Source organism: Coptis chinensis, chromosome 8 (genome assembly GCF_015680905.1).
Source record: "Coptis chinensis isolate HL-2020 chromosome 8, ASM1568090v1, whole genome shotgun sequence".
In the NCBI taxonomy this organism is placed as follows: Eukaryota; Viridiplantae; Streptophyta; class Magnoliopsida; order Ranunculales; family Ranunculaceae; genus Coptis; species Coptis chinensis.
In genome coordinates, this window is record NC_141463.1 from 33654394 (window position 1) to 33726482 (window position 72089).

A 72089-nucleotide genomic window follows, 5' to 3' on the forward strand; every position below is an offset into this window, starting at 1 on the left:
TAAATGCATCGAAATTTTAGAATACTATAAAACCAAAGTTAGGTTACATCTTGTGTCTCATTGTGGTAAGTTACTTTCCATTGTTATTGCTTATTTGTGATAGTTAGTTCCATAGCTTAGGTTTGTGGTTGTTGGTTGTAGTAAAAGTTTATATTTTTCGATTGGAGTTTAGAGTGTCCAAGTGCAATCTATCTTAGTGGGGATCGATAGATATCATTTTCCCCAACACATTAGGTATCACAAAATTATCTCTAGAGAAAACTGACTCTTTTTCATGAGAAAGGTTCACAACTTCCAATATATATTCGGGTACGTTTGGCAACCCTGGGAATTCTCACCTTAACTAATTTTCGTGGGTATTACCATTCTCATGGGCTGTTTGGTAAAAACAACTGCATGAATTAGAATCCCCATGAGAATAGGACTACCACGTTCAGCTGTATTTGAAGTCGCACCCAATTGCGTGAGAAACGGGAATAAGATTTTGGGGGAATTCTCGCAAAGTTAGTTGCCAAGAATAGTTGGGTTTGTTACGCTCAAATCTATTTAACAACTCCACTCTCCAAGTTTCATCGTCTACCTTAAATATATTCTCTTTTCCAACAAGTTCAACAAGGTACAAGAAAGTCTTTTTCTTCCATTGTATGTCTTCTTCTTTGTTGATACACAAAGTCTTCTTCTTTAATTTTCATTGTTTTCTCTTCATTGATACCCAAAGTCTTCTTCTTGAAAATACTAGGTGCGCAGGTTCGAAAATCGTTTTGTAGTAGCGGTGATACTCACTCTTGCAGGTATTTTTTTTTCCTCTGTTTTCATGTTGGCATGCTTAGAATAAGTGTGGTGCTGATTATAATTGCAGTCATTATAAGAACGATCACTGTAATGGTAGTTTTCATTTTTTTTTTTATTCATAATTATTGTGATTTGGACTTGGTGGAAACTGCTCTTTTGTGTTTGTGTTGGTTGTCTGGAAGCCATTATGTGTTGTTTCTTGTGAGGGCACTGAGCATGCACAAGGTTATTAGCAAGAATGTGGACATTTGTGTCATAATGTACTTTGCCATCTCCCGCAATGCTTGAAACTTGGAGCCAGTTTACTGAGGGGAGAAAACGCTTAGAGCCACCGAGATGACTGAAGTGTCTTCCCAACTAACTGAAGCCCCTATATATAATGAAAGAAATCAAATAGTTTAGAAACAAAAGCACAAGATTTAAACTCTTGAATTAGTGCTACTGATAGTGTTGTTTAAAATCTAAAAAAGTATCTAAGCATATGGTATTGGAACCGCCACTGTGACAAAGAGTCCTACTCAGTCAGTTGTTTGTCTTTCTATACAATGGACCTGCGTGGCACCTCCCATAACTTTTCAACAACCTTAAAACTTAGCAATGAGTTAAAACTTTACAGTATCAACATTTTGTTTTTTGTCTCCGCGCATTATCTTTTTCTTTGTGGTCCTTCCTTATCTGGGATTAGTATTTGGAATCAAAAGGGTAGTTTATAGCTGCCCTTGTCTTCTCTACTCTGGGTTCTATATTCAATGAGTTGTGTTGCAACATAGGTACTTTTTAGTTAAACATCATTTAGACTGGATTCCAAAGATAAGAAACGTTCCTATAAATTAGCTTATTTCACACTTAATTATTTATTTCTCAAAGGATTAAGCTCATTTTTCATAACAGTGCTGAAATGTGATAGGTGGTGGGGTTGTTTTGAACTTTTGATATCTTGTCATATAGCCTATAATTGACTGAAGTTTAGGTTTAGCTTCAAATACTAAGGATCAGCTGGTTCTTGTAAGGCTGTAACATAACAACTTGTTTCTCAATGATTCCTGGTATAACGTTTAGTTCTAATTTGAGATCAGCTGGTTCTGAAAGAGAAGAACTTGTTTCTAAGTCCCCCTGTTGTAACATCCAAATATTAGATCATAGGAAATATAAATACACTTAAGACTTCTAAAGCTGGAACCTAAACAACCGGAATACTAGAAAAGTAATCTTGTAAACTTTGTCTTAGAACTATGGCTTTATGCCTTTAACAGACATGCAAGACAGTGAAGACACAGAAGAATTGAACACTGCAGAAAAATAAACATAGCTTACCTCAAGGGTAATCAACCAATGAATGATCATAAGATATGAACATTGTTTCGACTGTTTATTACAATGTCTACATTTCATTTAGTCAATCATGTTATAAGAAAGTAAGAAATACATTTGACTAGCTTATCACAACCTTGTTACTTACTTACTAAATAATAAGTAAATAATATTGCAGTCAAATTATTAGTGATGATATGCTCTACTGTTTACATTTTTTTTTTCTCATAACTTGTTACTTACTTTTGTATATATGCTCTGGAAATGTAGGAAAATGACAAATGATTACCGAGCTATTACATGGATTTGTTGTATTGTTGCATGGATTTATTATCAGATTGGATTGTCTATTGTATACATAGATTGAGAACCATCTAGGAATAGGGATTTAGAGAGACATCAAATTCTTAGGAGGCTTTACATGGAAAGTGATAACTATATCAACCCCTTTTTGGAGTACTGAGGTGGTATGTCCGCTGGCACGAAGCAATATAAGAAAGGGGAGGCGCGAAACACTAGATCGAGGCCGCAGCTCTGAAAAAGTGGTCAGGCCGTATAGGAGCATGTGAGAATAGGGTGGTCAGAGTCAAAGGAGAGGCAACGTAAGGGAAAAGGGAGGGGGAGTACCGAAGTCGGGCCGCGGAACCCTAAAGGGACAGGTGTGTGGAGGTGGACCAGAGGATGAGGAAAAGATCAAGGGACGAGAGAGATGGGATGGCAATATAAAAGGGAACAATAAGGAGAAAAAAAAAAGAAAAAAAAAAAGGAAAAAGAAGAGGAGGAGGGAAGAAAGAGGGAGAGAGAGGAGAGTGGGGGGAGAGTATTAGGACATAGAATATTAGAGGTTGTAAAAGGTGTTCATACATTTGGCGCCGTCTGTGGGGAGAGGTAGGTCCACGATTAGGGAAGCTACAAAGCATGGCTCCAGCTAAGAGAGGAAGAGGTAGAGGACGAGGTAAAGGAAGGCTGACGAGGGAGGAGGCCGTACAGAACGAGACAGCCAGTGTGGAAAACATAGAGGTGGGGGAAGAGGAAGTCGAAGATTCAGTGGCTGAGGCAACCAGGTTACTTCAAGAGGAGATAGGCAGGCTTAGGGAAGAAAATGATGAGCTGAGGAGAGAAAGGGAAGACACCCAGGGGGGAGCGGAAACAGTCGCTCCGACAGGAAGTGAAATGGAGGTGCAAAGTGAGGGGGCTCGTACGGCGGTTGAGGCTAACCGGGGTGGAGGCATTACCATGGAAATGGTGAAAGAAATGATTGAAAGAGACCGAGAAACCAACCGCGCAGTGGAGCAGGAAAAACACGGCGCGGCCAAAAAGGTGGTGGATAGCCTGCACCAGAATCCTCTGGCGAACTCGGTTTGGAATGCGGAGGTACCCAAGAGATTCACGCAGCCATGGTTTGAAAGGTACGACGGGAAAGGAGACCCGGCTGACCATTTGCATCATTTTTGGTAGCAAATGTCGTTGTGGCAAGAAGTGAAGTACGATGGCCTCCGGTGCATGATGTTCCCTGCCAGCCTGAAAGGAGGAGCATCTGATTGGTATTATCAGTTGGCATCGCGGAGTATTAAGAGGTTCGAGGAGTTGGAACAAGCCTTTGTGAATCACTTCATCCATCAGAAGAAGAGAGTGGTCGACGTAGCGGACCTTTTTAACGTCAAACAGAAGTCCACCGAGACACTCAGGGACTTCCTGTGCAGGTTCAAGGAAGAAACGCTGAGGGTGGAGAATTTGGATGAACGCACCGCGGTCATAGCGTTCCAGCAAAGCACGGGTTAAAGCAGGGGACACAAGTACATGAATCAGTGTCCAAGATTGAAGTTACCACCCTGCATGCTTTATACTTGAAAGTGGAACGTTACATCAGGTATGAGGACATTCTGCGGAGGAATAGTAAGGAACACAAAAAGCCTGACAAGTCAATACATGCCATGGCCGCCGAGGATAGAAGAGACAAGGAAAGAGCTGCGGCCAGGGACAGAGGAAATTACGGGAGGGAGATACCAAGAGCAGAGAGGGGCAGAGACCAGGCTCGACAGGAGTACAGGGAAAGAAAACCGTATCACGAGATAGATCTAACGCCGCTGAACAAGTCGTTGGAGGAGATCTTGCCTCTGATCAAGGGACAGCGGCACTACGAAGAGCCACGGAGCTCGCCAAAGGAGATCGAAGGAAAGCCGTTTTGTGCATACCATCAGGTCAGGAATCATGCTACCAACGAATGCTTTGCTTTACAGTGGTTGGTAGAAAGAATGATTGGGAGAGGACAGTTGAAAGAACATGTCAAAGAAGCTCAGCCGATCGAGAGGATCGCGGCCGCAGCAAGAATCCTGGGCACGATAAATGTAATATTCAGCAGAGAAACGCTGGGGAGGAACGCTCACCGGGATAAAGTGAGAAGGACCGCCAGCCAAAGCCAGATAAACGGTTCTGGTCCGGTCGCGGCAGTTCTCGGAAGTAGCGAGAGGAGTGACGGGTAGAGTTTACCTGACGTAGGATCCGAGTCGGTGAGCTCGCCACACGAAGATGCCCTGGTGGTTACCGTAGTAATGGGAAATTACATGGTGAAGAGGGTGTTGATAGACTGCGGAAGTTCAGTGGATTTGTTGTTTCAGGGTGCACTGGAAGAGATGGGAATAGAAAAGGAGCAGATGAAGCCTCCGCGGACTAATTTGTTCGGGTTCAACGGCAGCATGACTGTACCAGTGGGGGAGCTAGTACTGCCGGTGACCGCGGGGCCGGTGACCGTTTTCACCAAGTTCATAGTGGTGGATACTAACTCACAATACAACGCGATCTTGGGAAGAAAATGGATTCATGAGATGAGGGCAGTTCCCTCTACGTATTACCAGGTGATCCGGTTCCCAACGAATGGAGGAATGTACGAGATAAGGGGCGATCAGGTCGCGGCGCAGAACCTAAACCAGGTGGCGGCAAAGGGTCTGGTACGCGCACCTGGAAGGGGAGCGCCGGAGGTAGGGGACGGTCCGGCATAGCAATTACAGATCGCGGCCGAAGGGAAGAGGCCGCCCATCGGGGGCAAGACGATGGACGAGGTTGAGGTTGTAAACATTGGAATAGCGGAGGAGGAGAAGTTCGTGAACATTGGAGCCAGTTTGGCGGAGGAATGGAGAGAGAAACTGATTGCCTTGCTGGCTGCGAACAGTGATGTGTTTGCATGGTCGATCGAGGAGTTGGTAGGGTTAGATCTAGAGTTTGCATGCCACAGGTTGCACATGCGGGATGGCGCCCGCCCGATCCAGCAGAAACTGAGAAGTGTCAGGCCGCAGTATGCACAGGGAATCAGAGAGGAGGTACAAAAGTTGAGAAATGCAGGTATCATCCGCGAATGCAAGTTTACCGAATGGTTATCCAATGTGGTAGCCAGGCCTAAAAAGAACGGGAAAGTAAGGATGTGCGTGGATTTTACAGATGTCAATAAGGAATGTCCAAAGGATTGTTACCCTATGCCGCGGATAGACGAACTGGTGGACCGAACCGCGGAGTATAAGTTCTTTTCATTTATGGACGCGTCAATGGGCTACAATCAGGTGGTGATGTATGGCCCTGACCAAGAAAAGACAGCGTTCATAGTGGAAGGGGGGACGTACTGCTACACCCGGATGCCTTTTGGTCTGAAGAATGCGGGGGCCACGTTTCAAAGAGTGGGAGAGAAGATGTTCGAGGATAAAATTAGGAAGAAGATGGAAATTTATATAGATGACATGGTAGAGAAAAGTATGACCGAAGAGGAACATTTGGAGGGGCTGAAAGAGACGTTCGCCATACTGCGAAGACACAAGCTGATGTTGAACCCAGAGAAATGCACGTTTGGGGTGACGTCCGGGAAGTTCCTGGGGTACATAGTCACATACCGAGGCATAGAAGCGAACCCGGACCAAATTAGAGCATTGATAGAGATGCCATCATCGTAGAATGTGAAGGAAGTTCAGAGGCTCGCTGGTAGAGTCGCGGCTCTCAATAGGTTCATATCCAAGTCTTCGGACAAGTGTCGGCCCTTGTATCTATTGTTAAGGAGGTCGAGCGACTTCCAGTGGACCGAGGCATGTGAAAGGGCATTCCAGGAATTGAAAGGATATTTGGGCCGAGCTCCGATCTTGTCGCGGCCAGGATAGGGAGAAAAGCTATACTTGTATTTGGAGGTTTCGGAGTGTGCGATTAGTTCAGTGCTGATAAGGATAGTGGGGAAGGTAGAGAGGCCGGTGTACTTCCAAAGCAAAACCATGATGGATACCGAAACTAGGTACAGTAGGATCGAAAAGTATGCCCTGGCATTGGTCTTCTCAACATTAAAGTTGAAGCCATACTTCGACGCTCATTCGGTGGTGGTGGTGACTAATTTGCCACTCAAGCAGGCATTGAAGGCCGAGAAATCAGGAAGAATGCTGAAGTGGGCCGTGCTGCTCAGCTCTTATGAGATCGAATACCAAGCCAGAACCGCAGAAAAGGCTCAGGCAATGGCAGAATTCCTGGCTGAAATCCCGGCTGAGGACCCCTACTGGGGGGAAGAGATGGTGATGGAACAAAAGACAGACCAAAATCACGACCCCTTGGATCTGTGGGACATGCGAAATGGTTGGAGGGTATTTGCAGATGGATCGGCCACGGATACTGGGAATGGAATTGGGGTGGTGTTGGTCACACCCGAGAACACTCGCCTGGAATTGTCAATGAAACTGGGATTCGTGGCGTCGAACAACGAGTCTGAGTACGAGGCAGTAATAGCGGGGATGGATCTGGCCAGGGATTTGGGTGTGCGGGAGCTCACGGTATATTCAGATTCAAATTTGGTAGTATGTCAAGTCAACGGGGGATTTGCGGCACGGTGCCCTCGGATGGCCAAATATCTAAAGGTGGTGCAGAGAAGGGCAGAAAAGTTTGAGAAAATTAGCTTTGCCCATCTAGGTAGGGGAGAGAATAGGCATGCCGACGCTTTGGCTTGCGTGGCCGCAGTGCTTCCTGGGATAGAGGGGAGGTCTATCCAAATCCGGGTGCTAAGTGTACCAAGCACCGCGGAGGACGAAGACGTGTGCCTAACCACCGAGCAAGAGTAGGGTTGGATCGAACCTATCGAAGTGTTACTTGTCGGGGATAGATACCGGGGACAAGGATGAGAAAAAGAGAATGGAACAGAGGTCAAGAAGGTACATTCTGACGAAGGGGAGTTGTATCGAAGGAATGTCAGCGGACCACTCCTGAAATGCCTGGGACCGCAGCAGGCGCAAGAGGTGTTGGGAGAAGTTCACGAAGAAGAAGCTGTGGAAGCCACTCGGTAGGGAGGACAACGGCTCATCGGTTGCTGTCTCAGGGGTACTTCTGGCCCCACATGAAGAGAGATGCGACTGAGTATGCCAAGAGATGCCGGAAGTGCCAAATCTTTGCGTCGCTGATACATTCACCTGTAGAGCCATTGCACAAGGTCTTCAACCCTTGGCCATTCGCTATGTGGGCGTTGGATATTGTCGGACCCTTGCCCATGGCCAGTGGCAAGTGGAGGGTTTGTGCTAGCCGCGACTGACTATTTTACGAAATGGGTTGAGGGCGTGGCTTTGCAGCAGGTCAAGGAGGAACAGGCGAGAAAGTTTTTGTGGGAAAATATCATATGCCGGTTTGGGCTGCCGCACACTATTATCGCGGACAATGGGACTCAGTTCGCAGGGGGAAAAGTGAAGGCCTTCCTCCAGGCCTATGGAGTGAAACAAGGATTTTCAGCCCCGTACAATCCTGAAGGGAACGGTCAGGCGGAGTCTTCCAACAAGGTGATCATGGACAATTTAAAGAAAAAGCTTGAAGAGCGCAAGGGGTGTTGGGCAGAGGAGTTGAATCATGTACTGTGGGCGTATTGCACAACGCCGCGGACTTCTATAGGGGAATCTCCCTTCTCAATGGCATACGGGGTGGAGGTGGTGATCCCAATAGAGATGGTGGCCCCGATGACCAGAACCAAGGCGGTAGAGGCAGGAGTTAACAAAAGACTTCTGGCTGAGAAATTGAATCTCACAGAGGAGAGGAGAGACACTGCGCGCGTCCGTTTGGAAGAGTATCACCGCAGGTTGCAGAGACAGTATAACAAGCGGGTGAAGCCGCAGAAATTCCATGTGGGGGATCAGGTGCTTCGGAGAGTGACCCCGGCCACCAAGAAGGAGACAAACGGAAAGTTGGGACCCAACTGGGAGGGACCCTACACCGTGGTGGAGGCAGGGACGTCCGGAACTTACAGGCTGCAGACACCCCAAGGGGAGAGCATCAAGCGGCCGTGGAACATCTGGATGCTGAAAAAATTTCATGAGTGACTTATGCTATGAGTACTTTCAATTAAAGAAAATTGGATTTGCTTCATTCAAGCTTTGTAATGCTGTTTTGAATTTGCTATTATGATAATGAAAGCGATAACCAATTTTTCCCCATCTAATGAATGTGCATTCGTTCACGTGTGTTAGGCCAAGAGCAGGTGGATAAGGGGTTTACATCAATGATGGAATGTGTAGTGGACTTGGGGGCACGCTAAGTGGCTCGGGCTTACTTGGCAGCTCTCAAACATCTCCTTAATCAACTTGGAGGCAAGCTGAGTGGCCGGGCATGCTCAGCTACCCCCAACATCTCCACGGCCAATTTGAGGGCCCGCTGAGTGGCCCGGGCTTACTCGACGGCACTCAACCTCTCCTTAATCAACTTGGGGGCAAGCTGAGTGGCCCGGGCATGCTCAGCTACCCCCAACATCTCCACGGCCAACTTGAGGGCCCGCTGAGTGGCCCGGGCTTACTCAGCGGCCCTCAACCTCTCCTTGATCAACTTGGGGGCAAGCTGAGTGGCCCGGGCATGCTCAGCTACCCCCAACATCTCCATGGTCAACTTAAGGGCCCGCTGAGTGTCCCGGGCTCACTCGGCAATTCTCAACATCTCCTGAGCCAACTTGGGGGCAGGCTGGGTGGCCCGGGCGTGCTCAGCTACCACCAACATCTCCACGGCCAACTTGAGGGCCCGCTGAGTGGCCCGGGCTTACTCGGCGACCCTCAACCTCTCCTTAATCAACTTGGGGGCAAGCTGAGTGGCCCGGGCATGCTCAGCTACCCCCAACATCTCCACGGCCTGCATACTCGATGGCCTCCCACGGCACCCAAGCAAAGGGGGCGGAGATAAACGCCGTGGCGAAACGAGGCAGTAACAAAAAGACAAGAAACAAAAAAGTTGAACACTTAAATTACTGGGAGTTTGCACAAGGCATAAGCAACACTGAAAAGGGACCCACTGCGGTCTGCTGGGAGTACCCAGAAATCCAAACCCAGGGGGGTGAAACCAAAAAGTTGAAGTATCAAAATATCAAATACAGATAATGCAAATGGCTTGGCCAACCAACAAAAAGAAACTTAGGCGAACTTCATTGCGGCTCGCCCGAGGCATCAGATGGCAGACCGCCCTTCTTCGTCCCGTCAGCGGATCCATCCACATCGATAGGGGAAGAAGACACCCCAGGAGGGGCGGTGGCCTCCGTCTCAGGAGCAGGGGATACGGGAGTGGGATCAGTTGAAACCAAAGCAGGAGGTGGGTCAGGGAGAAGACGCCTGGCGGCAGCAAGAGCTTCCAGTTGCTGCTTTAGTTCCCAGGCTATCTTTTTGGCAGCAAAGACCTTGAAGTCTTCAGCGGCTCCTTTCAGCGACTGCTCCAAGTCAGCCTGGGCAGCGGCCCTGTTGGCCTTCCTCTAATTTTCCAGCTGAGACGTGACGCCCGCCACGTAATCCTTATAGGCCTCCTCAGAGCGCTGGAACTTCTTGTGGTGTTTGACGGCAGCGAGGCGAGCCTCATCCCGCTCCTTCTCAAGTTGAGCACATTTTGCTTTCCACCCATTAGGCCCGTGAATCTCGGCTTTCACAGAGTCAAATGCCTCCAGGGTATTGGTCAGGCCACAAATCACATAGCCCACGTCCAGGCTCAGCTGAAGACACAAGTCAAGTTAGAGAACAAGGAATAGGAAAGAAAGGAAAGAGATAGATGAGATGCGTACCCGTTCCCAGCCTGTATAGATCGCTGCTCGGTGAGAAGCGAAGGAGCCAGAATCCCCATACGCCTGGTCCCTAGGGAGATGGGAGCTGAAAAAGAGGGACGCAGCCACTACTGGGTTATCCAGAGCGGAGTCACGTGTAGTGACATCGCCGTCCTTGGCTTTGAAGCGAGGATGCCAGAGCTCCACGGGCCCGTCGGGCAGAGGACCAATCTGGATCGCCTCTTTACCAGAGCGGCGGGAGGATAGCCGCGGCGATGAAGGCCTAGAGGACGGTGCGGGGGCAGCAGGAGCTGTGGTCTTGGCCTTCTTAGCAGGAGGGCCCTCGACGGCTGCATTGGCGGGCGCATCGCCATCGGAATCGCTGTCCCACAGCTTGAGTTTGGTGACGTCCATGTTGTCAGAAGTGCCTGCAGGGGGATCAAAATCGTCGTCCCAGTCAGCTATGGAAAAGTAGGATCGGGGGGCAGTAGCAGAGGGAACCGTGGAATAACCACTGGGGGGCTTACAGGTCTAAGAGGCTGCGGCCTTGCGAGCTAGTGCTTGACTGTGAGAGATCTTGGTGGTGTACCCAAAAGACCGATGAGCGGTGGGTTTCGCCTTCCGTTTCTTGGGGGGAGACGGTTTGGGTTTCCTCTCTTTGGGCGGGGGCAAAAGGTACAGAGGGCCGCGATATTTACCAATATCTCTTAGGGATGGATCTCGAAGGAGTGGACTCCCTTTGTCGGGGTCGATGCAGAGGACATCGCGACCGCCGCCCCCCAGGTTGCGAGTCCGGTGAAAATCTCGAGGTGACACGGTGTAGATTTGGGAGTGGGAATCCGGGTTCCAACCTGAAAAGAAAAGATAGAGATATGTCAAGGGGATGATAGTAAAGGAAACCAACAAAGCATTCGACTCGACTCACCGCGGCGGATGAAATGTGAGTGCCTCAAAGACAGTTCAGGGGGAAGAGCGGCGGAGAGGTAGTTCCCAGATACGTAGAGGGGATAATGATGCCAGACTTTGTCGGAGGAGGTGACGCGGATAACAAAAGACTTCTTCTGCGGACACACGCAGAAGGATTGGTACCCCACACTCCCGAGCTTGGTGCTCTTCTTGATAAAATAGTGGGAAATGATGTCTTGAAGGGAAATGCGAGGGGTGTTCGTGGTATTGTAGTAGTTGGCAGCATACATGATTCGCCAGAAGTTGTCGATGCCTTGACACGGCGGAATGTTGAAATGGTTGCAGACTGCAACATCTAGCAAGGATAAGGGGAAGCGGAGACCAGCCGCTATTTGCCCCACAGTTGCTACCAGGAACCCTGGCCGCGGCAGCACTAAATGAGGGTAATGGGTGACCCCAGGCACGTGTTCAGGACTACATCCTCGGGGATGTCGTAGGCCGCCCTTACCACGGCCAGATTAGGTCTGCGGCAGTGGGATGGAGGAGGAGGCAGTGCAGAAGGTCTACCTGAGGTGGATGGAACAGCAGCCCCAAGGGTTGAATCTAAGGAAATAGATTCGGGGTGGTCCGCGGAGGGACCGGAAGATCCCGATACCGACGCCAGAAGTCGGATGATCGGGAGGTCAGGGACACAGATCTAGTCGATCTGGTAGCGGAGGAGCCACCAGATTCAGAGCCTGACATGGGACTAGGGTGCGATGAACAAAACCAGATGTTAGGTAAGAGTGATGAATGAACGGCAGAAGAAAAGAAAGGGGAACAAAAGAACAAGAAACCAAAAATGACCAGCTAACTTACGCTAGAAAGAAAAGGAGAGTAAGGGATACGGACACAAACCTGAACAGAGAGGGCGATCGTCGTGTAGAGCAGAAGTGAGATGCAAGAGAAGCTTCACCGGAGTGGGTAGGACAAAGGCAAGGAGCTTGCAAGGAGGTAAGCAAAAGAAAAATGGTGTGAGAAAAGTTGGGAAGGCAGTAAACAAGATGAAAGGTAAAGAGTCAGGAAGAGGAAGGAATGCGTAATAAAGGAGTTGGGCGGGATTCTTAGAGTCAAGGGTAAAATGGTAAAATGAGGGGGGGCGCAGGTGGCAAAGCGAGCCAATCAAGAGTAAACACGTGGTGTCGCTAGAATCGAGGAGACAGGGCTAGTGAGGCATGCGCCGCAAGGCACGTGCCTAAGGACGCGTGGCAAGGGCCCGAGGTTCAAGGCAGTAGGAAGCGTGGTTGTCAGAAAGATTCGAATGACTGATGGGTGACAAGACAGCTCGGTAGTCTGACAGTGGAGGAGTCTCGGCCCACGAATCCGTTCGGATCCGCGGTCCGAGAGGGGGCATCTGTATCAACCCCTTTTTGGAGTACTGAGGTGGTATGTCCGCTGGCAAGAAGCAATATAAGAAAGGGGAGGCGCGAAACACTAGATCGAGGTCGCGGCTCTGAAAAAGTGGTCAGGCCGTACAGGAGCATGTGAGAATAGGGTGGTCAGAGTCAAAGGAGAGGCAACGTAAGGGAAAAGGGAGGGGGAGTACCGAAGTCGGGCCGCGGAACCCTAAAGGGACAGGTGTGTGGAGGTGGACCAGAGGATGAGGAAAAGATCAAGGGACGAGAGAGACGGGATGGCGATATAAAAGGGAACAGTAAGGAGAAAAAAAGAAAAGAAAAAAAAAAGGAAAAAGAAGAGGAGGAGGGAAGAAAGAGGGAGAGAGAGGAGAGTGGGGGAAAAGTATTAGGACATAGAAGATTAGAGGTTGTAAAAGGTGTTCATACAATAACAATTGTCATGACATGCTCAGAATGAATAGGTTTGCATTTCATAGGTTCTATGCACGATTAAAGGCGAAGGGTTTGCAATCTAGTAGGTGGGTTGATGTAGAGGAGCAAGTGGCTTTATTCCTTCTCATTGTTGGCCACGACACACGTATTAGGCACAATGCATTTGGTGTCATAAGATCTTCTGAAACAGTGCATCGATATTTTCACAATGTCTTGCGAGCTATCCTAAAACTTGGAAAAGAAGTTGTGAAGCCTGCACGTGCAAGTTTTTCTCCACAAATGGGTCATAGTGTACACCCAAGACCTTGGGCCATGAGATATTTCAAGGTAAATATTAGTTATGTACATTATAAAGTTTAAGGGCACTCAAATTCTTAGAGACCATTCACATTTAAATTTCTTATAGGATTGTGTTATTGCACTAGATGGTTCTTTCATGCCAGCAATGGTACCCTTAGATGACCAACCACGTTACCGCAACCGAAAGGGTGATATTAGACATAACATTTTAGTTGCTTGCTCTTTTGATATGAAGATAACATACGTTTTAGCTAGGTGGGAAGGACCAGTTCATGACAGTAGGATGTTAAGATCCTTTCTAACAAGAGTTAGAGACAAGTTAATTGTTCCAAACGGTGTACCTCTCAACTATATATTTGTAATTTATTATATATAATTGATTTCATGTTCACATATATTTTTCTAAATTCGATTCGTAGGCAAGTATTACCTTGGTGATGCGGGTTTTCCACACGCTCCTGGTTTTATGACGCCTTACCATGGGACTAGATATATCGGCGGGTGAGCGTCTAGGGCGAGAACCGAAACAGCCAAGGAGTTATACAACTATCGCCACTCATCTTTCTTGCAATGTGATTGAGCCTGTATTTGGGCTGTTAAAAAATGTTTAAACTTTACTTGAGGACAACCCGTTTTATCTTGTTGATACACAGATAAAGTTAATACTTGCTTGTTGTATTTTGCATAACATAATACTAGATGATGATCCAAATGATAATGGCAATGAATGGGTAGACGAGCCTGAGGAGCAACACAATGATTTAGTAAATGACCAGGAGGAAATTGCAACACTTGAACCAAATAATGATTGGACAAATTTTAGGAATCAGCTTACAACGACAATGTGGAATGAACGCCCCCCTCGTAGAAATAATTAGTTTGTCTTTATATGATATGATTTTATGATAAATATTTTTTTTATGAAATTTCATCTTTGTGGTATGTTAATAGTATTTTTTTATCATTTTGAGCAACTTTATTGGTTTCATTTTTTATCTATTTATTTGTTGAGGTCGGGTAATAATTAATAGGACTAATTTTACGTTGTAAATTAGATGAATACATTTTCGACTATTTTATTAAATAGGTATGGAATCCCAATCTGAATCTAGACCAAAGTTTCAACAATCCGGTCATTTATTTTGGAATGACCAGATGGACCAGGTGATGTTGGACACGTTGCGTGAACAACTGTCGCTTGGTAACAAAGGCCAAGGGGGATGGAAAGTTGTAGAATATACAGAGGTGGTTAACAATGTGTTGCACATATGCAAAATGAAAATCACGAGTACCAATGCTAGAAACCATTTGACGACATGGAAGAAAATTGTGAGCGGAGTGCAGGAATTACTAGGTTTGAGTGGTTTTGGCTGGGATGACTGTAAGAAAACTATTACTACCGATGAGTCTGTTTGGGCTGATGCTTTGAAGGTATTAGTTTATGTATTACGTGACATATTTTTTTTTTCCCAATATCCAATAAGAAGTAAACATTTAACACTTGTTATTTTATATTTGACAGGGAAGGAAACATTTGAAAAAACTAAAGGGCAAGGGAATTGAGAATTATGCAAAACTTCTTGAAGTGGTAGGGAATGATCAAGCAAATGGCTTGAGAGAGACAACTACAACCATGGCTGATGAAGACATGCATGCTAATGATGATACGGAAGACAATGTGAACATGGAGGATGTCGATGATAATGTTGGGGATGAGGACACAATGCCGCCTACTCCTGATTCGTCCTCATCCAACCCAATCCTTGCTCAACCAAATGACAAACTAAAGGGTCATCGGTCTGTGATTGCAGGGGTGCAACATGAGATGGTTGGAATGCGTAAGGAAATTGGTCGCATTGCAGGTGCTATGGAGTCGACAAATGAAATGAATGATTCTCTCTGGGCTCCTGTGAAGGAAGCTTTAAAAGCCTTTGTTGATGTGGATGAAGACATTAAAATTGAAGCTATAGAGTGGTTTGCTCAAGATGTTGAGAAGCGAAGAATGTTTCTCAATATGGACGAACATCAACATCAACGATGGCTCGTTAGGAAGTTTAATTACAACCCGATGCCATATCCAACTCAATTTTAGTTGGCATTTGGTAGAAACTACGGTTTAGCAAACTAAAGTAGTGTAGAAAACACTTGTTTAACATTTTGGATTTATGGTTTTTAGGTTCTTTAAACTTTTTATTCCTATCTGGCGTTAGGAGATGGCTACATTGCTTAGGCTAATAAGTAGTTCTTTAATTTATTAAGTCTTTGAAATAATTGATGTACTAATGATGGTTGTTTATTAGTGTTAGTGTTTTGCTTTGTTAAACTTTATTTAGTTATATGAAATATTTTTATATATAAATATTTGGTGTTAATACTTATTTAGACAGGTATGTCAACTTTCCTACCACGTCATCATGTTATGTGGACAACTGAAATAGACTCTGTTTTGGTGGACACATTAAGAGAGCTGGAAGACGACATAAATAGAAGGGGCTTTAGAATTATTTCTTTTCGTATTGCCAATAAAGTGAGTTGCATATACGGTGTTAACGTCTCAGGTCCTAGTATTACAGGTCGGGTTCGTCAATGGAAAAAGATCAAAGAGGATGTACACAAATTGATATCAATTGTAGGGTTTGCATGGGATGATGAAGCAAATCAGGTACAAGCCGAGAAAGCTATTTGGAGCTCTCTATCAATAATGCCGGTATTACAAAATTATATATACAAATATTCTATCTACATGTCATTTTAGTTAATACACATATGATTGACACATTTTCTAAATTTAACAGGAGAGAAGACACTTGCTTCTTGGAAGATCACTTCCCCTGTACCAACGCTTTGCTGAATTTGTTAACGATCAAAATAATGAATGAGATTGGAGATCAAGTGCAACCTGACGATTGAAGACATACCTTTCTATTTTTAAATATTTTTAGTTGATTTTTGAATTTCAGTCAGTTTTTTTTTTTTTTTAATTTCAATAAGTTTTTATGTACTTATGTGTAAAGTACGTAAAAATTCTATGACAGGACATTTGTTTCTTATTTTTATGCTACAACTATTTTTAAATAAATTGATGTTCTATAATTTTGACAATGCCCATTTTATATGTTAGCTTAGATAAATTAAGATTGACGATGTATAATATGTTGTAATGTATGAAATTTGATCTTCACATTTATATATTGTGTTTGGAATGACTATTATTTTGGTTTTGTGAAATACTTGAACCAAAAAAAATTTAACAAAAATGGTATGGGAAATTGACAGTGAGAATTACCGAGAATTCTCACAATTTGCCAAACAACCAAACTTCTCGCATAATCATGAGAATCGGATTCCATTATAATTCTAACTCTCATGAGAATTCCATTTCTTGTTTCCAAAGGTACCCTTACTCTCATCCATTTCACCACCACCTCTATCAGTTTGGATTGTCTCGTTGTTTGTGGTCATTTCAAGAGCCTCCGTTCTTGTAAGAACATTAATCTTCTCCTGAATTTCCTTCAACTTTACATTGGTCAACCATGCCAAATCACGTAGTCCTTCCATGTCCATATCATGTAGTCTAATCTCCCTTTTATAATAAATTTGGTCCATTACTTGGGTAATCTCAAATGCACGATTCTCCCTCTCATGTATCTTTTGTTCTTCCTTCACTTTATTAGCAATCCTTTGCATAATGAACACTTCCTGATTCATCATTTTCTCCATTTCAGGAATGCTCTTGATGAACTTCATGAGCCCATTTTGAGCCTCAGGGAAAAATGGATAAAAATATTTTGTTGGTCATAAGGGTCGTAGATGACTACACATGCCTCAACTTCATATAAAGTTCTAAACTCACTCATCTTCTTCATCAATCCCTCTTTCTTTTCTTGAAGGTTAGTCTTCTAGTCGCATCATTAGCAATCCATGCAACCTTGACTTTCTTCCTTGCCATGGCATGAAAAGAGAATAGTGTTGTTGTTTGGTTGGTCTTTTTTTAGTGGTGCTAGTATATATGGAAGAAATTTGAGAAGAGTAGATCGATTTAGAAGAATTATATCAAAAGATCTTGTCATATAACTACCAAATCTTGTTATTGAGACCAGATTTTGCCCGTGATGTACAGCACTCCCCAGCCCCAAACCCAACCAAAGGTCGACTAAAAAAGCCCTGCCCCCCAAAAATCTGGCATCCTTTGTTGACTTCAGTGATTATCCACTACTCTTGTTGCCCCTTATTATCCTGTCCACACCCCATAAACCTTTAGTTCATTCCGCCACATCATAAGTAGATCCAAAGGTTAGGGGTTGTTTTTGGGGGCCCACCCTTCCCTAATTTGTTATATAGATGTTATCTTTATTAATATGATTAGAATAAAAAAATAAGAAGGTTGATTTGTTGGAGCAAATGTTAGTTTCATTAGAGCATTCCCGAATACAAGTCACGCTATGAAGGGAAATAGGGACTTGTTACCTTTATGGAGCCAAAAACCCTTGCCCAATGCAAGGGTGATAATGAGGATAGCTTGTAACTCAGTGACAATGAGGGTATCACTTTCTACCGAGATTGTTATTGAGTTGTGAGCTTCGGACAGAACCTTTTATTCTGTTTCGTATATTTTTTTGAAATTTTTTTTTTTTTTTTTTTGGACTGCTGTGTTTTTTCATTTTTTTTTAAACTTCGGACGGGATGTTTCATTCCGTATGGCACACTTTTTCGATTATTACATTCAAACATAATAAAATATTTCGTCTGAAGTTTATAGTCACATCTGCATTGGGTAAGCACTAACAACTTTTCACTAGAAAAGTAGCAAAGAGGATAAATAGTCCTATGTGGAGGTGAAAAATTGTTGCTTGCATTGGCAATGCTCTTAGTGGGACATTCCATCATCAATTTAATGACAAGTTGTAAAATTCTAATAATGATTGTTTTTATAAATTATCCATTTTTGTTTGCAATATTAAAAATAAGAGTACCCAACACAAATATTAACTTCAATATAATTCTTAATATAGTAAGCTCACAAAGTGAGAAAATTCCAACCATTATGATTTTTGGCCTACAAGATACTAAGTATCACTGGTAAATATGGCCAAGAACAACATAAAATGAATTGAGTGATTGAAAAAAAAATGTACTACATGTATTTGATCTAAGGCTACTCATTACACCAACACAAGTCTATGTAGATCACAATTAGTAAGTGTGCACAAATAAATTAACCACTAAACAAGCATTTTTTTTAGAAAAAAATAATGTGCAGTATGACACCGAAGATTCTTTTGGCAATTGCACAATGGCACTGGATAGCCATACAAAATCTTAGGTATTTATTCTTATTGTTTGGTTAAACACTAATATATATCCACTGAATTCTACATTCTAGTAAATACTAATTAGGGGCTACATACCATTACTGTAAAATACAACATTCTTCGCAATCGGTTATGTAACAATCCGCACTATTCTGTCACATTCCAATATTGTCCCCACTTAATCACTGCGGACCTCTAACAGTGTGGGGTTTTGACTCCGGACAACAGCTTCTCAAGAGGTCAGCCATCTTTGGACTACTCTCACTGTGAAATATGATTAACTACGGAGTTCAAACAAAACCTGCAACCAAACTAGTCGGAAAAGGCCTTGACATTTTGGATCGATTACAGCTTACAATGAAAGACTTGGTGCTGATGTGACCATGGCATGTGATGTTGACGGAAGGACAATGGGAGCTGGTTTCAGTCAGTCCACAGTTAAGGATGCGGAGAAAGCTGAACTAATTGTGAGTCTTGGAAATAGATATTTTTATGTTCAATGGTGAGTCTTGGAGAACTTTATGACTTTATGAAGGCTCTTGCTGAGCGAGCTCCCTGGTCGAATTGGGTCATGGCGCATGTACTATTTTCTTTTATTTTAGAACCTCTTCATACATCTGTTGTGTAACTTTAAATGAATTAGAGCATCATCAACGCGCTGCTATAATCGATTTTTAATGTGACAGTTGACAATTTATTTGGCAATTTTCGTCACCAACGCGCTGTCAAAACATCTTTTTTATTTTAACAATTGTCAAATCCGAAACCAAATTCGTCAGAAATATAAAAATGACTCGGACGGGACAAGTTTTTCCGTTCAACATTTTTTCCTTTTTTTTTTAATAAAAAATTGGGATAATTTGAGATACCCCCCTGTTTTTGTTTTTTTTTTTTTTTTTTTTTTGAGATACCCCCTTGTTTTCAAATTCATTTGATATACCCCCTTACTAATGACACTTTATCCGACACAGTGATGTGGCAAATGATACATGTCTTGTATCATCGTGATACACGTCTTGTATTATCGTGATATATGTCATGTATCATTGTGTAAGAGGATGATACATGTCATATATCATCCACCACGTCAATTTCCTATGTCAGTAGTGATAGGGTTATATATTAAAAGCATTACTTTTGTAATAACTCTAATTCTTTATATTTTGAATGAGAATTATATGGGCAAATGTTATGCATATTATATATGTTATTAGTTATATGCATGTGTCTAATACTTTATATTGTAGATGATATGGCGTGAACACACAAAAGATCATATCATCAGTACCTTATAAAGTATAAGTAATCATTCACAACCTAGATGGATTTGGACAAACTATTGGTACGGTTGTAGTATAATATGGTATTAGTCTATCTTGACTATAGGATTACACTAGTACACTTTGTGTGTATTGAACAGGACCAAGTGAGGTTGTTTCTCTTTATACTGACTATATAAGATAACAAACGCCTCTGTTATTATGGATGCTTGTCCTCTTAATCCGGATATAATAACGGGCACTTATGTGCATTGTACATTGCTTTAAATCATCAATAAGTGAGATTCATTTGTGAACCAATAAACTCGATGGATTAGGTAATGACATTGTATGTAAGGTGTGATGTTGATTATAGAAGGAATCTGTGACCCGCAGGAAGTCGGGTTGATGATGTCCCCTTGAGGAGCTCAAAAAGTTTGTCATGTAAACCCTGCAGGTGGATTTATTCCAACATGACAATGAGATTGAGTGGTACTACTCAAGGACATAAGAAGTTGATTAATGTAGTTGTCAATAACTTGACTTAATCAACGGACATTCGATATCTTAAACACGGGGAGATCAACGAGCATATAATATGGAGCCCATAAACGCTGACACGTAATTTGGGATTAGGGCGGTAGTGCAACAATGGCCTTTAGTGGAATAAAACATTTGTTGACAGACTTGGGCCGTGTGTTCTGGGCGAACATGAGAAGTCCAAGCCCGTCAGGAGGCCCAACCCTAATTTCTCCTCATGGTCCCTGTTGTAACCTATAAATAGAATCTTTTTCTCTCATGGCTGAAATCACTATTCACTGGATTGAAAAGAGAGGCAAGAAAAGATAGATCCAAAATTGGATCTAGCTTTATGAGAAAGAAGGGGGTTGGTAGATCGTTGCCCACACAACGTCCAATCTATTCTAAAGGAATACAATAGAAGATCAAGGGGTTGGTTGTTGATTCGGGTTCATAAAGCTTGGATTCTCAGAGATTATATCTTAGCCGGTTCTAAAAGGTATGTTTTCTATCCAAAATCGTGAACCCCATTAATTCTGCTGCGCGTGGGTTTTCGCAGTTTGTAGAAATTTGCATTCTAAAATAACGGTTCCTACAAGTAGGGGGTATATCAAATGAATTTGAAAACAGGGGGGGTATCTCAAAAAAAATGCAAAATAGGGGGGTATCTCAAATTATCCCTAAAAAATTCAAATGGCTCGATTTTGTACCGTTGGGCTTTTGTACCATTGGGCCTGAACGGATATATTTAGATCCGTCGGCCTTATGGCATATATATATTGTTTCACTTCCTCACTTATTTTTCACCAATTCATTCATTTTTCTTATTTCATTAAATGGATCACCAATTCACTAATCTTTCTCTCGCTAATTCACAAAAAATGGAGCGTCATCCTCGTCTAAAATGTAATTTGGAATTCATCCCTGATGAAGATGAATTATTGTGTTAAGCACATATGATTGCACTTGAAGGAATGGAGCGTAATATTGCGTTGTCAAATTATGGACCTAGGCGAGTTATTTGGGATACAACTTGTGAAATATTCAGACAAAACGACAATCATGGAGGTAGAACCAATAAAGTCTTCTTCGAAAGATTTGAGAGGATTTGCAAAAATTGTAAGAAATATCTTACCTTGCAGTGTGCACTTAGGATTGTTGGTGCTTTCAATAGCAATGAAGAGCGAAAAACTGCAGCGAAACATCTGTTTCTAGAAATTAAAGGAGTTGAATTTGTTCATGAACGTTGTTTGGATATTCTTGGATATGTACTTGAGTGGTATTAGATTATGTTTTAGCATACTAATTTATTTAAGTTTTATGTTGTAATCTGTTTTTATCGTTTACGTGTATGTTTTTCTTTAAATAAAATTGTATTTTGTTTTAATGAAAGTATATTTTATAAAAAAAATGTGTTTGTTTATAAGTTGAAATTAAAAACAAATCAACTCAACTAGAAATGAAAAACATTACAACTTAATTTGAAATAAAAACACAAAACATCTTATAAAATTCTACGGAATTAAAAACACAAAACAATTAAAGACAATACACTACGGAATTAAACAATGTACAAATATTATATATCCTACACTTAAATTCATGTATTGTGTTAATATTGTATCTAAGTTAAATATAGGTAGTGTGTTTAAATTAACATAATGAAATATAAATATACCTCATTAAACTGTTGTAACTCAGGTACAAGCTCCGAATGCTCCAAGTGAAATGTGCTCTTCATTCCTTGATAACTAACAACGTGGTATGACCATGGGTCATATGGACCACTAGGTGGGGGTGTATGATAACTATGATATACTCCAGATGTTCTTGTGGAACTTGCAGGTTCTGGGAATTTGACGTCTCGTCTAAAACTCTGACTAGTTGCGATATCCATGTTTGCACCTCTAAAATCATTCCAATAAGACTTTATTGGTTCTAGCTACCTCCACGATTGTCGTTCTGTCGGAATATTTCACAAGTTCTATCCCAAATAACTCACCTAGGTCCATAATTTGACAACGTAATATTACGCTCTATTCCTTCAAGTGCAACCATATGTGCTCAACACAATAATTAATCTTCAGCAGGGATGAATTCCAAATTACATCTTGGATGAGGATGGCGCTCCATATTTTGTGAATTGGTGAGAGAAAAATTAGTGAATTGATGATCCATTTAATGAAATAAGAAAGATGAGTGAATTGGTGAAAAATAGGTGAGGTAGTGAAACATTATATATATAGGCCACAATGCCAACGGACCTAAATATATCCGTTCAGGCCCAACGGTACAAAATCGAGTCGTTTTCATTTTTTCTTAAAAAAAAAAAAAATTCTGGACGGCCTGGGACGGGACAAGTAGTGGGACGGGACAACTTGTCCCATGCGGCTCATTTCTATTTTTCTCACGAATTTGGTTTGGAATTTGACAATTGTTAGAATACAAATCGTGTTTTAGCAGCGCATTAGGGGTCGAAATTGCCAAAATCATTTCCATCTGTCACATTAGAAATGGGATATAACAACGCATTGATGATGCTCTAAGGAAAAAGCCATATGGCAACACCATACATAAGATTATGTGAAATGGCCAAAAAAAAAAACACCATGACAAATGGTGTCAAAAAAATTTAGGTATTGATGTAAACAGTTAAGCATTCAATCGGTTATCCTTTTTAGCTAAGTTCGATAATGTATAAGTTTGATACAGGGGGCAGCGCTGAGCTTGTGTGTGGAGTGCGACCGAGGGCCCCAAAATTACCTATAAAGTGTTGACCACGTTAGGTAAAAATTTCCAAAATAAATCAAATTAATCCGAAATTCTCATGTAAATTATTCTCTTCATCAAAAAATATCCTATATTATCTCCATTAAAATAGGAATTAAATTATTTGTCTAACTAATTAATTAAGTTATGTTTCCAAAATAATACTTTAATTGTCCATTCAATTAATGTAGACATATGGCTAAAACAAGAAAACCAAGAAAGAGGTAAAAAAATATGAAGAAGACTGATATATAGTTGAGTGTTTCTACTCAGACTCCTTCTATAACTCCTTTGGGACTTCATTTTCTATGTGGCATCCTGATGAGGAACAAGGGTTTAGAAAGAGATGAAAGGATGTGGAGATCCTCAAAAGAGAGAATAGAATCAAGAAGAATAATTGAAGTTTGAAGAATTGTAGAAGTTAGGGAGAAAATTATAATAGGGTTTTGGAGATTTGATAATTGGTTTATTGATTCATCCATAACCAAACTACATTGGCCTCTTTATATAGATAAACCATACTTGATAACAAAGAAAGAAAAATACTATTTCTAATTAAACTCAAATAAGAAACTACTAATTAGATAGCCTTCCTAACTTTATAGAACCCATCTTTATTGTCGTACATCATTCACCCCTTCTTTTAAAACAACTTGACCTCGAGTTGATAAAATGAAGAACTAACTAAACATCAATAGGGTCACCTTCAACTTCATAAATCTAATAAGCAATATCTTGTTCCACTTGGTCATTGTGAGTCGCATCAATATCATCTTCGTTATTATTCTCAATATAACCAAGAAATTGTTGCTTACGACATTCAGCAGAAGAATGGTTTGGCTTACCACACTTGTTACAATGTTCTCCTCTATGTTTGGCATAAGGATTTTGATATGGATTGCTGGTTTTAGTGTAGGTTTGGTTTGGGCGAGTGTTTGGTTTGGATTGGTTATAAGGTGGACGAGTATTAGCTTGAAAGTAAGATTTAGGTTGGGGGGATAGGGTAGAAAAAGGAGGGATATTTGGTAAGGGTAGTAGTGGTTCAGACGTTTAAGGTGATGGATTATGGTATTGTGGGGATTTGTGGGAGCTGGAAGTAGGATGTGGAAAATGGGTAGAGGTATTAGGATGAGAATGAATTGAATATGGATTTGGGTCATGTGAATGGTTAAAGCATGAATAATTGTTGTAGTTGTTGTAGTGACGGGAAAATTAGGGAGATGTTAACTGATTCAAAGAACTCTCAATCTTGATAGCCACCTGAATCATATCAACCATAGTGTATGTAAACGAAAGCATGCTATTACTTATAATACGATTAAGGCCACCAATAAAACAAGAAATCAATTGTTCTTCAATTTTCGCACATCATTACGAGCAATAAGTGAATAAAATTCAATCAAATACTCTTCAATAGTTCCAGCTCCTTGTCGACAATTTTGCAACTTAGAAAACAATTGTTGGCGATAATCCTTAGGTAAGAACTTAGCACGTAACAATCTCTTCATACGATTCCATGTAATAATTTCAGGTTTACCTACAAGTTGTCGTTGTTCAATAAATGAAAGCCACCATGCTGCGGCTGCCCCTTCAATTTGTAAGCGACCATCTTGACTTACTTGTCTTCAGGAACATCCATAAACTCGAAAACCTATCAACTTCATAAATCTAATCAAGAAAATCTTCAATTTTGAAATTACCTGAAAACGAAGGTATATCTGCCTTAAGTTTGTATTCAGGAATGGCTCCATAGTTGATCTTTGTTGAATCTCAATTGAGTCTCTTATCTTCATCAAACTTGCGTCTCCACTCTCTTTCATTAATATCCTCATCGGTGCTATCGGGATCGTTGGTGTGAGATGAGGAAGAGAACTTTGTGATGGAAGAATTTGATTTGTAAGATTGATCAAGGATTTCGGTGGTGGGAATAAGTGTTTTAGGTAAAATTTGAGCAACATCTTCAGGGATGGTGGAGTTTTTAGGGGTTGTGGAAACATCGAAAGTGGAGGTTTCTTTTTGGATGGAAGAGAGATATTTGTTTGGGGATTCAATAGTTGAAGATGGTGTTTTTCCCGCCATGGCTTCTTTTAACATATTCATGAATTTCGTCTCAAAAGCTTTAAACTTTGCATCAAAAGAATCAATTTTCTGAGTTTGATTTTCTACTACTTGTTTTAGAGCATTAAACTCTTCCCTTGTGATGAAATCTTGATTGTTTGGAGCCATTGATGAAGAACTTTGATTTTTTTAGAAATCTGTCAAAACGAACACGCTAGATGAAAACAAGAATAACTTTCTCTACAAACCTTGAAATTAAATGTTTCACCGTGTTTTTTTGTTAGAAACTAGACTTCATTAGCTTTCCAATGGTGTATGGCACTATGACTAGATCCAAGTATCCTGTTCTGGGTGAATTTTTGAAGATGACGTTTTTTTTTGTTTGTGTTTGGTTTGTGTGGAAGCATTTTAATTTATTTTTTGGTGGATAGTGAATCGATTTCTAAATAAGAATCTAGAAATTGAGGCTTCGATACCAATTGATGATGAACAAGGGTTTAGAAAGAGATGAAAGAATGCGGAGATCCTCAAAAGAGAGAATAAAATCAATAAGAAGAATTGAAGTTTGAAGAATTGTAGAAGTTAGGAACAAAAAGATTTGATATTTGATAATTGGTTTATTGGTTCATCCCTAACCAAACTACATTGGCCTCTTTATATAGATAAACTATACTTGATAACCAAGAAAGAAAAATACTAATTCTAATTAAACTCAAATAAAAACTACTAATTAGATAGCATTCCTAATTCTATAGAACCCATCCTTATTGTCCTATATCACATCCAAATTCCACTTTCTCTTTTCAAAAATCAAAAAACAAACATAGAAACAAAATAATAACAAATAAATTACCAACCCAATACTAAAACCATAAATAATAACAAGTATGTAAACCAACAAACTTACCAATATTTCCTCAAAAAAAAATCGTGACGCTAAAAAAAGTTGAATCAAGTTTAATTATTCTTCTTTTTTACTGCATCTTCATCTTCAGTCACACCATTTTCATATTTAGACCATTCATTTTCCATGTCTAGTTCATCTTTCTCTAAACGTTTGTTCAAGTCAATAGATAGAGAACATACGGATTTTTTTTCTCTATTCAAAATTAATATAACTAAAGTGATAAAAAGTGGATAAAGAGATAGAGAGGGGATAATGAAGAAGTTGAATTTTTTAGGCATTAGTCTTTTCTTTCTTCTTTATTTTCTTTCTTTTTTTGTTTGTGAAAATATAAGTAAGTTTTTTGTTATTTATTTGTTACTATATTGGGTTTTAACTATTTAATTTGGTAAGTTATTAGTTATTTATTTGTTTCTATTTTTATTTTATGATTTTTGGGAAAAAAATATATAATTTGGATGCCACTTAAGATCATAGTTTGGGATTTCATAATTTTTGGAATTCCGACAAATCCAAAAACCGAAATTGACAATATTTCGACCCATATCAAATTTTGATTTCAACAAGATTTCGGAATGATTAATATTTCGACCCTATGTTGTATTTTTTGGTTTTTTAAAAATCGAAATATCCAGCAGAATTTCGACATTCCATTCAGAATCTTGAACACTACTTAAGATACAGAGTCCCAAGGGAGTCTAGATAGATTATTTGTGTATAATTTTTTTAATTCTTCTTTCACACAATCTCACACTCCACTTCTATCGCAATCGGTTATTTTCTATTAGAAAAATAGATTTGCACAAATCCATTGAGATATGAATGAGTAATTTGTCTCCCAAGTTATCCCACATTGAGATGAAATGGGTTTTTCTTGAAATAGTACGTAAAGTGAGAAAAACTTTTTCGAAAGAGTGCACTGGTTCGAAATATTGCATTATGCTGAAAAGGTGTGACCTTTTGAAATGTGCACTGGTTCGAAACAGTGCATCATGCCAAAAAGGTGTGACCTTTCAAAATAGGCACTGGTTCGAAATAGTGCTTTATACCGAAATAGTATGTCCTTTCGAAACATGTGACTTTTCAAAGAGTTGCTTAATTTTTTCCAATAGTCACTGTGTTGTTTCGAAGAGGCACCACTCACCTATAAATAGTGGATGAATTTGGAGAAAAAGACACACCAGATCACACAGAGTTCTGATCTTTCTCTTCTCCCTCTGTTCTTAGTCAAATACTATGTTGTATTTGTTGATTCTATAGAATTGAAGTGCTAGCTTTATATAGAATTCATTTGAATCTTCTCCAAGAAACTAAGTGAAAATTTGTATTTTTTTATTTAATTTAAGCATTTTTCTATCGTTATACATTCACTACACCAAAACAGGATATTAGTAACGTTCACTTTTTTTCATTAGTAACATTTTTTAAGCGTAAGAGAGTTCCTCTCACTTTAATACCGTGAGCAATTATAAAAAACTGTTACAATGATTTTCCATTAAAATTGAATTAATTTCTAACGTTTTGTTTTAATTTTCTTACGAAACTTATGCGTTGCCAAACCGTGAACATTAAAAAAACACACACACAAAAATTAGAAATTTGGGAAATAGAGGGAAACTTCTAAAAACTTGCGCTCTCTTTGAGTTTCACGTATCACACTCTTTAACTATGGAAACAAACTATCTTTATATCTCTCAAATTTCTTTTAATCTCTCTCAAATCTGTTTCGTTCTTAAGTTGTTTGCTACCGCCGCTTGTAAGTATGCCTTCCCCTTCCTCTTCCTTTCAATTACGTAGGGTTTGGTAATTAACTTCTCTCTCTCTTTTTTCAGTTGGAATAATTCTTCAGTCAGGGATTTGCTTGGTTTGTGTCCAAGTTCGATTTAGTTGCTGCAAAAGGTACGATTTTTTATTTTCATTTGTGCGTGTTGTGCTCTCTATCTTTTAGTCTGATTGTTTTTCTTTGCAAAGGGATGATTTTTGGGTTACAGTATTGAATTCCTCCAATGGTTTGCTCTTGTGTCAAAACCTTTCCTCTGAATTTAATGTTCACTACAGCATCTGCAATCTGGTCACGCAAAAAGACCAAAAACTCCCTCCAATTCTCCCCATAGTAGATGCTCGACCACCTCACTATTTTATTGTTCAAGGCTTCGCATTCGAGCCTTCTTCAAGTCCTCCTTACCTCATTGTGGCTAATCCTCAAGTTTGTTCATGAGATTGGAAAATAAAATTGTCTCTTACCATTTAGAAAGTGCAGAGGTTAAAGAGCTTCAAGAACTCAAGGAAGAATCTGCATATTTTTGTTCTTATCAACTGCCAAGATCATCACCACCTTCAATTCCAGGTCAAAAGTACTTTAAAGCAATCTTCGGAGATTCTTTATAATGGTGATATATAGATACTTGACATTCAATATTGTTTGATGTTTGTTACTTGGTTTTCAATTCATGCATTCTCTTGGGCAATTTAATTGTGGATTGTACTCGGGATTTGTCTAACATTATTCATGCATTCTCTTGGCTGATTTTTGTAATATGTTAGTAGAGTCACTAGTTAAACACTGAACAGTATCCTAGTGAGAGCATTATTACTGTCTGAGTCGGTTATTGTAGACGTCATGTTCTTTCGATGGTCATGAATTAGTTCATCTTCGACAACCGAAATTGGTTACGAGAATAGACACATTTGGTTTAGAAGAATATCAAAATTGTTTTTTAGTTAGCAAACACTCACGCTTGGCAACTGATTTTGCAAAAGAAAAGCAATTTTTTTTTTATACAGTTAGCTTATTCTAGAATGTGAAGTTCAACTGGATTTACTTTGAACTCCTAATTCTGGGAGAATGTTTTTTTCCCATGGGGACCCCGAAGACACACATCCAATCTTGTTGTCAATAATTTGGTGAATGGTGAAGGGACATCCACGGCTCAATCTACAGCAATTCACAGTGCTGTAGTGACCAATTTCACGAGCAACTCGTGGAGCTTTAAGGGTAATGAAGTTGGTGGCAGTTCCTAGGAAATGCCACGTGACTTTGGTCTGGGTCAGGTTTCACAATCCATGAACAATCATTTCTCCGATCCGGTGAGCTCAAGATAGCTCAGCAGGGTGATAGGCAGTATGTGGAACTTAGAAACTCCAGGGGCTATGGGTCTTCCACTCGTCAGGCGCACTGGTCTCTTTAAAGGTTATTGGCTGCTCGGGATATATATCTCCTGATCCTAAGGGTGCTTCTCCCATGCATGAATTTGAACTCTATCCTAGTTTATTTTCTGCAAACTTGGCATTACCCACTATCTTTTGAACTTAGTGTGAACTCCTAATTTGTGGGTTGTTTCTAGTTGCTTAGATTGATAATTAAGCATCTAGCCTTGCTTTTTGGACAGTATAACTGTCATTTAGGTGTTTAGATAGTTGTTTTCGGTTGAAAAGTAAAGTGCATGTGTAGTTTCAGGACCAAAATCCTTATGCATCTGGTTATTAATCTAAACTTTTAAAATCTATTAATTAGCAAACTAATGTATCTTAGTTGAAAGGCGAAATGATTATGGAGGCATTTGATCCTTTTCTTTTGCCAACTACACAGTGAAATATCACCATATTTTGGAATGAATATATATTTTCTCACCATCTAGAATGATGTATCTGCTTTGGTTCTTGCTTCTGGTGTGGTAGATGGTTTTATGTTGCTATGCATTAAGGACTTGCGTTTGGTTGGTATGTATTGATAGATTTATAAAGAAAGGGGAGTGTGAAACAGAACGAATGTTGCTAGATTTATTTCAAGTTGGGGAAGGGTAGTTAGGGTATTAAGTAAAATATTGACGTTGGTGATGGGGGAGAAAACGAGGGGTTTATGTCTAAGGAATCATAAAATGGGGGGTTTAGTCTAAACATGTATATAAAATGGGGGGTTTAGTCTAATTAACCCATGAAAGAATGATTAGATACAATTATACAAAGGAATATTGATCTCCCTTTCGAAATTGGAACCATATCATGATGTGCAATGAAAAGGACACTTATCTGTTTTAACTGTATAAGATTGTTCAAACTTGTTTACGTATAAAAAAAAAACAGAACTATCACATTAAAATGTAAGAAATCCCTAACATGCCATGAGCCCAAAGCCCACATCATACTTGCCACAAAAATGCAACCCCTTAAAACACATCCAAAAACGATTGGAAATATACAATATAAAATTCAAAGCCCATTAGAAACTCACGCAAATAATTTTGTAACCAAGAAAAACGCAAATTACATAACAATCAGGCATAAAAAAATAATTGTTTTTGGGTGTTGTTAGTTCTCTGTTTCAGTTTGTTGGTTTAATCAGGCATGTAATGGGTATGCTCTATTAGTACTATTCAATATATGAATACTATGCTATTTGAACTCTTCTTTTGAGTCTCTGGATTGTTTGTGGAAATGCATCTTTGTGGTTATTATCTGTTTACATGTTATTATCGTTGTTTTATCTCTATGGTTTTTTTTCAAGTAAAATGATTGTGGTAAGTAAACTAATTGATGGTGTTAAAACTGACTTTGAGAGATCTTTTCTTACATGTCATTATTTGGACAAATATCTTGTCGTCATTGTCACCAGTGAACTCGAGTGTTTGTATTTTTCTTTAGTGTTTCCTTGTCAAATTTGTTATGGTGACTGGATTGAAATATTGAGTATACTTACCTTAGTGATTTGATACTTTGCCGATATTTCTACCGAAAAAAAATGATACTCTGCTATTACCTATACTAGACTTGCATATTGAAGGAACTCCCGGATTTGGTATAATGAAGTTAAGTAAATAGTTGTGTCTGTATATGTCATATTTGTCATATTGCAAGCTCGAAGTCACTTCCATCCTTTTGCCTCTAAACTATTTTGCGTAGATTTTATTTTATTCTAAACGGTGTAGTGTAAGGAGTTATTTTGCAATATGTCTCAACCAATTCCAAAGGATTGGATGAATGAAATTGACAGATTTGGGATTGTATACAAGCAAGGGGTGTCTGATTTTATTCAATTTGCTAGTGACAAGGATCCTACATCGACCACGTGTCCTTGCCCTTGTAATAAGTGCCGAAATAGGAAAAGGTTTACGTTTGATATAGTGAGAAAACATTTGATTTTGCATGGTATAGAATCAACATACCGTGTATGGGTTTTACATGGTGAGAACCCATATAAGGATCGAATGGTAGACCAAGATGTAGAAGAAAACGATGAGGCTGATAACGAGGATCCACGACGGAACGAAAGATTATGTCATCATTCAAGGATTCCAGTTTCACAATGTGAAGAGCTTCAAAACTACCTCCTTTTTTGTTTTTCAACAAGGAGTTATGTACGCGCTAGACCCTTTGGTTGGAGCGCTTTCCTTCACCTGATCGAAAAGGGCTGGTGATGCCTTGAGCAGCTATGAGTTCCATTTGACAGGCACACCTTCAGTAACTCACTATCAACAAACCTGCCTTCACCATGATAAGGACTCCAAGTTCTTATGGCAGAGCACGAGGAGATTTATCATCAATATGATGATGGGAATGGAAACTAGAAGCACGACCCCGGTCTTCCGGTCTTCCTGTATCAAAATCTTCCTGGTATCAAACTAGAAGCACGACTCCGGGGCCGGGGCCAGGTAACAAAATTAAATCTTCTGTACCGATATCAAAAGGCTTTACTTTATATATACTCTCCGGTGTTTGTAAATTCTAATGTTTCATCTCAAGGTTATCACGTGTCAACTTATAAAAAAGATTAATATCTCTACATGTGATGATTGTGCTCTCCTGTATTAACATTATCTGTATTTTTTTACTGTTTTTTACAGATTGCATCGGTTCAGCCTTCAATGTAAAAGGAGTGATGCAATGCCCTAATTGCAGAAAAGTTGAGAAAGGTCAATGGCTTTTTTCTAATGGTACTCGTTCATGTCCAGAGCTTAGCTTGGAGGACTGGGCACATGATGAGGATCTTTATGATCCAAGTTACTCTGAAATTGTGAGTACTTTATGGTAGTGGCTCATTAATAGTTATTATGGAGTTTATTCTCTACTCACATGTTTTTCATATTCTTCTCATTGATTGAATTGTGGTTGCACTATTAACAGATATAAGTTATTCACCTTGAATGCTATGTTGTCAGAGGCGCTTCTAAGGCGGCTATTAAAGCGTTAGTCAAGAAACCTAACGCCTTGCACCTCCCCTCTCCCCTAACAACTTAGCTTGAATGATTGTGAATAAATTTACTAGATATGCTGAGATGGCGTCCTTAAAATGGTGTAATGTGTTGCTTCACTTCCAAAACCGTTCTTAATCCTCCCTTGAGATAGTAGGTGTCATGGTTGATTTGAGATGAGACACCTGCCCAATCCACTCAATATGTTGACTCTAACAGTTAACCTAACAAGCTACTTAACCTGTAATCCAAAATATTAAAATATAATGAAAACTCTTCTCAGTTTGAATAGAAAAATGAGGATTACAGAGTTGCCTTGTTGAAACTCTTGGAGAGAAATTGTCTTCAGGCTACTTACAGGCACCAATAGCTTTCATTGTAAGGGAGAAATTTTACTAAAAAAAAAATCAGCAAGCTGTGGATTGGATGAGAGACCAGTAACATGTCTGATTTGTTATAGCTAGGGTCTTTTATCTATTATCTTTGTATTTTCTCACTAGTAAAGTCAGCATATGCTTAGTTGTCGTGATTCGAGTACATGCTTTTGGTTATCCACTATCCAAGCATCAATCAAAACGTTTTACTCACAATCTCTTCATTTTGATTATTTTATATGTACCAACGACAAGCTATTGATGGCCGTCCTTTTACTGGTTATTGTCTGTTTTTAATGAGGTTGTTTGTAATCTTTGCAGGTTATGAACACTAGTTCCTTTTATTGATTGTGGTTTTGGTTATTGTGCAATGCTTCGTAGTTTGTGGTGCTTTACTGATAAAGGTAGATATTTGTGTATAAATGATTTCTTTTTATGAATTGAAATTTGCACTTCAATTTTGTAATTTTTGTAGCTTGATCAGTCGTAGTAATTAACTTCACATGCAACTTACAATTAGGTGAACCATTCTTATACAGAGAAACAGTTCAATCATATTATGGAATTGAACAATACGAGGTGTGTGCTGGTGGTGTAGGTGTGGTGTTGGTGGTGTGGCGTGTGTTGGTTGTGTAAGTTATAAGAAAGAAGCTTCTGCTGAATCTGATGCACTCTGAAAATCCAGGTGAGCAATGCTTATTTGATCAAAGTGTTTTCTTAATTTTATGGAATTGAACTAGTATCAGCACTTTAGATTTTAGAATGTTGAATTTGAGTTGGAGATAGGACAATAGCATGGTGCAGTGGCGGATATGAACAATAACAAATGGTTAACGAGGGGTGAAATTTGGGTTTAGCGACCGGAAATATGTGTAGAAACTAGGGAGTTTAGAGGGAATGCCTGTATTAGTAGTAATGAACTGGTGTGATGTATTATAACTCTACTTGTTTTTTGGTATCTAAACGTCTCTCACTCAAGCAAAATATGTGAAACATTGACATATAGATTTTACTCCTCTTCTCGCACCAATCCTTTCTATTTGGTGTTTCATTTTCCAAATCAGTGTAAACTTATTATTGTAAATTACTTCAGCACTTCTACTCAATGTTGCCTCTAATACCTTAGAAAAGGTGAGTAGTTAGTAAATCCCTAGTTAGGCAAGATGAGTTCAAGTGCAAAATCCTTTTTTTTTCCTTGCCTTCCATCAAGCTATTTCTTTCGTTACATTGCTAGATAACTTGTTTGATGATGCTGTTAGGTGTTGAATCCTGGCATGTGGTACTCGTACTTTGCCAACTGGGCAAAAGTCATTTTTAGTAGTATACTGTACATATATGTCGTCAAATTCATCTTTTAAGTAATTCTTCTTCACTACTTTTTTATTTTTTTCCGCTATATTCGTAAGTATCTTGTGCACTTAAAGATCTCCACAGACTACACATGAGTTGAAGGAGGAAATGAATGAGATGAAGTCTTCCTTAGCTAATGTCATGGGTGTGTTAAAGGTGAGTTTGCACTTGTGTTTTTTTGCATATGATATCAATATAATATCATTTTGGTGTGAATGTATGATCTAGAACTTATATTCTCTTATCATTTTGGTCTTCTGTACTTGGGAGTTGATTCCTTATTGTTACCATGGTTACTAGGTGTTACCAGCATTCTTTGCAAAACAAATTCATCCACGAGGTTTTGTTAACTGTGACCATAATGAAGTATTGAAGGTAGGTCAATCAATAAATTTTTGGATAGGTCTACGGATAAGTTGTAAATTTCAAAATCCGCATACTCATTCATTATGTATGACTTTTTGGTTGTGATTTGTAGTAATGAAAATTAGTATTTGATCAGATGTACTTGTGAGGTTTTATGTTTATTGATAACTTTTGTGGAATTCATTAAAAATAAAAGGGAGACATGTTATGCAGGTAAATGTGGTAAATGGGTGGCAGGGCCAAAATAATTTTTTTTAAATACAAAATTGTTTAGTAACGGCAAGAAACCGTTACTAATCTCTTCATTAAGTAACACTTACGTGGAAGTAAAAGCGTTAGCAATGGGTGCAAAAACCGTTAGTAAATGCTTCAATCAGTAACACATATTCTACGCTTAACAAATGTTACCAACTTATACAAACCGTTACTAATAGCTAAAGGAACTTACATTTTATAACCGTTAGAATCTAAAGGAAACCGTTAGTATTGTTGGAAATAAGTAACACACGTGTTGGCAAAAAACCGTTAGTAATTAATTTTAGTTACGCTAAATAACCGTTACTATAAATAATGTGTAACGGTTAAAAACCGTAACTAATTAAATTAACACATTAATAACGCCCAAACAGTTACGCATAAAAACCGTTACAAATATTTTTAGTAACGGCTAGAAACCGTTAAGGATATCCTATTTTGGTATAGTGATTATATTTAATGGATAGCTTAGTTGATCATTTTGCTACTAAAACTACAATAAAGGCAATATTTCAATGATATTAATTGTGTTGCTATTGCTTAATTTTTTAAGTGTTGTTTTTGCATGTATGTGTGTATTGATTTACTACTGTATCATGTTGTAAAACAAAAATTGCTTTTATGGTTTGAGGGCCTTGTTTCGCTGTTATGCACAGGGACATATAAATCTCATAGCCGCCCCTGGTTTGATAAGATATCTTGTTAAAGAAGATGTGGAGGGCAACATCTTACTATATTAGAAAAAAAATGGGGGTCAATGAACAGTATTTTCACGTACATCACAGGGGTATTATAGTAGTTTCCTTATATCGTATGGGGGTATTTTTGTCTTTTTACTATCTAAAGATGTATCTCCCCATTTCTTGAATATTCAACCTCCATCTGTGCAAATTCTCATTCTTCGTTCTCCCGCTTTCACTGAGTCTTCAATCTTCGACCATTACTATTCACACGTCGAGGAATACTGAGTAATTTCTTCCTTTGTCTGCCGCTTTCACTCTGTCTTCAATCTTCAACCGATACTATTCACATTTAAAGAAATACTGAATGTTTTCTTCAATCTTCAATCTACGATAAGATATATAGGTTACTATCTATCCAAGCTATTGCTCATTGAAGATGCCGGCTCCCGATATTTTCTATAAGTTGTACTTATGTCCTCATTCTTAATATTTACAGCTTTAGGGAATCAAACCTTTTGTGGTTGGCACCAAGCTCTTGGGTGCGATTTCCAAACGAACTAATATTTGTGTTATCCCCTTGATTTATATCGCCGAATCTGATGGAATCATGGAAAAGAGATAGTAAATGTCTAGCCGAAAAAGAATTCATAGTATAATCTCTACTTTGTAAGTTTGAAATTATTTTATATATGTCGTTTAACATATCTCTCTAAATGGCTAAATGTTTAAGGTTTCTTGGTATTAACAATTACCCAACAATGTTTAAGCCTGTAAGGAATTTCTTATCGTGAGACGTGTTAGTATTGTGTTTCTCTTTATTGTTTCTTTGTAATTTTGGTATGGGCATTGTACATACTGTGACTATCTTTGTCACTCTTATTTTGTCAATAAAATAATAGTATAAAAAAAAGATAATGGAGTGACCTATTTTGTCAGTAGATGATACCATGTATGTCCTAAAAGAAAAAAGGGAAGAGGACCTATTAGAAGAAGTTGCTACTTCTCTAGATGCTGAAATGGGCCGGGACTTCCATATAGATTTCTGTGTGGAGTTGTTATCTTTTTTCTTGGTCTTTTCCATTTTCATGGTGTACAAAATGACTCTTATATGATACTATAACAGGGCAGAGGCTGTTTTCAAAGGGTAGTTTCCAGCATATCTTATGAATCTTTCGTTTTCTATAAACCGCTTTCTATAGACCAACTCCCAGTCTTTAGGAAATGGTATGGCTTACTATTTTAGTTTTGTTTATATTTATTTATTTTCTTGATAGTAGTGTTTGTATTTAATGTTCAATTTGTTTGTGTTCTTTTGCCCACGGTATAATTCAATAGCACTCAAAATGGATAACTCTGCCCAAGATAGCTCATCTTTACTATATAGAAAAATGTGGGGGGTCGAGCAATAGTGCAATGTGTGTCTGTCATGGTGGCAATTCCGTAAATAGCTGTTATTTCACAAACTTAACAGAACTTCTCGATTTTTCCTCTCTCTGCTCAGTCTCTTTCACGCACTTCGTCTCTCTCATTCTCTCTCTTCTCAAGTTCGCCGGCTTTTCTCTCCGCCCTATCTCTCTCGCTCTCTCTACAGAATTGTTCCTCTCTCTATCTCTACTCGGTCTTTTCCAAGTTTCATTTAAGTTCTATTCTTTTCTTCTTTTTAGATTGTTGGGCTTTGTGAGTTTGAGTTTTTCAGTCCGAGTTTTGTGTTTGGAAAGGTTTTGAGATTTTGTTTTCTCACTTTATTTCAGTTACAGAGAGAGAACTCTGTTTTTTTGTTCTTCAAATTTTTATTAAGAGTGGTTTTGGAGGTGGGTTTTGAGATTTGAGGTTTGGTTTGTTAGTTGTCACTTTTCTATTAAGATAGGGAATTTTTTAAAGTGGGATTTTGCTATAGAGATTCATTTTGAAGGTTGGTACGTATTAGTTGCTTTTCAATATAATTGTAGTAGTGAACTTGCCTTTAGCCCCTCAAGTGCATATATAGTAGCCTCATTATTCATCCATGTTAGTGGGCAATGGTAAAACTGTGTGTGGTCCATTTAGTGTTTTTTTTTTAGGATGGGTTGTTTTGTATGCAGTAAGAATTTTCTTTGTTTTTATTTCAACATGGTGGTTTTGGAGCTGTATGATTCCTTTTATCTTTTTCATTGACATACTAAAGTAAGGAGAATCTTTTGTATCTAAAAAATTTAATTCTTAATCTTTTTGTATTGTTCACCCTTATGGTTGGAAGTTTATCTTTATGTGCAACAATTGTTGAAAGCTTTGATATGTGTGATAATTTAAGCAAGCATTAATAGATTTACTTAATTTTGTTTTAGTAGAAGTTCAGCATTTAAAGTTCATACCTCTAGAGCTAAAATAATTTGTCGAGCTTGAGTTGTACGTATTTGGTCACATTTCAGTCTTTTTTTCCCCATAAATGTCTATTGATGATGGATTTCGTGTTTCGGCTATTGTCAGCAATTTTATGTTCTTTCCATGTTGTCGTTCATCTATAAAATATGAGATCAAATTGATAAATGTTCAAAATGTGATACTACCATGCTTTAGTCGAGTCTTGGTTTAGTTTTATGAGGTTTGTTTTGATTTCAGGTGAAAAACTATAAACCGGTTTGGTATCTGAATCCAAGAATTTTCCTACAGTTCCTTTGATACAAAATGAGCACATCTAAATTCAAGGGTCGGGTGGGTAAGTATGAGGTGGGGAGGACAATAGGTAAGGGAACATTTGCCAAGATGAGGTTCGCTAGGAATTATGAGACAGGGGAACCAGTGGCCCTCTAGAATCTAGATACTTGACAAAGAGAAGGTTCTCAAGCACGTTCGATCAAGATGGCTGAACAAGTATTTTGGTTGCTGTCCATTTATAGATTATTCTAATCTTAATGTCGTGGCTCTTAATCTCTTCTCATTATTGTTTGCATAAAATTGGAGAAAAATTATTACCCAATTTCAATTTTGTGGAGGACATTCACTCTCTGAATTTTGTTGAGTTTTCTAGCTGTCAACATTTAAACAAAGTTATTATTGTAAAGCTCCCCCCGAATCTTTGTTGCTCAAAATTCTGTTCTCGATTACTTATATCATAAATTTACATCCTCAACTCTTTTCTCTGCATACATCACTTTCTCCTAGACTCTTTATTTATTTTATTTTATTATTTATTTATTTATTTTTATGGTTTCTAAACCACCAATAGTTATTGCAACTCGATCTATCTACAGGAAGGATAATATAATAATATATCTCTGTGAAGCAGCAACCATGCTTTGATGAGTACTATTAGATATATAATACCATTAGATGATATTTTGGCTGAGGATGGTCATTAAAATACGTTCACATTTCAATTTTCTCATTGTTGTTATGTTGGATGTCATATTTAGATAAAGGGGTTTGATGGTATGTTAGGTATGTCCCACTCCAGAATTTGGTGGTGATTGTTGATGTGGGAGGTTCGTGTTACCCTATGAGTACCCTATGATCAGATCCTTCAAAGTTGTGTTTGTTGCTATTTTTCAAAACCCATTTTTTTTGCTACTGATGAAGCTTTCCAAAAAAGGTGAATTGAAAAGATTTTAATATTACAGTGTCCACATTTTATAATTTGAAGCACATAAATTGTATTGAGAGTCATGGGCGGAGCAACTGATAAAACTAACGTGTTAATGAGTACTGATCACGGGTTGAATCTTCCATCATTTTTTTTCTAATTTTTTCACAGTGTCAAATTTCCTTACCACTTACCTCAATGATTCGATTTTTTTCATTTTGATTTCCTTTCTTTGGTTTTTATTTGCATAGTAAAAACCTTGATTTCCTTTGACCTTCATATTTCTGAAACAGACATCTGGATTAAGTCAATTTTGTTTTCTCCTTCATCCACTCTATCTTAGAATGTTGTGCCATTTCAATCATTTTCATTCCATCTTCTACCACATATTGAATTCCAACTCATCAAGCAATTGTTTAGTGAGTGGTAACAGTGGAAGCAGCATGTATCATTACTTTTAGATTTGTTCTAAATGATCATATACTTTATTATTACTTGAAGAAACTAAGCACAAATATTATGTTGTATATACAGGTGAATGAGTCAATTTATCCATCTAAGGAAAGTTGTCCTTCGTCCTGGTTGTCACCACTTGCCTTGGTTGCCTCTAAGTCGGAAAAGTAATTTGTCTTCCACTGTGTACGCAACAACTTGATGTTAGCTGTGAAACAATGAGAAATGTGGGTGAATCACTATTGAGCTCACTGTTAGTAATAAATTATTTGTGTATTACACGATTCCTGTTCCTTATGGATAAAAGGATTTTGGAGTCAATTTCCCGACTTTTCTCTCTTGTGTTTTGAGAGTAAATAGTATTGAACAATATTGTTAAGATTTATATTGTCGTATTGTCGTGGATGTATTGTTAAGACGTGCATTGCACGTGCATGATGCTAATCTATATAATATAAGAACTTAATTTCTTACAACATCTATATAATATAAGAACTTGATTTCTTAATACAGGTAGGGGTCGGCTTAAGTGCTTAACCACATAACCATTTACAAAAAAAGTTAAACACTAATAATAATTATACATACAAAATAATACATCCAGCATATGGGGGAAAACTAAGAAACGGATGATTGTAATACTCCAATAACCTTGTGATAGCCATATTATTGGTCCAAAAGTCCACTCAGATGAGATGATATTACAGAATGAATAAAAATTTCAAATGATGAACCGAAGCCACCTCTGATATAGTCAAGGTCGGCACGCGGCAAAAATGTCCCACTACGCTAATGGAAACAATCTTTTTTTAGTCAAAATAGTAAACAAGAAGAAGTCAAAATACTGATCAATGTACGACATCTTATATCAAAGTAATCAAACTGCAAAGTCGTTATATAAAGAAGGTTCCTTTTCTTTGCCTCATTCACAACCAAAAAAACTCAAACTACAAAATTTGTCAACCACCATAGTTATAAAAACGAAGGTTCCTTTGCTTTCTTTTCTATCCATCCATTACCACCCAAACTCAAATTACACAAACTAGTCATTGCCATGACTTCCTCTCCTCTTCCCTTCCTCTCAATAATCCTTCTTTGTTCAGCTCTCATTTCCTTTCTACCTAAGGGGATAGAGGCTAGGGGGTTTCCCATTTCCTCTCTCATTAGTGAAAAACTCTACAACCAAATATTTTTACACAAGGATGACAATGCTTGCCCTGCTAAGGGCTTTTACCCCTACGAATCCTTCATCCAAGCAACAAGATGTTTTCCCAGATTTGGTAGCACTGGGAATCTAACTACCCGCAAGCGTGAGATTGCTGCCTTTCTTGGACAAATCTCTCATGAGACTACAGGTTTATATTTGTCCACGTACAACTATTTTTAGCATATAAGTGCATCATATCTAGAGATATTCTAGGTTGTTCATACTTGCCTAATTAAAATATGTATATCTACATTTAGCATACATTTGCAACATAGAGATATTGTAGGATTTGGCGCGTCATACATGAGCACAAGCACGCACCATAGTAAGAATCTAGCCAGAGTTCTAGATCCTACCCATCCGTCCATCCACATGGTCACATGGACAGTACGAACTCGACGCGATCTATAATCTGACCTCCGAGGAGTTCAGGAATTATCAGATTACCTGGCATGAAAATCATATAACTTCTTTGTCCTATGGTCTAAACCCACTTATATTTTTCTGGACAATGAGTCCTGCATATTCTTATTGATTAAGCCTATTGCAATTCTTTTACTGATGCATCTCCATGACTTGTTCTTGCGAACACAGGGGGATGGGCAACGGCACCTGATGGACCATATGCTTGGGGTCTGTGTTTTAAAGAAGAAGTCAGTCCACAAAGCGATTACTGTGATCCCCAAAACAAGGAATGGCCTTGCTACCCCGGAAAATCTTACAAAGGAAGAGGACCAATTCAGCTTTCTTGGTAAGATAATATAAGAGAAAATGGATGCTGAAATGTGTATATATAATTTGCACATGTAACGAATATGACTTGAACCTCGTGGTTGTATGCATGATTTGTACAGGAATTACAACTATGGGCCAGCAGGCAAGGCTTTGGGATTTGATGGGCTAAGAACCCCAGAAGTGGTTGCTAACAACTCAGTAATTGCTTTCAAAACTGCTCTATGGTTTTGGATGACTGAACAGAAGCCTAAGCCTTCTTGCCACGACGTGATGATTGGACGATATGTCCCAACCAAAGCAGACTTAGCTGCCAACAGGACGGCCGGCTATGGCCTAGTTACGAATATAATTAATGGGGGACTGGAATGTGGTAGACCGGGTGACAACCGAGTCAGCGATCGGGTTGGATATTTCCAAAGATATGCAGCTCTTTTTAATGTAGACACTGGACCTAACCTAGATTGTGCTAATCAAAAATCATTTTAGTCTTTTTTAATTTTTGGCTTGTTTTGTTTTTTTCCCCCTAGATGGTTCAGATACAGACAACAGAAAAAAAAACTTGTAAGTAAGACGTAAGTTGTAAGAACAATTTTAATTTAATCTGAATAAGAAATCTTTCGTACTGGTGGTTATTGCCTAGAGTAATTGTCAACTTAGATGATTCAAATGTTATGTTATCGTGGACATCCCTAACTTCTAATGTTAACTTGATCAATAGTAACATAACGCTTTTTACCAAACAAATTTTGAAAGTCGATAACATTTTGACCCAAGTATATGTTGGACCGAAAAAAAGTGACCAAGTATATGTTGGAATTTTTGTATATGAAACCAAAGTGGATGAAAATAAATCGCAATTAGAAAAGTCCATGATTGCTTCAGTAGGTGATGAACAACCTTGTAGCCGTTACTCCCTAAGGATCAGTATGGTTAGACTTGAACAGTCTCTTACAAAGTCTTAGTATTCTCAGTAGTCAGTATCATACTGGCACATAGTACTCCCGAAGAAGCAGAAGATTGAGAAGGCTCTGTGTTTGCTCCTAAGGAGATTGTGTAATCACTGTCTCAAAACTGTTTAGGATGTTTCGACATCCTAAAATAAAAGCCCAAAAGAGTGTGATACAAAAACAAGCCCATTCACGTGAGGCCCAGTTAAGGTGGACTTGGGCTCAATGCTACTGTAGTGCTGTCATGTGTCATTCAAGCTTGGCTCATAGTTGGAAAGCCTGGAACTCGTGCGCGGTGAGCACACGCACTGGCACCATGTTACCACTAGTCCAGTATCCCTTTCGCATTATTTTTTATTTTTTATTTTTTTTTTCCGCTTAAAAACCCTTTGCATTCCAAAGGTTCGTGAAACAATAAAAAATTAAAAAACACATTGACTTCTGCTCACTACACAACAGGACTAAATCGTTACACTAGGCCCCGCCCCCCACCACACACAAAAAAAAAATCTATTATAATTAGACATGCCCTCCCAAATCCAACAGTTAAGCTACTTCTAGTAATTTCACCATAGTTGTGGGGGTATGTCTAAAAGACCCTAAACAGACCAAAACTAGTACATACATCTACTCGTGTAGTATTGGTGTTGTAAGAATCAGTTGCTGATGTTTTGCAGTGATCTAATACAAAAGTTAAGATTATTAAAACTGTGCCATCAATGTCAAATAAAGGGCCCCCGGAAATGTTTGAGTCTAATACGAACTTCAAATTGAGTTTTAAATCATTCTCGAGAGAGAAAACTAATAAGAGATTCACTACACGCCTAATCATTCTCGAGAGAGAAAACTAATAAGATATTATAGCCTCTGGCATTATCCGTGATGGAGATTATTGACAGTAGATAACTAGATACTCATACGATGTCTCTTTGTGCAACAATAATACGAACTACGGAGAGAGAGAGACTTCTCTGACCTGCGAATGCTGCGACCCCAAAAGAATAAATGACAACCTTGCAAACTGGACAGCCGAGTAACAGTGTAAACGAAATGATTTCATCCCAAGAACTTCTTACATGTTAATGTGGGCAGAGACTACTGACGGATAGTGGGGAAATATCTAGGCGTGCTGAGGAATCACAATGGTGATGTGTCAAATGCATTGTCGATCATAGAAGTTGTGGTAGAGTGCAGGGGGAACTGGGGAAGGACAAAGCCTCTATGGAGAACCAGTCAACTCCTAAGTCGGCATTAAACTTCTTAATAGTTCACTAGACTACTAAAGGCATTCTACATTTCTACATTAAGCATATCCAGTTCCAGTTATCCACTGATCACTGGCATGTAACAACTAACAAGTCAGTAGATGGTCTAGCCAAGATTAGTAATCCTAAAGACTCATTTTGCATAACAGTTCTCAGAGAAATTGTTTAAGTTTGAAATTGGTGACTACCTTTACCTCGACTTTACATCCCAGTATCCAACATACTATGACATATATCAAAACTACTATGACCTGAGCCATTAATTACTAGTAATTTACTTTCAATTTGGTTTTTAACTTCAAGTTCCCAAGTCAGAGATCCAGATAAGACCATGACCATCATTCTAGCTTCTTGTTTTTATACGAGACTACCAATGTTAATATAATACATAATACACTCGCAGTCGACATGAATTTGTCAAATAATGGGACCTCCGCCTTCTTGGAATTTTAGCTTTTTTAGGAAATAAGTTATAGAACCATATCTAGTAAATATCTCTGCGTAGCATAATCCCTAACGGGTATAATCTCATTATTATTGATAAAGACAGGTGGTGATGTAGATGAAGATTAAATATCGTTACAAAAAAACCTTGCCCATTATTCTATGATGAATTAATACAAAGAAGCAGAAGAAAAGAAGACCATCTTCAATACATACAGAAAAGAGTAACAAACCACACAGTTTACCAACAACAACAAAAAAAATGAAAATAACAAAGACTACTGAGTCAATAGCATCATATCATCATCTTCTTTGTAAAATCAAGGAAGAGGTAGTAGTAGTAGAAATACAAGTAGTGGTAGCTTGGTTCAGTTTCACTTCGTGATGGTATAGATGGCATAAATTATTCCAGGAATGTATCCCAAGATAGTTAGCAAAAGACAGATCCAGAACTCCGCCTGCATTCATATCAGCAAACTCAAAATTATTTTCCACTGTCAAATTATGCTACATACAACTGCATATATAAACACAAAGTTGTATGAAAATGAGTAGTAGTACTAATTACCTTGCATCCGAAGCGAAGGAAAACACCAAGAGGAGGTAGAATGATGGCTAGTATAATCTCTACGCAGGTTGCTCCTGACATCTTCTTCTCTTACTTGAACTTACACAATCTGATTTTTAACTTGAGTTTTCCACACAGGAGAGAAAAAGAGAGGTTTCCAATCAACTCAGTAGAAAACAAGTGAAGCAGAACAGATGCAATTCAACTTGTGTAGCAGTGCAGTTGCTCAATTTATAGAAGAGAGGAACAAAATATTATGGATGGAACCCAAATGAAGAGCACGTGGCGATTAAGCCATTGTCATTAGGCAACTGCTTCGCTGTGCTATTATACTTGGTTCTGCTAAAGCTGAGTAATTTACTTACGAGTTCTCTACTACACGTAACTTTCATTGGAATCAGTGGGACACGTGGGGAGATGGAGATGGAGATGATGAAAGACAGCATTTAAAGATGAGATCACCATCTTAGCCGACCTAGTATGAAATTTGTATTTAGAAAAGTAGTAGTATATATTCTTGTGTTTTGTGACTTTTGTCCAATCTAGGGATAGACACTGATGCAACCCACCGACGAATGAAATTCATTGTTCAAGGATATCCTACATTCCTACACCACGCCATGCGGAATTGCGTTTGGATGAACTCTGATGTAGAACATCAATCAAGAAATGAGGTTCAGCCCCTTGGTTCTAACTTGGTTGAATATAAACTTCTCTCCCATTGACCCATATCACATAACCTTCCTATTATTTTGGTCTCGTTAAATAACCTCCTTGTTTTTCAAAAAAGAGATAAAATCTGGTCTGTTTTTATTTCCCATTTTATCTTATTTTCTTTTTTACTGTTTTGGGATTGAAAATTTTCCGACTATATGTAAATGTATTTTTACATAGTCATATATATATGTAAAACTATATTTGTATAGTCATTGGAGCTATAAAAACTTAAATTTACATAGTAATTTTTGGGATTGAAAATTTCTCGACACCTGAAAGAATATATATAAATATATTTTTACATAGTCATATATATATGTAAAACTATATTTATATAGTTATTGGAGCTATGAAAACTTAAATTTACATAATAACTTTTGGGATTGAAAATTTTCCGACGACACAAGACAGAATATAAATTTAAATTTTCATATGAAAAAAATTTCATATGAAAATTTAAATTTAAATAGGTTAAGAAGACTGTGTAATTTTATATTATCATATGTAAATACAAATTTACATAGGATGACGTCAACCCGGTTTGTCCTCCAGCCAAAATTATAAGTAAAGATTGATGACGTCAGCCCGATTTTCACAGGGGTATTTTGGTCTGTTTTGACTTTGATGTTATGTTTTAAATAATAGAGAGGTTTTATGCATTTGTTCGCTTACAGGGGGTTTGTGCAACCATTTAAGTACCAGGGAGATTAAACCCATTGTCTGGAACATCAAGCCCTGCACTATCCAGCAAGGATAAGATCTTGCTGAAGTATTAAGAGATGTCTAGATTACTCTAGCCTGTGTTGCATTAAATTTAGTTACCTTATTTTCTTTCTTTCTGTCTATTCTTAGTCTTTTGTTTCTTTAGTTGGTACGTGACTAACACGTAAACCCTTAACTATAAAAGGGTGAAGACTTATTTGGTTGAGGACGGACTATTATTATTGAGTCAAGATTATTTTCCAGAAACCCCAAGTTCTCTCCTTGTTTTTTGACTGTCTTCTTCTCCTTTTCAATACTAAATCCTCTTCTTTTCTTGCTCAATGAAAGATCTCCGCATCTTTTTTCGTCTATTCAAGATTCTCGAGTCATCAAGTGGTATTCAAAGCAAAGTTCCTGTTTAATGGCTCCCCACGATGAGTCGATAAAAAAATTGGTTTTTGATGCTTTCGTTGCCGCTAACGATACCAAGCTTCAAGAACACGACACAAATCTCAAGGAAATCAAATCACAGATTGAAAGTTTGACGAAATTGATTCAATCTTCTTTTAATCTTCAACAACCTGTATCTCCATCTAAACAAACCCTCCCTCCCACCCTTTTGCAACAAGACCCCAACGCTTCGCAAGATCTATTCAATCCAAAGATTCCACGGATGTTTGGACTTCTTTCCCCATCTATCACCCGTCCTACAAATTATCTCAACCAACCATACAAAGACACCACTCCAGTTTTGTCGAAAAATACGAGCAGTGATGATGATGAAACTGAAGAATATTGGTATCATCGTTTTCAAGATCAGAAAAAGCTTACTCAAGATTCTACACAAATTAGCTATGGTGCTATTCCAAAGTACAAACTCAAGGCAGATATTCCATCCTTTTCTGGCAATTTCCACATCGAAGAATTCTTGGATTAGGTTTATGAAGTTGATTGTTTTTTTGAATTCATGGAGGTTCCAGAAGATAAGCAAGTGAAGATGGTTGCTTACAAACTTAAGAGAGCCGCTGCTACGTGGTGGCATTCTCTTTTGGAGGAACGCAAGCTAGAAGGAAAACATGTAATTCAACGTTGGCGTCATATGCATAAACTGTTGCGTGATAAATTTTTACCTGAAGATTTTCAACAACAATTATTTTCCAAGTTAAAAAATTGTCGTCAAGGAGCTAGATCTATTGAGGAGTATGTTACTGAGTTTTATGCATTGATTGCTCGTAATAATGTGAAAGAAGGTCAAGAGCAGTTGATTTCTCGTTTTATTGGTGGACTTAATCGTCCCATTAAGAACCGTATGATTATGTCTACCCATACTATGGTTTCCACCATTCAAATGGCCATTAAAATTGAGAGCTCTTTTAAACAATTTTCTCCTCCACCCACTCGTACAACCACCAACAACTACTACCGTCAATACCACCAGCATGCCTATTCCTATAACCAACCTTACTCCACTCCTTCACCTGAAGCTTCCCCCTATTCCCAACGACATGCTAACTTCACCCCTCCACCTTATTCTCACCACCGTCACCCATTTCGTGTCCCTACCCCACCACATGACCAACCATTACTGCCTTTGCCCAACATCCCTCCACTTAACAGCCCACAACCACCACCCAAAAGTCCACTTCCTTCCACTACTCAGCCACCATTTACCCCACACAACACCAATAATCCTCGCTCCTACCAAACAAACCATCGCACCAACCAACCAAATATTTTCCAAAATCCTGGACATAACAACCCTTATGCCAAATATAGAGGAGAGCGTTGTTTAAAGTGTGGTGACCCTAATCACACTTCTGCTCAGTGTCACCAGAAAGAAGTTCTTGGATATGTTGATCATGCCCCTGACATGGATACTGAGAATGCAGAGGAAAATTTTGATGTGCATGCTGAAGAAGAGTCATCCTATGACATTCATGATATTGTTGGTGAACACTTTATGGGTATTTGTCGTCCTTTATTTCTTGCTAATTGTTCTCCTTCTCAATGACATAGTATCTTTCAATTTAAGTGTTCTATCGCTGGGAAAATATGCACTTTGATTGTTGACAGTGGTAGTACTGAAAATTTTATTTCCAGTGAAGTGGTCGAAAAATTGCAATTACCGGTCAGGACTCACCCCCAACCATATTCTATTGGTTAGATCACTAATGATTGTTCTTCAAAGGTAACTCAACAATGTATGGTGGACTTTTCTATGGGTAAATACTCTGATTCTATTCTCTGTGATGTTGTTCATATGACTGCCACTCACCTTTTACTTGGTCACTCTTGGCAATATGATGTTTGTGTTGTACATAATTGCTTTGAGAATACTTATATCTTTTACAAGGATGGCAGTAAGTTCACCTTGCATCCTCCTCATTCTTTGGACAGTATTCCATCTTCTAGTGATCCAAAGATCCTATTTTTGATCAATTCTGTGGTTCTGTCTTTGTGTCCTCATGCTCCCAGCACTCACACTTTTAGTTCTCATGAAGCTAATAAGCCTCTAGTTGACATCCCTTCTCAGGTACAACCTTTATTGCAAGAGTTTAACTATTTAATTCCTGCTGAATTACCTGCCTCTTTGCCGCCTCTAAGAGATATACAACATCATATTGATTTGTTACCTGGCGCTTCATTGCCTAATCTTCCTCACTATCGATTGAGTCCTAGTGAACATGCTATTTTGCAAGGTCATGTTAATGATTTATTACAGAAGGGTTTGATCATACCAAGCAAGAGTCCTTGTGCTTGCCTGGCCTTTTTAGTTTCTAAGAAAGATGGTGGATGGCGTATGTGTATTGATAGTCATGCTCTTAACCGAATTACTGTCCCTTATCGGTTTCCCATTCCACGGTTGGATGACATGATTGATATGCTTTATGGATCTATTATTTTCACCAAACTTGATCTACGTAATGGGTTTTATCAGATTCATATACGATTTGGTGATGAGTGGAAAACAGCTTTCAAGACTAGAGAGGGTCTTTACAAGTGGCTTGTCATGCCATTCGGATTATCTAATGCTCCTAGTACCTTCATGCGACTTATGAACCAGGTTTTGCAATCCTTTCTTGGTAAATTTGTTATTGTTTATTCCGATGACATTTTGATTTTCAGTCGCTATTTGGACAATCATCTCTCTCATCTAAGGCAAGTGTTTACTGCACTCCTTGCGAATGCTCTTTATTTGAACTTGAAAAAGTGCACTTTCATGTCCAATAGCGTTCTTTTTTGGGGCTATGTGATTTCTGACAAGGGGATTCATGTAGATGATTCCAAGGTTCAAGCTATTCATGATTGGCCTACTCCTAACTCTATTTCTGCAGTTCGAAGTTTTCATGGCTTAGCTACCTTCTATCGACACTTCGTGCGAAATTTCAGCTCTATTGCTAGCCCTCTTACTAATTGTTTGAAGCATGTGCATTTCCAATGGACTGAAGCCGCTGATACAAGCTTTAATATTCTCAAAGATAAGCTTTGTACTACTCCTGTTTTGGCACTTCCAGATTTCAATAAGCTTTTTGAAGTCGATTGTGATGCTTCTATTCTTTGTATTGGTGTTGTCCTCTCACAAGAAGGCCATCCTATTGCCTACTAGAGTGAGAAAAATTCAGACGTACAAAAGAAGTGGTCTACTTATGAGTTGGAGGTAATTGCAGTAGTTCAAGCTCTCAAACATTGGCATCTTTATTTGATACAAAAAGAGTTTACTCTCAACACCGATCATCAAGCATTGAAGTACCTTAAGACTTTTGCAAAGATCAACCGCATGCATGATCGTTGGCTCTCTACTATTAATAAATACACTTTCTCTATCAAACACAAGAGTGGCAAAGATAATAAATTTGTTGATGCCTTAAGCCATCATGCTCATCTTCTTGTGACTGTTAGGAATGAGATAACTGCTTTTGATTACTTGAAAGATTTGTAAGTCGATGATGATGACTTCAAGTTATTGTGGTCTAAGTGTTCCAATATGCACTCTGGGACTGATGAGTTTCTTATTCAAGATGAGTTTCTCTTCAAAGGTAACCGCTTATGCATTGCTCAAGGTTCATTACATGAACACATTGTTCCCGAGTTACATGCAGGTGGTCTTGGTGGACATTTGGTCGTGATAAGACCATTGCGTTAGTTGAGGAACGTTATTTCTGGCCTTCCTTGAAGAAAGATGTTGATAAATATGTCCGGAAGTGTTTTATTTGTCAACAGGCTAAAGGACAAACCCAAAACATAGGTCTCTACCTTCTGTTGCCTATTCCAAATGCTCCTTGGGTTGATGTTTCTATGGATTTTGTCTTGGGTCTTCCACATACTCAGAGAGGTGTTGATTCCGTTATGGTTGTAGTTGATCAGTATAGCAAAATGGCACACTTTATTCCTTGCAAGAAGACTTCAGATGCTTTGCATGTGGCCTTTTTATTTTTCAAAGAGATTGTTCGTCTTCACGGCATACCTAAATCTATTACTTCCAACCGTGACACCAAGTTTTTGAGCTACTTCTGGAAAACTTTATGGATGCGTTTGGACACTTCCTTAAAGTTTAGCAGTTCTTCTCATCCGCAAACAGATGGACAGACCGAGGTTATCAACCGTTCTTTGGGAAATTTGATACGTACGAAATGTGGTGAAAAGCCTAAACAATGGGACCTTCTTTTACCTCATATGGAGTTCACTTTCAATACGTCGGTAAACCGTTCCACTGGCAAAACTCCCTTTGAAATTGTTTATTCTAAGGTTCCTAGTCATGTGCTTGATCTTGTAGTGTTACCCAAACTACAAGGTACTAATGTTGCAGCTGATCATCTGTTAGAGAAAGCTCACCAAGTCCATTCTGAAGTTCGTCAAAGACTTGAAGCCTCCAATGCCAAATATAAGAATGATGCTAACAAACATCATCGTTTCAAGACCTATAAGGAAGGTGATCTTGTTATGATTCACTTGCGTAAGGAACGATTTCCAGTGGGCACTTACAACAAGACCAAAATGAAGAAGTTCGGTCCTTTCCAAGTTCTACACAAAATCAATGATAATGCTTATGTGATTGATCTTCCTTCTACATTCAACATCTCAAACACCTTTAATGTGCAAGACATTTTCCCTTTATATGGTGATGAAGCTTTCTCTCTATGGATGCCAACACGGGGTCGTGTTTTTCTCATGAAGGGGTGACTGATGTAGAACATCAAGCCCACACTATCCACCAAGGATAAGATCTTGCTGAAGTATTAAGAGATGTCCAGACTACTCTAGCCTGTGTTGCATTAAGTTTAGTTACCTTATTTTCTTTATGTCTATTCTTAGTCTTTTGTTTCCTTAGTTATTACATGACTAATACGTAAACCCTTAACTATAAAAGGGTGAAGACTTATTTGGTTGAGGACGAACTATTATTATTGAATCAATATTCTTTTCCAGAAACCCCAAGTTCTCTCCTTGCTCTTTGACTGTCTTCTTCTCCTTTTCAATACTAAATCCTCTTCTTTTCTTGCTCAGTGAAAGATCTCCGCATCTTTTTTCGTCTATTCGAGATTCTCGAGTCATCAAACTCCCTTACCCCTTTCCTTCCCAAGTGCTCCACAGTTAAGGGTGGAATTTGAGCCAAACGGCTCGGGTTCGACTCGGAGCTCAGCTCGTTTGTTTAACTATATAAGTGGAGCTCGAGCTCAAATTAAAGCTCATGTAACAAATAAGCTTGATGAAGCTCGGCTCGTTTAACTCAAATAGTATATTTGTAGTGAAAAATGACCGAGCCACTCGGGCTCGGCTCGTTTAACTATATGAGCCGAGCTAGAGCTAAATTGAAAGCTCATGTAATTAATGAGTTGAGCTTGAGCATGGTAAAGCTCGGCTCGTTTAGCTCGAATTCCACCCTTATCCACAGTAACAGATCCCTAGAAATTCTGGCATGTTTGAACTTTTGAAGCTTTGAAGGCAAAACGGTGGCTTTGGCAAGCTCACTTTTTAGTAGAAAAGCACAATATATAAAAGCATATATATTGTACATGATAGAACATTGCAATAAGTAGGAAGGGACAAGTACACTGAAAAATTCTCGTAGCAGACATATTTAAAAGGGTTTTGTATCCTACACCCACCAAATTAGATTGGGCAGTCTCAGGCCCAAGCCCAACAACAAAGTCCAATCACTTTAGGTCCAGTACATCCCCCACCTAAAAGAAAACCGGAAAACCTACTCAGCCCTTATCATCTCTCTCGGGCTCAACCTAACAAACAAATTGAAAAAAAATAGCCATCGCCATTTTTGTCTCAAGCTTTCTCTCTCGAATCGTGTTGGTGTTGAGAGTTATGATGAAGCAAGAATGGAGGAAGCGAGTGATCAGCTCCCAAATGTGCATTTTATTACTCTTACATTATTGTATTACAATCTTTCTTACGCTTAATAAAAAGACAACTCATAGCTTTTATTATCTTTTTCAAGTTACAGAGAAATTTAGACCACTTATCATAAAAGTTGCGTCTTAGCACCAAAATGAGCCTTAATCACGCTTATTATGAAGACTAGAAGCTGCTATAAAAAAGTGCTGAAAAAAGTCAAAGGTCAAAGGTCAAGGACTTGGAATCAAAGAGCTGAAAGTCAAAGTCCTTAACCTAGAAGACCAGAGATAAATGTCCTCAACTCTAAAGATGGCTTTCTCTAAAACCTAGCTATCTTGATCAAGAAGAAATCAAAAAGCAAAATGAAAAAGCAAAAATAAAGTAAATGGTGAGGTGTCTCAAATGTAATGGAGAAGGGCAAATCAGTCATTAGCATAAAGTATGGGTATAAGAACTAAAAGTTAGCGAGAGAAATGCACCTAGACTTAATATAGTGTCATGTAGGATTTATTTTCTAGTCTTTTTTACATTCAAGTCATTTACTTTATTGTTCTTCATCTCAATCAACCAATCATCTTTCTTTGTTATTCTTTCACCAATCAATCATTTCCTTCCATTACTTTCAAGTTTATGTTATTTCAATCATTAAAACCCTTTAAACCTTTCTTTCAATGTTCTTCATAAACTAGTAAACAAACATCTGTTCTAAACTAAATAAACCACTTTCCTTTCTTCTTAAACTCCCAAATATTCAAGCTCTAAACAATTTATGGTGAACCTCACTTCCACTCTTTTGAAGACCATCACCAATACTACAACTTCAGCGAGGCTGTTTGAATCTCACCAGCTCTTGTCTAAAATTGATAAATCTATAGTGGGTATTCTTATTTTAGCTTAGAAACTGGTTGAGATTCAAGCTACAAGCATTGGCATATGCTTGCTTGATATTGTCAAGAAGATAAATGAGATGAAACAAAGCTCTGTTGATAGAGTATGAGAGATGATTGAGATGGAGAAGAATGTGAATTATACATGCAATCCAGAGTACACGAGTACATGAAATGCACTCATGTCCTAGCAGTATAACTTCATGAATGCACTCAATGACCAGTCAAATCCTGTTAAGTTTACTCTTTTCGAATATGGAAGGGTTGACATTGACCACCTTAGGGAGAAGGAATCGTTGGTGCAACAAGCTTATGATATGAACATGAGACTTACATTAAATGGAGGGGGAGATCCTTAACGAACTGATGGGACCTACATCATAATAGTGGAAGTTGATTTTTGAAGTTGATGTTTTTTGGATGACACTTGTTTAATTTTGGCATGTTTTGAATATGTGTTCAAGTGGAATTTGTTTGGTATTTGTTTGAAATTTGATGTTTCGAGTGGAATTTGATGTATAGTTTGTGTTTGGAATTGATCGTTTAATCAGAGATATGAAAGTGACCAAAAAACAAAATGAATTTCTCAATTTTTTTAGTCCAAACGACCCAGCTATGTCTCCCAAGAGAGTCCCCAAACGACCCAGCCATGTCATCCTGGAGATTGCCCAAACGACCCGTCATATCATCTAGTTAAAAACCCAAGAGCTTTGTCTCAAATAACAAAGCGAAGACTGCTTGAGTGTACACTGAAACGACATGGTGAGACCGTTTGAGTGTACACACAAACGATATGGCGAAACCGCTTGAGTGTATACTCAAACGACATAGTGAGACCGCTTGAGTGTACATATACTCAAACGACCTGGTGGCCGGTTTCAACATGGCGAGACCGGTTGGATTGGTTGGTTGGGCTTAGGCCCAATACAAAATACTTTTTTTTTAAGAAAATGGCAAACTTGTAACAACCCAAACAGAACCGTTAGATCATCCAAATCCATCCAGACATTAAATTTTGAAATCTAACAGAAATTTCAAAATAGAAACAACTGACTTACGAAAGGTTATCGCTCCTATTCCTCTTCGGAAATTGTCTCCGAAATCAAACAACCAAAATCAAAATCAAAATTGCTTCTAACAATTCAACTAGAAAATTCATACAAATCGTCCAAAATTTGGGAAAGCTGGAACAAACAGTTGTTTCTCACCAAAAACAAACCAAATTCAAACCCCCATTCAAATTTCTCACCAATTTCAAACCCCCATTTCTTACCAACTTGCCCTGATTGAGCTTTTTGATTAACTTTCTTAGTGGTTATCATTATTTAAGGTATGCTTTCTTCATTATTTAAAAGTATATTGTTTAATTTATGCTAGGTTGAAATTTGAAGAACCAAAACCAAATTTTCTTTATTATATTCAAAAGTATATTGTTTTATTAACTGTTTGTATATATGGTAATTGTTTTTAGATTTTAATTTTTTTTTTTTTTTTTGGGTAACTAGGTTGTGTTTATTGGATGTTAATTTTTAGATTTTAATTTTCCTACAGCCGATTTACTGCTAGCCATGGGTATAATTTTTCTTTCACATTATATCAACATTGTTTTTATTTTATTTTTAATGTTATTGTTTTAGGGTTCCATAGTTATTACATATCAGCTTAAATTATTTGAACTTGTGGTAATCAATGAGCGGTAGCGAATCCCAGTTGAAGAATCAGTTCTTAGTAACACTGCATCTATGCCAGCAGCAGTTGATCCAATGCCTGAAGTGGATACCCGAACTAATGCATCATCAACAAGTTCTGTCAGAGTAACATCATCAAGAAGTTCTGTCAGAGGAGCATCATTAGCCCAACCTGCAACTCATACAAGGTCAATGGCTAGACATACCAGAAATACCATAATTGCAAAGAAAATAACTCCAAAGAATATGGGTGGTGGACTTTCAACTCATATAAGGTCAATGGTTGGTGGACCTGCAACTCAGACAAGAGGAAAGGCACCTAGTGGCAAAGGGAATGCCAAAAGATGGCGTATCTAGTTAAGTACTCGTATGTAGTTATGTTCAGTACTCAAGTAGATCGAGTAATTGAAGCAAGCAACTCGACTATTTTTTGTGTATGGATTTTTGTGTTCTTTTTTTGTCTTTAGAGAATATGAATTATGGATTCAATTTATGTAGAGAATATGGATTATGTAGAGTTTTTGGATTCAGTTTATGGATTCAGTTTGGATTCATTTTAATAGTTTTTGGATTCAATTTAATAGTTTTTGCGTGGAGTCAAGTTTTGGTTTTGGTTCTGTCAAAGTCAAGTTCTGTCTGATCAAGTTTGTGGTAAAACAAGTTCTGTCAGAGTCGAGTTTTGGTTTTGGATTCAGTTTTTGGTTTTGGTTTGTCAAAGTCGAGTTTTGGTTTACATTTTTGGTTCTGTCAGAGTCGAGTTTTGGTTTTGGATGTACGCACCAAAAAACTCTCTGCAAGTTAAAACTCTGTTGAGCCCCATTATCACTTGGTTATCATCATTCTTACCAGAAGTTTTGGTCTGCCAAAGTAAGGATGATACATACTATGTAGCATACCATTTTCTAGATGATACATACTATATAGCATCCTGTTGAGCCCCATTATCACTTGGTTCTCACCATTCTTAATTGAAGTTTTGGTTTGCCAAAGTAAGGATGATACATATGATGTAGCATACCATTTTCTAGATGATACATACTATATAGCATCCTGTTGAGCCCCATTATCACTTGGTTCTCACCATTCTTAATTGAAGTTTTGGTTTGCCAAAGTAAGGATGATACATACTGTTTCGACCAAATATGATCAAAACACCAAGTGTTGATGAAAAAGACGAAGAACGTAGAAAAGTAATTAGAAAAATGATGGTGACCGGGGGAATGATGAGATCAGTACCTTGCGGGTTGCCCTCACGCACCCAAATTATCAGTGGGATCAAGTCTCAAGAACGTAGTTCTGAATGAAAAATAGTTTGATATTTATATAGGTAGAGTAGAGAGTCCTTGTAGCTCAAGTAATCTTGTAGCTTGAGTAATTGTGATAGACTATAACTTTCAACTGATAATTATCTCTTTGATAAGAAATGAATCTGGACATAAATCAATGTACATTAGTGGCAAGCCATGTGGCTAAGGTTCAGCCTTAGACACATGAGTTAATGGGCCTGTACATTGATCCATGATATTGCAAATTGGGCTTTAGCCCTGTCGATTAAATGAATAAAATAGAGACCCCTACTAATGAACGTTTGCCACGTAGGTGGGGGAAACGCGCGATAAAACTACGGAGAGTTTCCTCACGTTGTTGCTTGATGTTGAAAAGAACTCGGACTCCATTTGGACGTTTGAGATTATGATGAAAACGTCTTGAAAACTTTTCGGTTAAGTCCTTGAATCGATGAATAGAGCGCCGGAGCTAATTCGCTAAACCATACCAATGCTTCCCCTTTTAATGTAGAAGGGAAAAGTTTGCATTTTAAAGCATCATCACCTCCCGATAAAACCAGTTTGTTTGTGAAATTAATCACATGAAGCATAGGACAACCCTCGACATCATCATATTGATCAAACTCTGGTTGTTTGAAGTCTTTGTTATGAGTAGCCCTTTGGACGGCGAGAGAAAATTTGTCCAAAATACCATCTTCAACTGCCAGATTTTCTAGTGTCGATTCAAAAGGATCACTGTCCAGAAGAGCTTTTTTAATCATTTCTCCGACACGCCGAGGAGTCATCGATCCAGATCTGTTAGATCGTGATCATAGTCACGATGGCGCCTATGGGAGCGAAACGAGAAGAAAACGGCGAAGATTCATCATTTCCGTGTCAAGATGATTGTGGATGGTACGTTGGGCTTTCAAGATGATAATGTTCGAATGATAAGAACGCGTTCTTTGAAGTGTTTCACCATCCGATGGTTCCGATCATGAGTGCGATCATTATTACGTTCGCCACTTTCGAATTCCTCGGGACTTGCCGATAATTTGTAGGATCGTGGGGTGCATTCGAGACGATTATTAGCGATTTGCCTACCCAGAACGCGTGACCAAGTGGGTGGAGATTTCTAAGCGGAGGTTGGGGAATTCGTCCCCCATTACTCTTAACTCGTTGATGGCTATTGCGAATATCGCGAATCTCATCATCACCACTTAAACGATCCCACACACTATTATGTCGTTGGCGTGTGTGACGTTGTGGTGTGACAGATACAACATCATCTCGCGAGTGGGAGCGTCGTTTAAGATGGCGCTTTATAGTAATTAATTATTCGTTTCGCGGACAGTCTTTAACTTTTGAAGAAGTGCTTCTCAAGACATATGACTTACATTATCCACATCGAATCTTGGAGAATCTTCGGAGGCAATAACCTCACATTTGAATAATTTGGCGATTGGTGGAACGACGGTATTAGAAGGTATTATCTTTGTCGGCCAAGTTGTCCTTGACCATCATGTTCGTGATGATCATCGGTAATCACATCGGGACCTTGAGCTCTTCGAAAGTATCGTCATAACTTTCGCGTAACGTGATCGAGGGTGTAGTATAAGAACCGCAGACGCGCCAATTATGTTTCAACCAAATATGATCAAAACACCAAGTGTTGATGAAAAAACGAAGAACGTAGAAAAGTAATTAGAAAAAATGATGGTGACCGGGGAATGATGAGATCAGTACCTTGCGGTTGCCTACGCACCCAAATTATCAGTGGGATCAAGTCTCAAGAACGTAGTTCTGAATGAAAAATAGTTTGATATTTATATAGGTAGAGTAGAGAGTCCTTGTAGCTCAAGTAATCTTGTAGCTTGAGTAATTGTGATAGACTATAACTTTCAACTGATAATTATCTCTTTGATAAGAAATGAATCTGGACATAAATCAATGTACATTAGTGGCAAGCCATGTGGCTAAGGTTCAGCCTTAGACACATGAGTTAATAGGCCTGTACATTGATCCATGATATTGCAAATTGGGCTTTAGCCCTGTCGATTAAATGAATAAAATAGAGACCCCTACTAATGAACGTTTGCCACGTAGGTGGGGGTCGAAACACATACGATGTAGCATACCATTTTCTAGATGATACATACTATATAGCATCCTGTTGAGCACTTGAGCTTGAGCCACATTATCACTTGGTTCTCACCATTCTTATTGGAAGTTTTGGTCTGCCAAAGTAAGGATGATACATACTATGTAGCATACCGTTGTCTGGATGAGAGTTCATCGTGTTTTTTTATTTTGGTTATTTGAATTTTGGTTTTGGTTTTTGACCAGGAAATGTTAGTTACCACTGATAACAAATTGATGAATGGCTATGCTATGAAAGCATTGAAACCTGTCAGAACTAAAACAACCTGTCATAACTAAAATCTGTCAGAACTAAAACAATCTGTCAGACCACCAAATTTTCTACACATTCACAAAAAATAATAAGGCTTCCAGACAATAACAACATAGCCATATAAGTTTAACCAACAGAAGTGGCACACACTCAATTGAGCTGATCCGGATAAACTTTAAACATAAAGGCACACACTCAATTGAGTTGAATTGGTACAACAGATCGATACGACAGTGTCGAAACACAACAAAATTATCTGCTTAGAACTATAACATGTGAATGACTTTGAGACATATTTACAACACCAGGTAGGCCAGTAAAATTGCTTCTGTCACCATAAAAGACGTCCTCTTGATATCCTGCCATGACCAAGCTTAATGTCTTCAAAGGTGATCCAGCTACCAACATTCGATGAGCCATTTGTCTGGCGGTATCGATAAAGAACTACACAGAGTTTATCCCTTCAAGTCACTCCATTGCTGCCATACCCAAAAACACCATACACAATTGTAACTAAGACAAAAAACTTAGTTGCCATACCCTTCAAGCAATCAATTGTAACTAAGACAAAAAAAACTTAGCTGCCATACCCAAAAATGCCATACACAAAAACTTAGCTGCATTGTAACTAAGACTCACTACTTCAGGGCGCAGATCAGCTTAACCTACTTAGCTGCAAGTAAAAAACTTAACACCGCAAGATTCAATCCAAAGCTACTGCACTTGACAGTGCTCGTATTCCTAGAAACACCCACTTCTCTCCTATAGACCCCTTCACGTGCGCAAACCATTAAACAACCCGTAGCAAAATCCATACCTTTTTTCTTATCCGTTGACCGAACACGAGTCTCAAATCCCTCTTGTAGACCATACTATTTGTAGTAAGTCTTTGCGTCATCAACACTATTAAAAACCATTCCTAGAAACAAAGCAACTAGTTTATGCGTTTCTCTATCCGGTGACTTATTCGAAGAAGACCCAACAACTACGTTACATTTTCTGCCGTTGACTCCATACCCCTTGGCAAGCAGTAAATCGGCTGCAGAAAAATTAAAATCTAAAAATTAACATCCAATAATAAACACAACCTAGTTACCAAAAAAAAATTATCATACAAACAGTTAATAAAACAATATACTTTTGAATATAATAAAGAAAATTTGGTTTTGGTTCTTCAAATTTCAACCTAGCATAAATTAAACAATATACTTTTAAATAATGAAGAAAGCATACCTTAAATAATGACAACCACTAAGAAAGTTAATCAAAAAGCTCAATCAGAGCAAGTTGGTAAGAAATCGGGGTTTGAAATTGGTGAGAAATTTGAATGGGGGTTTGAATTTGGTTTGTTTTTGGTGAGAAACAACTGTTTGTTCCAGCTATCCCAAATCTTGGACGATTTGTATGAATTTTTCAGTTGAATTGTTGGAAGCAATTTTGATTTTGATTTTGGTTGTTTGATTTCGGAGAAAATTTGGGAAGAGGAATAGGAACGAAAACCCTTCGTAAGTCAGTTGTTTCTATTTCGGTTTGTTTCTATTTTGAAATTTCGGTTAGATTTCAAATTTTAATGTCTGGATGGATTTGGATGATCTAACGGTTATGTTTGGGCTGTTTCGGTTTTTGTTGTTCACCTAGCCAAACCGATATATATATATATTATTTTTATTTTTATTTTTATTATTTTTATTATTTTTGGGTTGCCCAATGCAATTTCATGAGTGCCCGATTAAACTACCATTTAAAAAGAATTTTTCCAGTGCTTACTTCTAAGTAATGATTTTATTAAAACTTCTTATCCGCAATCAAACATACTCAATCCTTGTGCTTTCAGCAGCTGAAACATCATTAGGTCAGTGCACTAGAATCCTCAACTTTTTTTTTGTCTTGCCGAGGACGTTTGCTTGGTCTGCGAGAAATCACCCATGAGGCTCCCCAACGGCCAAAAGCAGCTTCTCTCCCCCCCCCCCCTTCCAAGTTTTTGAATTTGAATTTTGAATTGAATTCAAAATCAAAAACCTTCAATCAAAAATATATATATATTATTTTTTATTTTTTTATTTTTTGGGTTGCCCAATGCAATTTCATGAGTGCCCGATTAAACTACCATTTAAAAAGAATTTTTCCAGTGCTTACTTCTAAGTAATGATTTTATTAAAACTTCTTATCCGCAATCAAACATACTCAATCCTTGTGCTTTCAGCAGCTGAAACATCATTAGGTCAGTGCACTAGAATCCTCAACTTTTTTTTTGTCTTGCCGAGGACGTTTGCTTGGTCTGCGAGAAATCACCCATGGTCTGCGAGAAATCACCCATTTTGTTTTATAAGATGGATTATACACCATATGAAACTTATCAATTCTATAAATTAAAATATGAAGAGTTGAGTAAATATTTTACTCCTACAGAATTGAAACCTATGCTTAGACCTTATGATGATGATTATGATTATTATCAGAGGAATTGTACTCCTCTGACAAAATGGTTTTGCTTAGAGTATCAGAATCATAAAATTCTGAATGGCAGAGTTGAGCGTGCAACTCTGAGAAAAGATATCAGTGATTTTCTTAAAGCCAAACAAGAGGCTAGGCTTATGGCCGAGGTAAAAATAGATTTACCTAAGGAAAATACCTTAATCAGAAAGGAAATTAATTTACCTAATAAAGAGGTAATTCAAGAACAGGAAAGGATTGTTATTCCACCTGTTGTCAAGAAGGATATTAATATAAAAAAATGTCCTACTAATAATTATATTGGAGTACTTGAATGTGACACAAAACATTCAAAGGTGAATAAGAATATGGTAACTATTCAGTCTCCAATAAAAGAAAAAAATAGTAACATACTAGTTACTAAAATCAATGATTCTAAGACTCATAAAAAACCAAAAAGTCTTAGAGAAAAGCAGCATTGGAAGAGACTTAGGCCTAAAGCCAAAGCTCTTCGTTTTTGTATTAAGTGTGATCATAATGGTCATAAGACTAGTCAGTGTTCTACTAGACCACAAGACTATAGGAATCTTTTGAAGATAAGAAAATTTAAGATAAATCCACAGGAAAAGATTTATGATCTTAATTATCTTCAAAACTTTATGACCTTACAGAATCTTGGTTCTTATAATCATATGAGACTTCCTAATACTTTATATAAAGGAAATTCTCATATCACTAGTATTCAGGATCTACAGTATGAGGTTAATAACCTTAAAACAGACATAAAAGCCTTAAAGACCAATAAGAATATGGTGGACAATTTTGAAATTCAGAATTATACTAAGGCTAATAACATTACATTCCAAAGATGGAATGTCCATGTTAATTTAGTTATTAAAGGAGAATATACTCTCACTAATCATGTTGCCCTTATTGACAGTGGAGCAGATCTGAATTGTATTCAAGAGGGTTTAGTTCCTACTAAATATTTTGAGAAATCTACTCAAAATCTTTCTACTGCTAGTGGTGCACCTATGCAGGTTGCATACAAATTAACAGATGTATTCATCTGCAAAGAAGGACATTGTTTATCTACTACCTTCCTTCTTGTGAAAGATATGTCTCAGCATACTATTTTAGGAAATCCTTTCCTAAACTCTATCATGCCTATTACTAGTATCACTAAAATAGGTATTCATGCAACTATTAATAAAAATAGAGTTATTTTTGAGTTTATAACTCCTCCGGTTCAAAAGCAGGTTGCTATGATTAATACAAATCTAGCAGCTAAAGAAAGCCAATTAAACTTTCTCAAAGAAGAAATAACTTCTTTAAAGTTACAGCAAAGACTCAACAGTAAGGAGTTTCAGAATAAAATTGAACAAATTAAAAATCAATTTATTACTGAAGTCTGTAGTGATATTCCCAATGCTTTTTGGGAAAGAAAGAAGCATATGGTTTCTTTACCCTATGAATCTAGCTTTAATGAACAGTTTATTCCCACTAAGGCTAGACCTAGTCAAATGAAATCAGAATATTTGACTTTATGCCAGAAAGAGATCCAGAGTCTTCTGGATAAGAAGTTGATTACTTCAAGTAAATCTCCTTGGAGTTATGCGACTTTTATGTCAATAAAGCGGTGAGAAAGAAAGAGGTGTTCAATTTGGTTATTAATTTCAAACCTCTTAATACTGCCTTACAATGGATTAGATATCCTATTCCTAATAAAAAGGATTTATTAGATCGTTTATCTACAGCGATCATCTTCTCAAAGTTTGACCTTAAGTCAGGTTACTGGCAAGTCCAAATTGCCCCTGAAGATAGGTATAAAACTGCTTTTACAGTACCCTTTGGACATTATGAATGGACTGTAATGCCCTTTGGTTTGAAGAATGCTCCTTCGGAATTTCAGAATATTATGAATGAGATTTGCAATCCTTATTCAGATTTTGCTATAGTCTATATTGATGATATTCTAATTTATTCTAAATCTCTAGAACAGCATATTAAGCATTTAAAGATATTTAAAGAGCTTATTAAACGAAATGGTTTAGTAGTGTCGGCTCCAAAAATGAAGTTGTTTCAAACAACTGTTCGTTTTCTTGGACATAACATTACTGAAGGAAAAATTATTCCCATCGACAGAAGTATTGAGTTTGCTTCTAAATTTCCTGATGAAATTTTAGATAAAACTCAATTACAAAGATTTCTTGGTAGTCTGAATTATTTGGCAGACTATTATAAAAATCTTTCACAGGATACCTCTATTCTATACTCCAGATTAACAAAGGTTCCAACCTCTTGGAGAGTAAAACTCATACTAAAGGATGTACAGAAAATTAAGCTTAAGGCAAAACAATTACCTTGCCTATCTTTGCCTAATTTTAACTGGTTAAAATTGTGGAAACAGATGCTTCTAACCTTGGCTATGGTGGCATCTTAAAAGCGGAAGAATCCTATCTCTAGTAGAGAAGAATTAATCCGTTTTACTTCTGGAACTTGGAAGAAAGCACAAATTAATTATTCTACTATTAAACAAGAGATTTTGTCCTTGGTAAAGTGTATTCATAAATTCCAGGATGATTTACTAAATCAGAAGTTCTTGGTACGTAGTGCTGCTAAACAGGTATTACAGAAAGATATCAAGAATATTGCTTCTAAACAGATTTTTGCGGGATGGCAAGCGGATCTTTCTGCCTTCGATTTTGACATTGAATATATCAAAGGTAATTCTAATTCTTTGCCAGATTTTCTAACTAGAGAATTCTTGCAGGGATCATGAGCACCTCTCAGAGAGGCAAAGGTCGTGGTTATACCACAAGAGGCCGTGGAAAAAACAAAGGAAAATATAATTTCCTTGACAGTAAGGAGCAATTTCCTCCATTATCACAGCAAAAAGGAAAGTCAATGAAAGAGGCAGTCCTTACTCCTTTGACTCCTTATGTCCCTAATAAAAGGGCAGATCAAACAGTCATTTATCTTCAACCAGGAGATGAGCAGTGGTTGCCTGATCCTTGGGAAATTCAAAGAAGATATTTTGACACACAGCAGTATCCTGTTGTTGACGGCAAACATAGATATATCTATGAAGAAATTTTAGCTTCGGCTACCTCCAGTATGGATATTCACCATACGTTACAGCATCCTGATTCGGAATATAGTCCGATCTCTTACAGCAAAGCAATCTTTAAGAGAATTATCTCTTACAATGAGTGGGGTTTAATTTGGATCCCAACAAGTGTCGAAAATTGAGTTCGACAAATATCCTATATAACTACTGGGACTATATCTCAGCTTTTACTAATGTGTTTTTCTATCAGAATTCTCACAGGAAACACTCATGGTTTATCAAGCTATGCCCACAGTCCATCAAGACTGACTATCCATATTGGATCTTTCAGTGGTGGGAGTATTTTGGTCCAGAATTGGATATTCTCCCGGAGAATCTTTTAGATATTTTTCTAAAATGGGTGACAATCATCCTCGGTGAAAGGCAATGATAAGATGCCAAGAGGATTATCATCCTTGACCTTTTTTTACCATATATGGTATTCCTTGGATATTCAAGTGGGATTTTAGTTGTGAATATAATCACCTTAAAAATTCGATCAAGAGAAAGTTCTATTCAAGATGGTGGATTTCTTTTCCAACAGATGAAGCCATCATCAGCATTGAGAATGATTTGAAATCATTCATAGAACGGAACTCCCGAATTAATCCTACGGAAGATGTGGATCAGGAAATCCTTTCGATATGATGAAGAATCTTATCAAATTTGAGAATCCGGTTTCTCGATAGCCAAATCAATGAGTTATGCATGGAGAAGCTTAAAAATCATTTTGTAAATTCCTTTAAGTTACCGTTTTGGAATCGAGGTACTTAGGAAATTTCATCCTCGAAAATGCAATGCTATCTTCTCAAAGATGATGATGTTTCCATGACATCAATTAATAGTCGGGAAGAAGCAAACCAATTTGCTTGCTTAGCGGGGAAGGTCGGCCAAGAAGAAGAATTGGGTGACAATTTTGATATTACAGAAGCAATAACCCAGTTATATCCAAGCTCTTCCAAAACTCCAGAAGAACCTATGGACATATGGGCTAAGTTCAAAGAAGCCCTTAAGGCAAAACAGGAATCCAAGACTACTTCCTTTAAAAAGTAAGGAAGTTCAGGATTACACGGCAAGTTTTCAGAATACCCCAAAGATAATAATAATTATCTTTTCAGCATAATGGCAGACACTATGGCCCAAATTAAGGACCAGAAATAGAATCAGCATAATACTTACAGCTGTATTACTTTATCCAAGAAGGACCCATGAAAAGGACATTTCACCTTTTTCTTTTCTTTAAAGTCAAAAGGTAATGGAATAAAATATCAAAAGGATTCTTATCCTTTGAAGACAGAAGTAAAAGACAAGTATGCATTGTCAAGGTGGCCCAGTCGACTGCAATTATTGAAGCACACGTAGCCACTTCCTGTGCGGACTCCAAATTATATTTTGAGTTCCGACTAGTATAAAAGGGATACCTCACCCTTGTTGAGGGTATCCAATATTTTACCTTTCAATTTTCTTTCTAGTTTGCTAAGAGTGATCTCTATCTCCCCTTGTAACATACATCCATCCATATAAATAAAAGTTCAGTTTAATCAAGTGTTCTTGCTGCTGACTGATCTTCTTCCGCATTAATCAGGTGTTTTACCTGATCTCTTTCTCTCTTTTACTTGGTATCAGAGCCATGGCAGCTTAACTTGAGGTTAGTGCATAACGGTGAGGAAATGTTTTACAATTATATTTAATTGTATGATTTCTAAGAAAAGATGTAAGTAAGAGATATAAGTATGATTAAGGAAAAAGGTGTGAGGGTTACTCTTTAGGACTACTTGCTTAAAGGCTCGGTTTTCGACCACAAGAATGTCCCACTGGATCCTAAAAAAATTGTTGACTCTTCCTTTCCAGTATTATGAATAGTATCTTATTAGAGATAAAGTTAAGATTACTTAATTTTATTCTTGTTGAAATAAGACTATTTGCTTTGGCAAAGGGTCATTATTGTTTCTTTACGTTTATATTGGTAACTCGGGACGCCACCAAAGTCGTAGGGTATATCTTTGTGCCGTTTAGCGAAAGCGTTTAGGCGTTTGCTCCCGTAAAAGCGAATGAGGCGTGGTTTTACTTAATATAAGCACTAAAGACTTGATTTTGATTATACTGTTTATAATATTTGGAGAAGAAGACGATGTGTCAATGATTACATCAAGAATAGTTTTAATACTATTTGGTATAGTTATAATTCATTATACTCTACCTGTTTTGCACTAACACCTCAACCCCCATGGCACAATCATCAAATAATGATGATCTGAGTTCAATTAAGAACACAGAATTAATCGAGTATGATCTCGACACACAGGACAAAATGAATAAATGGACAATCCCTAATATGGATCCCAAAACCATATATAGATATGGTAACTGGATTGAAAAATTGACCAGTAAAATTGCGGTAAAAACTATGGAACAAACTATTAGTTTAAATTCCATGAGTAATAATTTAAATCTTTTAAGCCCTCGTGATTTATATCACCATGTGAAGAAATTATAAATTTATTCACATAGGCTTAATCTGAGGTTGCTTTCGGACCATTGACCCTTTTGGGAATGAATGCTTGTATCCAAGCAACACTTCGGAGATGCTAGGTGTCTCGACTATTTACCGTCCCTTATGGGAGGCGGTAGAGACTAGTCTTTGCCATGGACGGTCTATTTTGATGTCTATCCTAATTTAAGTTTAGCTTTATCGGATAGAAATCTTTATGATTCTCAGATCATTACAAATTGGGCTAAAGGTTATAACTTTTACGGATCTCAAGTGATAGGAATTACTTACGAGAATTCACTACAAGGTGTTTACGGACTTTAACACCTAATGTATGCGACATAAAACTACACCGAGGTAAAGGCTGTGTTAATAGACACAAATCTTTTAACTTCTAGTGTAGCAACACCCAGGATGATTCCTTGGAGTGAGATTCAATTTCCAGAATCATGGATTTGCAGAAACGCTGTTCAACCACAGCCAATCATTAATAATGATTTGGACCAGATAGTCCAAACAACAGAAGGTGAAGTTATATTGAACTTTAAGAAACCTTTTGTTGGTAGAAGTTTGTCTTTGAGGTCCCCTTACAAGATCTCTATACCACAATCTTCTAGGCATTCAGTTTCAGAAACTGAATCTACAACACAGTATAATCAATCTGTAGAAGAGATCCGTATCTCTAATCAACAAATACCACATGGTATTTATACACAGCAAGCTAGGGACTCTCCCACAGCATCAGAAATGGATTTTGTTTTATAAGATGGATTATACACCATATGAAACTTATCAATTCTATAAATTAAAATATGAAGAGTTGAGTAAATATTTTACTCCTCTGAATTTGAAACCTATGCTTAGACCTTATGATGATTATTATGATTATCATGGAGGAATTGTACTCCTCCGACAAAATGGTTTTGCTTAGAGTATCGAGAATCATAAAATTCTGAATGGTAGAGCCGAGTGCAACTCACGAGAAAAGATATCGATGATTTTCTTAAAAGCCAAACAAGAGGCTAGGCTTATGGCCGAGGTAAAATAGATTTACCTAAGGAAAATACCTTAATTAAAAGGAAAATAAGTTACCTAATAAAGAGGTAATTCAAGAACAGGAAAGGATTATTATTCCACCTATTGCAAAGGAGGAGATCACTACTAAATATAATTTTACTCCTGTGCATAATTATATTGGTGTGTTAGAATTTCATCGAAAAAATGGACTACTCTTGATGAAAAGGAGATGACAGCTATTCATCCTCCAACAACACCTTTGAAACTGAAAGATAGTCTGGAGACTGCGGCTTATATCAAGCTTACCCAAGAAGAAGCCCACAAATCTGTGAAGATAGAGGATATTAATAAAATTTGTAAACATAATAATTATACAAATTTGTGTTTACAAACTATTGGAGCTCAATTAATCAGAATTGAGAATAATACTGAAAATATCCTTAAACATACCCCTAGGATTGATCCTAATAAGGATAAAGAACCTTTAAAGAATATTTCTTTAAAACAAAACAGTTCTTTTGGTCATATTAGACCATCTATTCATCCTCCTGTGGATATTCCCAATTTCAAACTGGATCAGTCTTCATCCAAAAATGATTTTATTGAGAAATTATACACCCAATTAAGCAAATTAAATCTTAATATTCTTTCTCAAGAATCTAATTCTGAAGATGATATTAATCCAAATGAAATTTTGGATATTGAAGCAAATTTCGCTTCTCCTAATCTGAATAAAATAACTTATGAACAGAATACGCAGAAAGTGAGTCATATAGGTCACAGCAAGAACATATATTAAGTATGTTCTTTCTAGTTTACAAATTTGCTTTATTATTATTTTTTATTTTTTTATTTTTTGGGTTGCCCAATGCAATTTCATGAGTGCCCGATTAAACTACCATTTAAAAAGAATTTTTCCAGTGCTTACTTCTAAGTAATGATTTTATTAAAACTTCTTATCCCAATCAAACATACTCAATCCTTGTGCTTTCAAAGTTTTTGAAACATCATTAGGTCAGTGCACTAGAATCCTCAACTTTTTTTTTTGTCTTGCCGAGGACGTTTGCTTGGTCTGCGAGAAATCACCCATGAGGCTCCCCAATGACCAAAAACTTCTCTTCCCCTTCCAAGTTTTTGAATTTGAATTTTGAATTGAATTCAAAATCAAAAACCTTCAAATCAAACAATATTATATCTCGTGTGTCTTATCTTTCAATCTTTCTCTCCAATGTGCTAACTTTCTTGGACTCTCACTGAATCTAAGAAATCTTTCTCTCCTCGTACCTCTTTAAGGTTAGCTCTTTAGTTTTCTTTATTACTCTGGGTCTACCACAGAATTCTTAACTCGATCTTGCTGTCTAGAATAGCTATAGTTTGGTCTATCTTACAAAAAGAAACGATACTGATATCTCTCCTAGCCGGCCAGTTATGGCAACAAATACCCAAGTTATGTTGAGAGGAGAATCATCAGGCTCTACATCTCAAACAAAGATATAACTGTTACAAGTAGAAATGCAAAACCTCTTTAGCTCCAAGGAAAAGAAGGTGGTGGACATCAAATACAAAAACTCGAAGAGTGTTATAGATGGAAAAAACATGTTACTCGATAAACTGTTTGGAGAACGGAAAATTAATATTCAAGATATAGCTGATGAGCTACATCGGAGCTGGAAAACTCAAAGTCAGACAAGGTTGGAATTGATAGCAAAGGGTTTCTATAAGCTACATTTTGACAACACGGAGGAATATGATCATGTGAGGAAGAATGGACCATGGCTTGTGCACGGCTTTATTCTGTCAACTAAGAAATGGAAGAATCCGTCAAAACTGGAGGAAGATCCATCTTTTGATATGGTTAAGTTCTGGGTCCGAATCTTCGGACTACCAGGGAACATGATAAATGAGGAGAACATCAAGATTATTGGTTTAAGCTTGGGTAAGGTCAAAGCTATGGATCTGAACTGCTCGTCAGAATTCAAAATACCGGTGGCAAGAGTCCGAGTACTCATGGATATAAAAGAAAGATTGTTAAAAGGGATTGACCTCTTAATGAATCACGGAGATATCTTCGATTTCGCTTTTCAAGTATGAGAAATTGGATATTTTCTGTTATTTTTGTGGAAGAATAGGGCATGATATCTATATCTGTCAGCAAAACACAATTTCTCCTTAAGTGTGGAGGCTCTCGTAGAGACATAAAACATAATTTCTCCTTTCTGCTTAGAGCAAATGGCTTTTTCAATGGAATGGCTAATCTAAATCCTACCTCTGTCACGTTCTCCGGTACACCACAAAAACCAAGGTATGATCAGATTCTAGCAAGGAATAAGGGTGCACCGGGGAATCAAAACTGGGGAGGATCTGGCATCATCGCTACACCACCATGAGCAAAACAGGTGGGAAGACAGTACAGTTCAGGAACCGTTGGATCTGACCAAGGGGTCGCCCACTCTACTCCAGCTATAGATACAGAGATGACCGTTGGATCTAGAAACTCAGCTAGGTCAGAAAAGACCATTGAAAGCTAGATAATTGTGGGCCCAGGGTCAACATCCAACTCTAAGGTGAGAAGCATGGGCTTAGGCCTACCAGGGGAAAGTAGAAGCACAAAGGAAAATGTTGGGCCAGAGACAGATAATCCTGGTCAGAGATCATTAGTCATTTGGGAAGCTAAGATGGGCTTTAGTGATATGGACCTGGATTTGTCTAACAGAGATGGGCGAATGCACAAGAGTGAGTCTTGGTTTGTGTGGATAAGAACCAGCTGGAACCCATCCTCATCAACTCTAACTCCACAATAATCTCATCGAAAAATGATAAGACCGAATATATTCAGCTCTCTCTCTTCAAATCTCATCACGTCTGTTTCCAATGATAACATCCCTAATCCTGAGTCTCACCACACCTCAAACAACTCAATTCCGTCACTCTATGAACCTAACCAAGTCTATAGATTCTACAGTTTATCTACACGTGGGAGGGGCTTTAAAACTTTGGCTTCTCGAGGTCCAAAAAGGAAAATGGTTAGATCTGGTATAGGCTTAAGTAAAGCTCAAAGTATCTCTGGGTTTCCATTAAAAAAAAAAAAAAAATAGTGTAATCTGGTGATAGAAGGAACAGATATTGACAACAATGATGGAGATGGTTGGGTTAGAAGAAGTATAAGGGTTGCTAAGCACAGATCAAAAAAGGAAAAACAACTGGCAAATGATATGAGAGCTAGAGGAGAAGTCCATCTGCTTATTCCTAATGAGGCAGATGTCATTCCCATCTCTAGTGACTCAGTGAAGTGTGTAGCTTCTTTTGGGTCTTATGATCAGGCTATGTCTAGTGGAGTTTCTGCAAATAACTTAGCCAAAATTGGAAGATTCTTCAATTCCTCTGACTTGGGAGATTCACCTGTTCTGGACATGATGGGACAAAAGGTATGGTGGGATGTTCGACCTCCATTCATGAGAAATCTGGAGAATCATTATACTACCTACTTTAGGTTCATCAACTAAGATTTAATGTATTGAAAGCAGGGTGATGAGGATGAGGATACCCTACTTAAATTCTTCATATCTTTCTTATTTTTTCATCTTGTAATCTTTATTCTTTTAATTAATCAATCACCCTTTTAGCAAAAAAAAAAATGGCCAACCTTGCCACTAGCTGTGATGGTTCCAAATAAGCAGGTGGTGCCACTAGCTGTGGTAAATCCAAATGAGCAAGCTTTGGTCCCATTTATGGAGCAAAATCATCAGGAACTAGTAGGATATGAAGCTGACATAGAAGGGCTTGGTGAACAACCTAAGCTTTCGGACTCATCATTAGTGGTGCGTCATCTTCAGTTCCAAAACATCCAAGGTAATAAAGGAGAATCGCCTAGAGTTCAACAAGGTAACCTTTCTGGGTCTGAGGAATGTGAGAATGAAAGTTTGAATGGAGATTTGGGAAACAATGGGGGTATGTTGGTCTCTCCCTCAGGGTTCACGGTGGTTGTCCCCAAACAGTTACCTCTACGTCAATGATACACGCCTGGAATTGCCGGGGAATAAGTTTCTCTACAACAATTCAAAATCTAAAGGACATTTTAGGTAGGCATGATCCAAATATAGTGTGTCTCTCTGAAACAAAGGTTAGTAGTGATCGGATTAGTAGGATTAGTAAAATGGTTAAGTACATTGGTTGCTTCACTGTCCCAGCTATGGGTCTCAGTGGTGGGCTTGTTGTCCTATGGAAAGAGGGAGTGAACCTGGAGATCTTGGGAGCAACTCAAAACCAAGTGACAGGTAAACTTACTAATTATCACTGCTCAGATTCATGGTATTTCTCTTTTGTGTATGGTGAACCTATAGCAAGTAACAAACACAAAGTTTGGGAGGAGCTACGTGATGTAGCTCCTATGATCCCTGGCCCTTGATGCCTTTTTGGGGATTTTAATGTTATATCATCCCTAGATGAAAAAAAAAATAGGGGAAGTATATTTGATAAAAGTATGCATGAGTTCAATGATTTGATTGATGACCTAAGCCTTATTGACTGGGATATAAAGGCCCAAAATATACTTGGAGCAATAACAGAACCCCGGATGATCATATCATTGAAAGGTTAGATAGAGCTATGACAACTGATGCCTGGCTCCTAGCCTTTCCTCATATGCAAGTAAATAACTTAGT

The 72089-nt window shown here is 38.1% G+C and overlaps 5 protein-coding genes and 1 long non-coding RNA gene across 6 annotated transcripts; 5 read left to right on the top strand and 1 right to left on the bottom strand.

The window, feature by feature from the left end:
• The first annotated feature begins 3564 nt into the window (after positions 1–3564).
• Positions 3565–4586, top strand: LOC147481195 (uncharacterized). The gene is made up of 2 exons (XM_086578861.1): positions 3565–3806; positions 3974–4586. The coding sequence occupies exons 1-2, from the start codon at positions 3565–3567 to the stop codon at positions 4584–4586; spliced, it is 855 nt and encodes a 284-aa protein (XP_086434987.1).
• A 1767-nt stretch (positions 4587–6353) lies between these two features.
• LOC147481196 (uncharacterized) lies at positions 6354–7181 on the top strand. The gene has a single exon (XM_086578862.1). It carries the CDS (start codon positions 6354–6356, stop codon positions 7179–7181), a length of 828 nt encoding a protein of 275 aa, XP_086434988.1.
• A 25704-nt stretch (positions 7182–32885) lies between these two features.
• Positions 32886–34035, top strand: LOC147481197 (uncharacterized). The gene is made up of 3 exons (XR_015206854.1): positions 32886–32930; positions 33066–33211; positions 33951–34035. It is a non-coding gene; the product is annotated as an uncharacterized LOC147481197 (long non-coding RNA).
• A 6058-nt stretch (positions 34036–40093) lies between these two features.
• LOC147481198 (chitinase 10-like) lies at positions 40094–41756 on the top strand. The gene is made up of 3 exons (XM_086578061.1): positions 40094–40547; positions 40994–41150; positions 41254–41756. Exons 1-3 carry the CDS (start codon positions 40247–40249, stop codon positions 41618–41620), a joined length of 825 nt encoding a protein of 274 aa, XP_086434187.1. The 5' UTR covers positions 40094–40246; the 3' UTR covers positions 41621–41756.
• Positions 41757–43922: 2166 nt separating this feature from the next.
• Positions 43923–44733, bottom strand: LOC147481199 (hydrophobic protein RCI2B-like). The gene is made up of 2 exons (XM_086580035.1): positions 44359–44733; positions 43923–44248 (listed from the first exon to the last, which is right to left on the bottom strand). Exons 1-2 carry the CDS (start codon positions 44437–44439, stop codon positions 44165–44167), a joined length of 165 nt encoding a protein of 54 aa, XP_086436161.1. The 5' UTR covers positions 44440–44733; the 3' UTR covers positions 43923–44164.
• A 24207-nt stretch (positions 44734–68940) lies between these two features.
• LOC147481200 (uncharacterized protein At4g02000-like) lies at positions 68941–69519 on the top strand. The gene has a single exon (XM_086578863.1). The coding sequence runs from the start codon at positions 68941–68943 to the stop codon at positions 69517–69519; it is 579 nt and encodes a 192-aa protein (XP_086434989.1).
• The last annotated feature ends 2570 nt before the right edge of the window (positions 69520–72089 follow it).

Bases quoted from the DNA above. Each gene is read 5' to 3' on its own strand.
- LOC147481198 (XM_086578061.1), top strand. From the start codon at position 40,247: ATGACTTCCTCTCCTCTTCCCTTCCTCTCAATAATCCTTCTTTGTTCA. The intron at 40,548-40,993 runs GTTTATATTTGT...TTGCGAACACAG, and splicing joins AATCTCTCATGAGACTACAG to GGGGATGGGCAACGGCACCT. The intron at 41,151-41,253 runs GTAAGATAATAT...TGATTTGTACAG, and splicing joins GGACCAATTCAGCTTTCTTG to GAATTACAACTATGGGCCAG.
- LOC147481195 (XM_086578861.1), top strand. From the start codon at position 3,565: ATGTCGTTGTGGCAAGAAGTGAAGTACGATGGCCTCCGGTGCATGATG. The intron at 3,807-3,973 runs GTTCAAGGAAGA...ACGTTACATCAG, and splicing joins CTCAGGGACTTCCTGTGCAG to GTATGAGGACATTCTGCGGA.
- LOC147481199 (XM_086580035.1), bottom strand. From the start codon at position 44,439: ATGTCAGGAGCAACCTGCGTAGAGATTATACTAGCCATCATTCTACCT. The intron at 44,249-44,358 runs GTAATTAGTACT...ATATGAATGCAG, and splicing joins TCCTTCGCTTCGGATGCAAG to GCGGAGTTCTGGATCTGTCT.
- LOC147481200 (XM_086578863.1), top strand. From the start codon at position 68,941: ATGCAAAACCTCTTTAGCTCCAAGGAAAAGAAGGTGGTGGACATCAAA.
- LOC147481196 (XM_086578862.1), top strand. From the start codon at position 6,354: ATGGATACCGAAACTAGGTACAGTAGGATCGAAAAGTATGCCCTGGCA.